Source organism: Solanum verrucosum, unplaced genomic scaffold (genome assembly GCF_900185275.1).
Source record: "Solanum verrucosum unplaced genomic scaffold, falcon-dt-bn FXZP01000278.1, whole genome shotgun sequence".
NCBI classification, from domain to species: domain Eukaryota; kingdom Viridiplantae; phylum Streptophyta; class Magnoliopsida; order Solanales; family Solanaceae; genus Solanum; species Solanum verrucosum.
The window spans coordinates 3,381,446-3,436,978 of NW_026020332.1; the positions used below are offsets into that span (position 1 = coordinate 3,381,446).

General features: G+C 33.2%; 4 protein-coding genes and 1 pseudogene across 5 annotated transcripts; 1 reads left to right on the forward strand and 4 right to left on the reverse strand.

The window, feature by feature from the left end:
* The first annotated feature begins 8,162 nt into the window (after positions 1–8,162).
* LOC125836566 (putative E3 ubiquitin-protein ligase LIN) lies at positions 8,163–12,329 on the forward strand. 2 transcript variants are annotated; one of them, XM_049515750.1, is made up of 7 exons: positions 8,163–9,398; positions 9,502–9,640; positions 9,723–10,699; positions 10,786–10,933; positions 11,016–11,267; positions 11,346–11,661; positions 11,832–12,329. In XM_049515750.1, the coding sequence occupies exons 1-7, from the start codon at positions 8,341–8,343 to the stop codon at positions 11,972–11,974; spliced, it is 3,033 nt and encodes a 1,010-aa protein (XP_049371707.1). In that variant the 5' UTR covers positions 8,163–8,340; the 3' UTR covers positions 11,975–12,329. The 2 variants fall into 2 exon arrangements, with proteins under 2 accessions (XP_049371707.1, XP_049371708.1); XM_049515751.1 differs by having other exon boundaries at positions 11,352–11,661.
* Positions 12,330–13,120: 791 nt separating this feature from the next.
* Positions 13,121–17,015, reverse strand: LOC125836567 (protein argonaute 2-like). The gene is made up of 3 exons (XM_049515752.1): positions 16,622–17,015; positions 14,896–16,015; positions 13,121–14,552 (listed from the first exon to the last, which is right to left on the reverse strand). Exons 1-3 carry the CDS (start codon positions 17,013–17,015, stop codon positions 13,121–13,123), a joined length of 2,946 nt encoding a protein of 981 aa, XP_049371709.1.
* A 2,795-nt stretch (positions 17,016–19,810) lies between these two features.
* Positions 19,811–22,605, reverse strand: LOC125836573 (protein argonaute 2-like). The gene is made up of 3 exons (XM_049515758.1): positions 22,589–22,605; positions 21,675–21,755; positions 19,811–21,209 (listed from the first exon to the last, which is right to left on the reverse strand). The coding sequence occupies exons 1-3, from the start codon at positions 22,603–22,605 to the stop codon at positions 19,811–19,813; spliced, it is 1,497 nt and encodes a 498-aa protein (XP_049371715.1).
* A 4,915-nt stretch (positions 22,606–27,520) lies between these two features.
* LOC125836565 (protein argonaute 2-like) lies at positions 27,521–34,372 on the reverse strand. Its single transcript, XM_049515749.1, has 3 exons — positions 33,819–34,372; positions 30,050–31,250; positions 27,521–29,284 (listed from the first exon to the last, which is right to left on the reverse strand). The coding sequence occupies exons 1-3, from the start codon at positions 34,339–34,341 to the stop codon at positions 27,877–27,879; spliced, it is 3,132 nt and encodes a 1,043-aa protein (XP_049371706.1). The 5' UTR covers positions 34,342–34,372; the 3' UTR covers positions 27,521–27,876.
* Positions 34,373–37,935: 3,563 nt separating this feature from the next.
* Positions 37,936–44,769, reverse strand: LOC125836580 (replication protein A 70 kDa DNA-binding subunit B-like; annotated as a pseudogene).
* Between the last annotated feature and the right edge of the window lie 10,764 nt (positions 44,770–55,533).

Genomic DNA, 55,533 nt, shown 5'->3' on the forward strand with positions numbered 1-55,533 from the left:
TTACAACATGATCAGTAGTCGCACAAAGTGGGATTCGAAGAAAACAACATGCCCAAACCTTATTTCTCGTTTTCGATAGACCTCCGATTCAAAAAAACAGTCCAAAGCAGTCCCAAAAAAAATTAAGAAGTATAAGAAACATCAGATAGTAACAGAACAAACACTGCAAGAAAAAAATACATTAATCAAGGTATAAGAAGCAATAAATAGTAACAGAAATTGAAGGCTAAAAAATTACAAGAGCAATACTACAACTACTATGGAGGAACAACAAGGCAGCACATTGCCACCTACTAACTTTCTAACCTAATTTGTGTCCTCTGATCCACACCCTCCTATCTAATTAGTTCATGTCCTCGATAAGCTAAAACTACGTCATGTCCTATCTAATCAACCTCCCTCCCCCCGTCAATACGTTTTCATCCTACTTCTACTTTTCTTGAATCAATCCTTTTAATAAATATCTTTAACGAAATTTTTGTCTTTGAAAGTACGGCAATATAGATCCAGCTAAAGCTGGAATAATTTTGTGTTTTTGACTATACGATCCATACAATATTCATTTATAAAAGTTGTAATCATAGTGTCAATTATTAATTTGTAGAGTAAGCATTATCGAAAAAGATGATAATGAAAAAGAGAGTACAATGGACCTAAACCACAAGATGTCAAACAAGGCACATGAATGTTAACATCAGTGGAGGAGAAAGAGTTTCACATTCTTTCTTTTCCTTTTAACACCTCATAATTGGTTGCTCATTTTTGTCCCTTCATTTAAACATTGCTCTCAAAATGGTCCACTCCCAACTATGCTTTTCTACTAACTTTCATCATTTCGTTGAACAATTGATGATCAATTTACACGACATATATCCTTATCCTTTCAATATTTAACCAAAAGAATTCACTTAAAAATATAAAAATCTAACCAGAATATATAATTGTAGTTGACCGATTTTTGAGCGAACCCTTGAAATTATTTATTTTATATTTTATATTTAGGGTGTGTTTGGTATGAAGGAAAATGTTTTCCTCAAAAATAAGTTGATTTTTGACTTATTTTCTCATGTTTGGTTGGTGAGTAGAAAATATTTTCCAAAAAAGATTTTTAGTGTTTGATTTATGAATGAAAAATATTTTTGAGAAATATATTTTATTTTTACTAGAGTAGAAAATATTTTTTGAAATTGAAAATATTTTTTAAAAACAAACTTAATTTTTTTCTGGGGTGGGGGGGGGGGTGGGGGTCGAGGGTAGGGGTGAAAAATTGAAATTTTGAAGTTGAAAATATTTTTTAAAAACAAACATAATTTTTTTTGGGGGGTGGGGGCTGGTAGGGGGTGGGTGTCGAGGGTTGGGGTGAAAAAATAAATTTTTAAAGTTGAAAATATTTTTTAAAAACAAACTTAAAATTATTTTTGGGGGTGGTGGGGGGGTGGTAGGGGGTGGGTGAGGGGTGGGTGGGGGGTCGAGGGTAGGGGTGAAAAAATGAAATTTTGAAATTGAAAATATTTTTTAAAAACAAACTTAAAATATTTTTTTTGGGGGGGGGGGGGATGGGGGGCAGGTAGGGTGAAAAAATAAAATTTTGAAGTTGAAAATATTTTTTAAAAACAAACTCAATTTTTTTTGTTATTTTTCAATAACAAACTCAACTTTACTTATATATTAAAGTAATATAGTTTCTGTGGGAGATTCTCTAACCAACAACCACCACTATGAGCCTAAGTGGTGATATAACGTCTTGCCCACGCTGCCAGAACTGTCCTATACTTTGCCGTCATATAGAATGCTTAACTTAGTGGATCCACTAGTCTATGCTAAAAGCATCTTAAGGATTCATCTAAAAAGTATGATCATTTACTACCCATGATGGCTACATGGTTTATGGAGACTTAAGTTAATATGAACTCGCATCCCCATATCGGTGCTCAATACTACTCCCAAAATATACTTTAGCTCATATGTTTTTAAAACAACTTCTTTCTTTAGTTTGAGATAATTACTCAAAACTTAGCCCAAAGGCTCTCTTGGAATCATGTTCCCTTTTCTTGCTCAAATGTGTAAACATTTATAAACTCTTAGGGAATACTTAGTTCCCTTATAACTTTTGAGAAATGAACTCAACTCTTTACTCTTTGCTTAACTTGAAACTTTTAGTCTTATAACGAAGTTAAAACATTTATAAAAGACTTTACTCTTACTCTTTACTTAACTTCAAAGCTTAAGTCTTAAAACAAAGTTAAAACATTTGTAAAAGACTCCTTAAAATATTGTTCATGCCGAATTAGGGACATGAATGACTCAATGTAAGGTTTTCAATAACCATAGATAGAACTCAATACTTGGAACTTAAGAACTTCAATGATACTACTCATTTAAAGAATGCTCAACTCAAAGGGTTCATGCGCAATTATAAGCATGAACTTCTTAACTCAAGAACTCAAAGAGACTTCTCAAAAGGGCTTAGGAACTCAACACTTAAAGGCTTAAAACTTGAAGATACCACTTCTCTGAAAGATGCTCAACTTACGAAGTTCATGCAGAATTATGGGCATGAAACAACTCGACTCGATGATCTACATAACAACATGGACTCATGTATACGACTCCTCTCATTCTCTTACTTACTTTCTCAGAACTTAGTTCAAATCGATAGTTGATCTCAAAGGATTCACAATTGAACTCAAAGGCTTACTTGAACTTTACTCTTAAATCTCTCTTGAATGTGAATTATAAATTCAAGAGTTTTGGTTCATGATATGAAGGATCTAATGATGACAAAGTAGATTCATGAATACATTCTCCTCATCCTCATTCTCACTTGCTCGAGTCTTGAAACAAATAACTAGTAATTGTAGAAGACTCCTAAAAAAGACTCTAAGGGACCTTATCAAAAAGATTTGAAACAACTCTCAAACTTGACTCTCAACTCTACCTTGAATTTGATTTTTGAATTCAAGGTTATGATCATATTATGAATGATTTTAGGTGTTTAGAAGTAGCTTAGAGTAGTTAGAATCGAAAAGAAGTGAAGCTGCACTTTAAACGAACTCAAAGGGCAACTGACGACAAACTGGATGGGGCAGGCGACCCTGGCGCTATGGGTGGCGCGGGGCGTCAGCCCCTAAACTTCAGAGGTGGGTTTGGGGCGCTCTGGCAGGCGCACCGCGCCAGGCCCCCAACCCAGAAAATTCAGCAAGTTTCTTTTCTCGTTTTCTCACCCTATTTCGCTTAGAATCGAATGATTTCTTCCCCAATCACTTAGACTTGATTTCTTAACAGAAGTACACTCTAATCTACTCAATACATCCCATCCCTTAAAACACTCACTTTGATCTCAAGAAATCATCCAAAACCCAACACAACAAGATTTAGAATGAACTTCAAGAACTCATCAATAATTCAAATCTTTCAACTTCAAGAATGAAATTTGCGCTGAAAATAACATGTTTGGCATGTGGGTGAACAAACCCAACACTATGGAAGCTTACATACCTCTTAGGGATTAAACCCATTGCGAAAATCCGCAACAAGACGCAAGAATCTCGACGAACGCTTGATCCTCTACTCTTTTCTCTTCTTCTTTTCTCTTCTTTTATCTCAACTAAAACCCTAGGCGTAAACTAGGATTATAAAACTGAACCTAATAGGATTAGAGCCTTAAAATATTACTAAAAACGAATTAAATCTGATTGGGTAAGGAAAAGACCAAAATACCCCTCTCTATTTTCGGCTAACTTTCCTAAACTGGACAGCCTATCTTCAAAAGGCCATATCTCACTAATCCGACCTCGAAACTTAGAAAACTTGGAGGCGTTGGAAAGATAATTCAAAGATCTTTCCTACGGTATTTGGTAGAACACCTAACTCATCCTAATCTAGGAGTTATGGTCGTTTGAAGTCGACCCAAAACTCATACTTAGCTCAACTTGCAAAATTTCAGATTTTGCTATTTCCAATTTAATTCTTTTTGGAACTCAAGGTGCTACATCTAGTGACCTTAACACTTAAGAAATTTTAATTCCTCGGTAAAATGCTACTCACAACGAAGGATGGTTCAAGTCTTAGCTTAAAAATTTTCTGGGATGTTACATTTAGCCAAGTGTATGTTTTGGTGCATGTTTTTAGATAGGCTTCGTTTTTATATAGAGTGTTCAAAAAGTATCCGTTTTGGTTTCGAACTCCTTTTGGTTCATATTAATTGGGTAACTTACAGAAATTTTACTAGTTTAGGAGTTAATTATTTAGATACACGATAGTTTGTAATATTACGTATCTTACCAGATTTTGGTGCATCTAGATACATCCAGATCAGATATGTTCAAATACATGTATCTCAGAATATATGAGTCAAAATTAGGTGCAATTTATTCTAGATACACTGTATCCAAGTTCGCATGTATATGAGATACATAGAGAAATCTCGCCCGCCTCCCTCCTGTTTTGCTCGCCACTTTCATATCTCGCTCGCGTTTCTGGTATCTCATATACATACGAATCACACCATATACATGTATGTGATACTTAATGTGATTCGCATGTATATGAGATACATAGACAAATCTCGCTCACTTCCCTCCTATTCTCACTCGTCTCCCTCCCCATTTTAATGAATTTGATAGCGAAAAACATGTATCTAAGTGCATCTGACTTGAATACTGGTATGAAATTATTGAATAATGAGATAACATAGAGAAAATTAATAAATATAATAAGAACGTTTGTATAATTAGGTAGTTTTTCCTTAATTTTATCGTAAGGTTCTTGCATATATACCTTTCTAAAAAAAAACATATATGCCATAGCATTAATCGTTAGAGCAATTGTCGAATTGATAAAATAAAGTCTACTCTTGTCACAAAAACTATGCCTAGGTTATTTCCTAGCTTGATAAGTCTGTTTCATGACAAGTTATTTTCCGTATAATCTAATTAAAATGACATCTTGGACTTTTCAGATATATAATACATTAATACTCATTCAACTAAGCATAACCAAAGGAGTCATTTTCATCATAATTGAACTTGTTAGTAAAATATCTTCAAATAATACTCCTAGTATATATTATCTTAATCTTAAAATAATTAAAGGCTTCGAGATTAGGTTAATTGCTCCATCGATAGGTAAAACGTTTACATAGACTATGTTTCTTCTATCTCCTAGTACTTATCATTTTTTATTTGGTTTATTATTTTTTCCTTTTAATTTCATGATTAAATATTTCCATCCTCTCATCCACCTACCCAAACATACTGTGCCACCCAAGCTTACAATTTAATGATATTGATATTCTTTCATCTCAAAATAAGTGTCATTTTAACAAATATTACGTTCATTGAAAAAAATATCAATAAATACAATGTGTGGTTCATTAAACTAACTCTATTTAATAAATATCTCTTCAAATTTGAACACTACTAAGAAGATGAAATACAAATGATATAGTTGAAAAATCTACTCTACTAATTTTTTCCTTCAATTTCTAACGTAATACTTATTATGAGATAAGTTTTTGTTTTGCTAAAATAATATTTATTTTGGGCCGAAGGGAGTAAGTATTATTTTTACACAAAAAGTATGAATTTGATTCTTACTATTCTTTTTTCTTCCCATTCCCCTTTTCACAATGAAAAAGTTATTATTCCCTCTGTCCCTAATTATTTGTCTACTTTTGAACGGACATACCTATTAAGAAAATAATTATTGACATAGTGAATTTACCATTTTACTCTTATTAATTATGAAGTGGATGAATTAGAAACTTAAGATTTTCTTTTCAAGAAGTTCCATCTTTTTCAAAATAATTAACTGAGGGTATAATGGATAAAATAAATTTCTTCTTTCTTGATTTGTCAAAATAAACAAATAATTAGGAACAACTAAAAAGGAAAAGTGGACAAGTAATTAAGGACAGAGAAGTACATAGTAATTAGAAAACAAAAGAAAGAAATACTCATAGAAGATCCATGTGAACATTTTGCTGAATTTTTCAATAATTGTATACGCAAGAAATTAAATTCTCTAAATTTCAACGTTCTGCAAAAAGTTATCAATCATTCAACTGCAATAGCCCCCACCCAAGTTCCAAAAAAGGAAATACAGTAATGAATTGTGGCAATTACTGGACAAAAACAGACCCAAAAATTTTAGTCTTTTTTAAAAAAAAAAATCATAAATAGTTGTGATTACGGGGTTCAACCGAACTTTAGGAGCGGATCACTATATATAATTGTAATTATGAATTTAATAAACCTTAATAACTTTTTGATTCTAATGACTACGTAAATGAATTGTAATTCAAAATTCATAAATTAAAATTTTTGACTCCGACTCGGAATGAGGTAAGGGATTTATTAAAGCAGTCAGCATTTACAGGCAGACATTCTCTACCATGGTCCCAAAGTTTACCCTTTTAAAACTAATAATTTCATGATGATGTGAGTATTTTTTTTCTTCTCTTAGTTTTACCTTTTATATTATTTTTTGAACTTAGAAAAGGACCCCATGGAACAATGCAGCTGATCATGTGCTCTCTCAGCTTCAAAATAAGCTGTTTTTTTTGTCTCATACTTTCAGAAACCATATCTATGCTTTTAATATTTAATGAACTTAATATATAGTTTTTTGTCCATAGCTTTCCCATTTTTAACTTGTACCTCCCTTGTTTACCTTTTTTCAGATCAAGGGTGTTCATTCTTTCCATGGAAAGGAAATTTTATTACACTAAAGAAGTAGCTTATCATAAAGGTTATTATTATTATCTCTCCTTCTGAACAAAAAATACATATTTGGTGAATTGATGTATCATACTAATAGTTCTTTACAACTGGACATTTAAGGCAGAAAAGAAGTTTGATTCCACATTTGGTTCTAGGGATGACAATGGGCGGTGCAGGGTGGGGTGGGTTGAGCTTAACCCGTAAAATTTTCAATCCCCCTGCCTCGCATAACCCTTTTTTTCATTTTCAACCTTTCTCATTCCCCCCCGCATATATAGACCCATTCCGCATGAATCCACCCCACATAATTTTTTTAATATTTTCTTTTTCTAGTTAATTAAGTTAGATACTAAAAATAAAATTCATAAAAATAAATTCATGTTTTCATAAGTTGTACTAATTTAATAGGATAGTAACTTAAAAAATTATTTTTTTAGAGGTCAATTAGGAAACATGGAAGTTGAATTATTTTTTAGGGAAAAGGGTTTGGAAAATACTCTAACTTTAGCCGAAATTGTTGTTACGATATCAACCTTTATGGAGGACCTTTTACCCCCTGCACTATTTAATAGCGTATTTTAAAGGTATATATGTGCCCACGTGGACACATTACTATTTAAAATGATGCAATATTTATGATGTCCACGTAGACACATATATACCTTTAAAATACACTATTAAATAGTACATGGGGGTAAAAGGTACTATTAAATAGTCCAGGGGTAAAAGGTCATTTTCAAAGTTTGGTATCGTAACAACAATTTCGGCCAAAGTTGAAGTATTTTTCAGACCCTTTTCCCTATTTTTTATTGAACCATTTTGATTTACTATCTTGAATATTTTAGTAGCTTTAAAGAAATTATCTTAATAAATAATGTTCTATCATTCTTATAACATGTAAAAAATTAAAATCAAACTTAAACACACATAAAATCACATATACCCGCAATCCGCCCTGCCCCCGCATTAATTTTACAAAAACCCACTTCAACCTGCATTAATTACTTCTGATCAATTCCAATGTTCACCTTTTTTTTGGATCACTAGTAATTAAGAAGTAATCAAAAGAACGCACAATAGCAATCTTTTATCATTTAAAAATAATTGGTTTCAAACTAAAAAATTACAATTTAATATTTAAATACAAAAATATAATATGAAATTAATGATATTAATAAATATCAAATTTTGTATAGAATATATTGTAATCCTTACTAAACTTGGAGAGTGGTTTTCTAAAATAACATGACTTAACTATAGTTATGATATTTGTTAATACTCTATAATATAATCTTGACCTTTAAACTTTAAATATGACACATGTCTCTAATCTAGATGTGCACTTAACGAAATGAAGGGAAGGGGTAATGGAGGGGAGCCGGATCCATTTGAAGGGGGGCTAATCTTTTCTTCCTTCTAATGAAGCATGTAACTGGTTAGTGCCCAGTAGAAGTTAACAAAGTTATTGGAAAACCAGCCCATTGGATTTTGTCTTCATTTCTGTGGCTTTTATCAACCACTCCTAATCTTCTTTTTTTCTCTCTCTGTTTATCTTGTAAACTCAAGAAAGAATGTCACTGCACCTTTTGTTCACAATCCAATTATCTTTTTTATTCCAATGGCTTCTCTTCAAGAATTACTAGCTGATGAAGGTTTTGAAAGTAGTAAAAAAACACCTGCAAGAACTCATAGAAAAGTTAAGTTCAAAGACAGAGAAGACTCAAACAATATTGCTCTGCCTATTTACATTTGCCATGACAGAAGATCATCCTTGGATTTCTCCAAGACTAAATCCCGAAGACCCTTTTCGAGTACTACTTCTTCTGTTCATTCGTCACAAAAATCGAATGTTAAGTCCACTCATACTCATGTTGAAGGAAATATTCCAAGAAGAGATGAGCCTGCTATTGATGAAATTGCTATAAGAGCAGTGATTTCTATACTTAGTGGCTTTGTAGGACAATATTCGAGGGATAAAGATTTTCGCGAAGCTATTAAGGAGAAATGTTATGCTTGTTTTGCGAGAAAGAAGAATTATTCGGATGATGGGATTTTTGCTGATATAGAATTGGCTATTGAGAGTATAGAGAGATTAGTTGATAGTATTGATGATACTAAAAGGGAAGTTAAAGTTAAGTCATTGCAATATTCTATTAGGCTATTGACAATTGTGGCATCTTTGAATTCCAATAACTCTGGAAATGCCTCAACTTGTGGAATTCCCAATGCTAATCTCTCTGCTTGTGCACAGCTCTACTTATCTATCGTCTACAAGCTCGAAAAAAATGATAGAATTGCAGCTAGGCATCTCCTTCAGGTGTTTGTTGATTCGCCATATCTTGCTCGGACACACTTGCTTCCTGAGCTTTGGGAGCATTTGTTTCTTCCACACCTTCTTCATCTCAAGATTTGGCATACACAAGAATTGGAAGTTCTATCGAGTTTGGAATATGCTGAAAAGGAGAAGCACATGAAGGCCTTAAACAAGCTCTATAATGACCATGTTGATATTGGTACAACAAAGTTTGCTCTTTACTATAAACAATGGCTCAAGGTTGGTGCCCAAGCCCCTGCTGTTCCTTCTGTGCCTTTGCCTTCTAAAGTGGGATATTCGACTTCAAGAAGACGTTCTATGGATTCTGTCACTTCCAATTCCTCCGTCAAGAACAACTCATTGTAAGTTTGCATACAACTCATGGTTGAACTGTTTTTTTTTTTTTTATGTACTATGCTTCCTAGGATAGTTTTGAGCTTGAAAGTTTTTTTCGTTATCCTGAAGATATCGTGCTGTTTTTGGCCCAATTACGGAGAGGAAATCCATGGATGCTGCAAGAAATGGAATTTGGGACTATGAGGAGGAAGAAAAAGAGAAGATTTCATCCATTGGAGATGACTTAAAGCAAGGCAATTACAGTCCAGTGAGTGACCTTTACATATTACCTTTTGTTGATTCTTGAAAGGGTATGATGAGAATTCTAATTATATTCTTAACTTTGACAGAAAAAAACAGTGGTTCATCGAAGATCATCGAGTCAAAGTAATAGAACTCCAAAACATGATCAATGGGATCATACTCATAAAAAATCAGACCGCTTTCCGTATTTCAGTTGTCAAAGTGAGCCTGTGGAGTGCTTGAGAGAAGGAAACAGTAAGATTGGCAGTGTTTCCATCAGAAAGGAAGAAGAAATAATTCCTTCTGTTTCAAATGATCTAAGTAGAGCTATCTTCGCGATTTGCTCCTCAGATAGCTTAAGTGAGTGTGAACTGGCCATCCGTTTGGTGGCAAAATCTTGGCTTGATTCTCATGGAGATCCTGAGACTGTAAAGAGATTGTCCACAACACCAGTGATCGAAGGAATAATGAACGTTTTGTTTGCATCCGAAGATGATGAGATCTTGGAACTAGCCATCTCAATCTTAGCAGAACTAGTCACTAGGAAAGAGACGAATGGACAAATCATTCTGAACTCAGATTCACAGCTTGATATTTTCTTGAGACTATTGAGAAGTAGCAACCTGTTTCTCAAGGCTGCAATTCTGCTTTACCTAGTGCAGCCAAAGTCGAAACAGATGATATCAATTGAGTGGATTCCATTAGTACTTCGAGTTTTGGAATTTGCAGATCAATTGCAGACGTTATTCACGGTTCAACGTAGTCCTCAAGAGGCAGCATATTACTTGCTTGATCAACTTCTTACTGGTTTTGATGAAGACAAGAATTTTGAAAATTGTAGGCAAGTCATTTCAGTAGGGGGATTGAGCTTGTTGCTCAGACGAGTTGAAACAGGAAATGTCTCAGAAAAAAGTAAAGTGGCTTCTGTTATGTATTATTGTGTTCAATCTGATGGAAGCTGCAGGCATTACCTGGCCAAGAACTTGAATAAAGATTGTCTTCTTCCCCTTCTATTGCTTCAGAACCAGCACAACACTCGAGGACATGTTTTTGCATTTCTCACCGAGCTTCTCTGCATCGATAAGTAAGATATTCTTGTTAAGCTCTCTTATGCAATCTTCTTCTTTTTCTTGCATCTAAATGAACAAGTAATTTTGCATGATGTTACAGGCAAATTCAAAGAATAGAATTCTTACGCGGACTACTAAGTGGATGGGGAATGGTGAACACCTTGCACATTTTGCTACTCTATCTCCAAAGAGCTCAACAAGAAGAACGCCCCATTATCTCTGCCATATTGTTACAGCTTGATCTTTTGGTAAGTCTGTTTCCATTATAGTCTTCTCCGGTTCAAAGAATAATTCGGAAGAAATCCTCATTTAGCTGCAGTCATGCTGCAGGGAGATCCGAACGAGTGCAGTGTGTATAGAGAAGAAGTAATAGAAGAAATAATAAAAGCCTTGGACTGTCAAGTATTCAATGAAAAAGTCCAAGTACAATCAGCCAGAGCTCTACTTATACTAGGGAGCTGTTTTTCCTATGCTGGAGAGCCAGTAGTGGAGCAATGTCTGTTAAAAGAAGCAGGCTATGACGAAAACGCTGGGGATTCATATCTTGGCAAAAACTTCATCCTTAACAGTTATACAAACCTGGTAAATTCCCCTTCTCATGACCTTTTTTTCATGTTGAACTTTAACCAAAACTCGAATTCACCTAGTCCTTCAACTAAGTTTCAGAATGAAGAGGAGGAGGCAACAAGAAATTGGCAAAGGAAAACAGCGATAGTGTTGCTTAACAGTGGAAACAAGAGGCTGTTATCTGGTCTTGTAGATTCAATAGCCAATGGAATTCCATGTTTAGGAAGAGCAAGCCTAGTTACTGTCACCTGGATGAGCAATTTTTTCTGTTTCATTGAGGACAAAGGAGTTCAGTCTTTAGTATATTCGGAGCTGATCCCCGAGCTGATAAAGTTATTGAAGTACAATAATGCTATAGAGGAAAGAGTTCTTGCTTCACTTTCATTACTCAAACTGGCAAACAATTCAGGTATGGGATTTTGCAAGCTATACTTTAGCTTAACCTTGATAAAATTGTATGCTCTATCATTAGAGAAAAGTTAACTTGTTACTTCCATAATACCTAATTAAACTTTATCACAAAAAAATAGCACATTTTGAACTTTCTTCACAGTGTTTTGGTCTATTATTTTTTTTCAGATTATTTGGCAAAATTGTCTCCATTGGATAAAGAGCTCATAAATGATTTGCATAAACTCTCAGAAGTAACATGGACAGCAAAGGAGCTTGTTTCAATTATTTCAAGCAGCTCAAGGCATCATCAGCAGCTTAATGTACCTTAACAATTTGTTTTTTTTGTTTAGTACCTTTAGTCATTCTACCTTGTACATGTCCATGAAGGCACAGGATGTCTATATATTAGCCCTTCTTGGAGATAATTTTAGTTATAAGTGAGGCTATTTCTCAACCGCGATACGTCTTCTTCTTATTCATTCTTGAGTAATTCATAAATAACTTCAGTTGATTTCAAAGCAAGTATTGCCAAAGACTATGGACACAGATAATGCCTCTAATTCTTCAATATACAAAAGCAGCAATTACCATGTCTCTGTAACACTTGATGCAAAACTGAAAACAACATTGTAAAGTGAGGTTTTCAAGATTATATGGGGAGAAACATTGAACTCTGTTCCTTGAGAGTATTTAGCACAGTTCAGTTTGTTTTTCTTGTTCAAAATTTTGGTAAAAAGCATAGATCAGTAAGAATCGAATCCATGAAACTAAAAGTATTACGTATACTGAACTGAATTCCGATACAAAACGTATGATTGAAGGCTCAGTCAATCAAATATCAGTTTGATCTACTTTACATCCTTACAGAGAAATATCCTTCTATTTTGGCAAAAGTGGGATGAGATGCTACTATGCTGTAAATTTTCTGCATAATACTTATGTATCCTTTGAATTATGTTCCAAATTGTTAGAAATCTCATTTAATAGTTAAATACGCATGAGTACCATAAGAACCAAAGAGCCCTCTTGCGTGTATAGCCTTTGTAATCTCCATTTTAGAATTTGAAGATACTATTGTAAAAGGTTCCCAAAAGGAAAAAAACATGCAGAGACAGAATGCAAACCACATTGAATATAGCTAGAGACAACAAGTAGCTCAAACACAAGTACATTAAACGAAATTCAACTTTTTGTCTGACAATACATATTAGAAAGCATCACACAATTTAAGTAGACATACTGGGCAGTAAATAAAACATGATCAAACGTCAAACCATTATGACAGAGAAAATAAAAGACGGATAGCAATAAAAGAAGCATGAAATCCCATTAGATTCACGCACAAACTCCTTTGCTACATCCGATAGAAAGGAGGCTAAAATGCATTCGGAAATGGGCATCTCCAACATATAGACAACCATCTCGTCCCCAGTGTGGGAATGGTGAAGGAGATCAAAGAGCTAACCGGTCTGTCATCAAACGAAAAACATTGTGTTCTGCAAATCACGGTGCAAATCATAAAATCCTTGTGCAAATGAGTCAATTGGAGAAGATGATGACGACGAAGCTTCAGAGGATGAAGTTGTAGACCTAGAAGAGCTCATCTCCTTAAGCACCTCTTGGAACATTCGTCCCCTGTAAGCAACAAGGTCTGCATAGTAAACTGGTGGAACAAGTGAAACAGGTTTAGTGCACCGTGCAAAAGTGAAGCACATGTTGTATATAAGACGTTGTAAATCGACAGATTTGAAGCCATTCTCATCAAATAGAACATGATAGTGAGTTGCCTTGCTAGTACCCAACTGTCCATAGTGGCTGCAAAGATAGAAGTCAAAACCAGATGGATGAACAATTTGTGTATCCACAACAGTACCCGGAGACACATTTCCATCCATAGGAAATAGTCGTGTATGGTGTCTCTTCTGAGCCACAACAAGAGTGATTGCTGGTTGATACTTATTACTTTCGTATATCGCTTCTACCAAATCATTCAACTCTTCGTTGAGTACCATATCAAACTGACTCTCGCTCACACCATCACGGAAAACAACAATTTTGTTTGGTTTAACCGAGTTGAGTTCCGCATAAGTACGAACTAGGTCTTTACACATTTTCCCGAACTCTATAATCTTTTCAGTCCTGTGTTCCTGTGGAGAGACTCTAGCGGCATATTTATTAGCAGCTGGCCAGTTGATGGTGGCAACAACTGCTGCTATGGATGGACATTTCACATTTCCTGCAGCAGGATGATTAACATCAGCTCCAATGAACATGACATTGTCATCACTTCCGAAATTAGGGAGTCTTTCCATAAGTTCCATATTGCTGCCCCCAAGTTTTGCATTAATCTTCATACAGAGGTTGGGAAGATATTGATTATGTAGCTTGTTGGCATTAGAAGACAAGCAACACTGGGTTACAATTCCAATTTTGGTCTCAGATACCCATTTAAGATACTTGTACCCATTATGCTTTGATGTCATAACACAAACTATCATTTGAAGTTTACCCTTTATTTTTTGGTCAGCTGCATCAACCACAACTTTGAGGAGATTTTCAACCTTGCCAACTGCAGAGAGCTCCTTCATGTCGGTAGAATGTACTACAGCAGGTTCTTCCATATTAATACTCAATTCTCTGCACCGATCTCTCAAGTTCAAGACAAATTTATCAACTTGTAGCTTCAACAAGTCCCTGCTTTCCTTAGAGCTAAAATCTATCAAAGCCCATCGTTGAAGCGCCTTGCCTTCCACCACAGATTTCCCAACAAGGTTCCACTGGCATGTCTTATCATTCAAATAAGGTGGAATTTGACCGCCTAGCTTCAAAACAGGGACAGGAAGAATACAACCCGAAATACGGGTCATGTGGTCATCAACACGAATCTTAAAATTACCGGGAATAGTCCTGCAATAATCAAGTGGAAAAATATATCATCAATAAGTTCATGATGACAGTGAATAAATTGACGATCTAAACTCAGTAATTTATGAAATGTCTAAGCAAGGAAAGAAACCAAAAAGAAGATTAGAAATGAAATACATAGATAATCAGAGTATAGTTTGCAACATAAGTACTGTATCAATATCCACCTATACTTTATGAAATGTACATACTCTATAATGAAAGAAAACCAACCCATAGAAGATCAAAAAAGTTCAACCACATTTATTGTCAGAAAGAAGAAATTCAAAAGGAAGCATCAAAATCTCAGAAGAAAACACAAAAGAAATTTAAGGAATTCACATACGTGCGCGGCCCATCTGTAGCCAGTACCGTCTCACATATTAACTTCCTTCTCTCTTCGGGTTTAGGCGAGGCTGTTTTCAAACGATCCTTAGGAAATCGTTGTCCCGCAACCAATTCACAGAATTCCACCGGGACATAGTTTTCCTTAACCCCTTTTCCAATATCTAGTGAAGGGAAATGCTTGTACCGAATTTTACGGGTATATTTTTCATTGAAGTAGTCAACAACGAAAACCTCCACTTCGGTATCTTGAAGGCGAAATTTAAGAGCACGAGTTTCTCCTGGAGTTAGCTTCTTAATAACAAACTTCTGCTTGATAGGACGATGAGTTACTTTGACTTTCAAACCAGTCAATAAATCACTTGCAGCTGCTCTTCTATACTTGAAAATGTCTTCAATTCTTCCTCCATAATATTTCTCCAGAAAGCCTATCACTGAAATTTGTTCCGGGATTACCAAGAGTTCTGAGTAATCTAAGCACAACGCAAGACCTTCAGATGTTAGCTTTAGGCTCTGCTGAAAACCTTTACGTGCAACAACCCCGCAATTTAAATTTTTGTAAGCATTGTTAGAGTAGAAACAACGACCTACAGAAATCCTGCACCTTCTAGGATTTTCTTTCATAACCAAATCCATTCCTTGTAGTACATCACGAGGAATATTCTGGAGGTTTCGTTTCACGTATCCGGTCACGTTGTCAAGTTGTAATTGAGCAACAAGCTTGAAGGTAAGCGTGTACTTGCATTCCTTAGCATCATCCCCAACAGAGCAGTTCACAGTTAAAGGCTTAGCAGGAAGATCAACAGCACTGAAAATGTTCTTATTACCGTCATATGCAGTTTTATCACAGGGAAATTCAGCAGGCTTATCCACCAACCACTTTTCTCTTATCTTACGGAGATCAAACATTTCTGTTACCGGCTTCCCAGGCTGATTCTCATCAACCTGTTGAACATCCACATCATAATGCAAAATGATAGTCCCGTCTTTAAATTTAACAGGAAAGTGATTAGCATGCAGGCTAATCGACTTGTCAGAATTGTTTCCACCATCAGGTCGTCCCATAGGTTCACGTTTTTTTGAATCCTTCAGATTGATTTTCCCCAGAAGAACTGAAGCATCTGCCCACAAAAATAGTACAGTGCATTTTAAGAATGTTGACATGCATAAAACTAGTGAGCTAATAAAAAAAAAGAAAATACAGGTCTGCTTCATAAGAAGAACTTGCAGATGAAAATTACTCATTTATTTTAAACCAAAAACAAAACAAATATAGATCATAATATACAGAAACCTATGAATTTTTACTTTTAACCAAAACATTAGTTCACTCTATATAAACCTCTGAAAACAACTTCAATTGATAAAAAATTCCAGTTCAACGCTAAATAAAACAATACTATACAGCTTCAGATATAGATATAACAGCTATCAATTATCATGAATATCAAAACTTCCAACTCATAGAAAATTGCCTAGTTTTTGCATGTTATAAACAAGTACGTTGCAAGATGCTGTTAACTTACTTGCAGTAGACAATATAAAGAAAATAGACTATACTAAGAAAAACATCATAACAAGGTATGAGTTAATACCAGAAGATCGAAGAGGAGGACGATCCACACCTTCCTGCTGCTGGTTTCCACCACCATGTTGCTGCCCAACGCCGCCGCCTCTTCCCTGTTGCAGTTGTGGCCGTGCCCAAACAGTGCTTGTAACGTCTCTACCCTGTTGCTGTTGTGGCCGTGGTGAAGCAGTACCAACACCTCTTCTGAGTCTATCGGCCCAACTAATAACAGTAGCTTCTGGAGTCTGACTAACCGGCTGATTTTCCGGAGCCCCAGTCTCAGTAAACTGATGCTGACCCGATGGCCTCGGCTGGTTAGATGAAGATGAACTCATCTGAAACCCATCCCTTCCACTACGTCCACGGCCTTGTTCCTGTTCGTGCTGACCACGAGCACGGACTTGATCCTGTTCGTAGTAAGCACGAGCACGGTCTTGTCTCGGTTCGTTGTAACCACGAGCACGGCCTTGTCTCTGTTCGTTGTAACCACGAACACGACCACGATCACGACCACGGTTACCTCCACCACGTCCGTTGTAGCTTCCACGGTCCATTTGCTGCTAACTTGAGTATTTTTATTTTTAGCTAAGAGAGAAAGAAAACTAGCAATTGTAAATTCTTCTAAAGTTTTTGTGTTGAGAATGATGAAGTTGAGCTAAAATAAATAGACTCAAGGCTGTATCCAGTAACAGTATATAGAGTAGACGCTAAATGACGAAAAAAGGACGATTTCGTGGATAAATCCATGCATGCAATTGACCTTTTAGTCCCTATAAGGTTTTTTTTGTTAAATAAACGACAAAATAGTAGAACAAATTATTCGGTGTCTTATCTTCCAATCTTTTGGGGTTGAGGGTAGTTTTGGTATTTAATCAATTGGATGAAGTAGTGGGCAAGGAAAAACTGGCTATTGGTGAAGAAATACAACGACTACGTACTCGACTTGTCAGTGACACTGTTAAATGCTGCAATGCAAATATAATTACCCATTCCATTGTTAAATTATAAAAAATCTCATTTTGAATATTTTTTTCTGATTTTACTTTTACTTATTAACTTCAAATTTATCTAATTCTATCATATATACTCTATATTTTAATGATACTTCTACTTCGTATTTTTCTTTTTTCGGGTAAGTTTATTATTCATGTGTGACATTATATAATTTTAAAAAATGATACGACTTATTTAAATATTGTATTTATTGAGACGATACAATATGATATAATACAATATATAACGAGCATTCAAACATTGTATTAGATTAAATGAATTAAATACTTTATTTGAATACATCGGATAATTTTTTGTGTTTATTTCTAATTTGTAAAATTTGAATTATACCTATTTTAAATATTTTTTATTTTAATCAAACGTTGGAAGTTGGTTTGATGTCTACTCTTTTATTATTATTATTATTACTACAACCTTAGAGGGAAATTTGTCTTATAATGAAATTATGACATAAGAGAGTTTACTAAAATCATTTTATTGTATCAGATAATTGGTGTTTAATCAAATATGGTATAATATAAAGTGGAATAAGGAAGCCTAAAAGGGATAATTGAACTTGGGATCCCTAAGTTATTGCTAAATTAAGATTTTAATCCTTTTTATTCTTTTGCTAAGCAAATTTAATTTTTGCTTCAATTATGATGTACTAATTCTTTCTAATTACTTCTCTTCAAAGTCTATTTCAAATAACTACTTTTATATATAATGTCGAAACTTAAAAAATGATTACAATTAGTATTAAAGGAGATTATACCCATCTTAATTTGATGTGTACTTGATCTATTCATTTGTTGACTTTGTAATTTGCATTTCTTATGACACGTTTGGGAAAAAATGATAAAGTAGAAAAGACAAATATCAAAAACATGTATAATGAAAGATATAAAAGCTCTCAAATATGATTTACTTGCACTTAAATGTATTTAGAGTTTTAGACTAAATATAAAACCAAAGTTTTAAGTACTTGAAACGAAATTTTTATTATCTGTCATCATCGCTAATAAATAATTCTTAAAATAAAAGATTTCTCCAAAATACTAAGAGTTCATATTCTGAATAGGAAGTTTTCTAGTGTCTTTTCATGTTAATTTAGGCCAGAATTTTATTCATATTCCTAATAGCATATGTGCACTTCTCTTCCAGATTAATTATATTTCAAATTCAGGATAGTGTTGGTATATTATCCGTTTTGGTTTATTAAATTTGATATTTTATTTTTATTTTTTATGTAATGAGTGATGTTTTCACCAAAGCTTTAATTTTTCAAATTTGCTTTATGAAAAAAAATTTATATCAAGAACTTCAAATAAGAGTGGGGATATCTTATCCATATATCACGATCCTTAATAAATATAACATTCTTATCTATTAGAATTATACATATTATTATAAAAATACTAATAGAGTACCATTGTACCTGAGATAATTATTTTATAATAATAGCGTACCATTGTACCTGAGATAATTAACACAAAAAAATGAAACGGTAAAATCTTATTTGGCCAAATCTTCCAAGGCACCTTACCTTACCTTGTTTATAAGATTATAAAACCTCTTTTTTTTTTCTTTTTTTGGATGTTGCTTGTGGATAGTTTTACTGAGTTATAGTGTAAACTCTTTGTTCATATATAAGTTCAAACTCTTGTCCTCATACTATTTCGAATTACTTTTTGTTTCTTTTTTCTTTGGAGTGAGTCTCTCTAATTTTTTCACTTGAACTAGGGATGATTCAACTCTATTTTATATCATATAGAATTTATCTGTTTTTTAACTTATACTTTTTTATTTTCTTTGAAATTCAAGTTGTAATTATAAAAGGCAAGTAATAATATGTTAAAATTATTGAAATTAAACAAGTCAAATTAGACGAATCGTGATCCCCAACCCGCCATTTTACAATCCTAACTTGAATGGTCGGTTAGATTGATGGTATAATATTATATTAAGTCTTTTTTCCCATTAGCTTCATATGGGAAAACACGAAGTGAGAAAATGCTATCACATTGAATAACTAATAGAGAGACATCAAATAACTCAAACACAAATTTATTAAGACGAAATTTAACTTGTCTCAGAATACATAACGCAAAACATCTCAAAGTAAATAAAACATAATCAAACGTCAAACAATTAAGACATCAATGGATAAACTCACACCATAGAGAATAAAAGAAGCATGAAATCCCATTAGATTCACGCACAAACTCCTTTGCTACGTCGACGACGAAAAGGAGGTTCAAATGCGTTTGGAAATGGGCATCTCCAAAATGTAGACAATCATCTCCTCCCCAGTGTGGGAATGGTGAAGGAGATAAAAAAGTTGACGGGTCTGCCATCAGACGAAAAACATTATGTTCTGTAAATCCTTGTGCAATTTATAAAAACTTTGTTCAAATGAAACAGATGAAGTTGTAGAGCTAGGAGCGTTCATCTCCATAAGCACCTCTTGGAACATCCGTCCCCTGTAAGCAACAAGGTCTGCATAATAAACTGGTGGAACAAGTGAGACAGGTTTAGTGCACCGCGCAAAAGTGAAGCACAAGTTGTATATAAGCTTTTGTAAGCTGTCAGAATTGAAACCATTATCATCCCATAGAACATAATAGTGAGTTGCCTTGCTAGTACCCAACTGTCCAAAGTGGCTGCAAAGATAGAAGTCAAAATCAAAAGGATGAACAATTTGTGTATCCACAACAGTACCCGGAGGGACATTTCCCTCCTTAGGAAATAGTCGTGTATGGTGTCTCTTCTGAGCCACAACAAGAGTGATTTCTGGTTTATACTTATTACTGTCGTATATAGCTTCTACCAAATCATCCAACTCTTCGTTGAGTACCATATCAAACTGACCCTCACTCACACCATCACGGAAAACAACAATTTTGTTTGGTTTAACCGAGTTGAGTCGAGCATAAGTATTTACTAGATCTGCACACATGCTTCCAAACTCTAGAATCTTCTCAGTCCTGTGTTTCTGAGGACGAACTCTAGCGGCATATTTATTAGCAGCTGGCCAGTTGATGGTGGCAACAACAGCTGCTATGGATGGATATTTGTCGGGATCCCTGCCAGTAGGATGATTAACATCAGCTCCAATGAACATGACATTGTCTTCACTTCCGAAATTAGGGAGTCTTTCCATAAGTTCCATATTGCTGCCTCCAAGTTTTGCGTTAATCTTCAAACAGAGGTTTGCAAGAAATTGATCCTTTGCATTGTTGTAGGCATTAGAAGACAAGCAACACTGGGTTACAATGCCAATTTTGGTCTCTGAGACCCATTTAAGATATTTGTATCCATTATCCTTTGATGCCATAACACAAACTATCATTTGAAGTTCACCCTTGTTTTTCTGGCCAGCTTCATTAACTACATCATTGAGGAGTTTTTCAACCTTACCAACTGCCCAGAGTTCATCCATGTGTCTGAAATGTTTTACGACAGGTTCTTCCATATTAATACCCAACCTTAAGTACCGATCTTTCAATTTGTCAACAAATACATCAACTTGTCGCTTCAAGTCCCTGTGATTCTTAGAGCTAAAATCTATCAAAGCCCATCGTTGAATTTCCTTGCCTTCCACCACAGATTTCCCAACAAGGCTCGACTGGCATTTATCATTCACATGATGTCGACTTTGACTGCCTAGCTTCAAATCAGGGGGAGGAAGAATACGACCGAGAACACAGGTCATGTTCCTATCAACTCCAATCTCAAAATTAGGGGTGATAGCCCTGCAATAATCAATTAAAAATTAGAAGGAAAAAAGAAAGTCTGTAACAACAGATGCTAATAACATATATCAGCATATCATCAACAAACTCATGATGCAAACAACATACCAAGTGAGATCCCACAAGGAGGGTAGAATTCACGCAGACCTTACCACTAATTAATGGAGATATATAGAAAGACAGCCATAGGATGAGCTAGCTTACTAAGAATTATCATTCAAAACCCCATAAAGTTTTCATTTAAAAATACAACAGAAATCAGAAAAAACTACTCAAGTACTATTTCAACAAAAAGTGCAAACTCCATAAATGAAGCCACAACAAACATGCAAGCCAAGAAAACCACCCATAAAAGGCAGAGAAATTAAATCCATGATATTTGATCACATGGAGTGGGAAAGAAGAAATTCAAGAGGAAGCAACAAAATCTCAGATGAATAACACATATTTAAGGAATTCACATACCCGCACGGCCCATCTTTAGCCTGTATGATTTCACATATTGCCTGTTGGGGTTGAGCTAGTGCTATATTCTTCAAAATCAAGGTTGAATATCCATATCATAATGCATAATGATAGTCTGGGGATTAAATCTAACAGGAAAATGATTAGCAAGCAGCGTAATTGACTCGACAGCAATTTTTCCAGTATCAGGTACACATTGTTCCTTGCAACTTCCTCGAAGGGATGATGAACTCTGTTCTGTAATTTTCAGGGACCCCACAGAAATACAGTGCATTTTAACAGTTGTGCAGACATAAAATGAACCAACATACCATATAAGAATGAATCATATTATATACAAATTGGAAAGTTGTAAAGTGTAAAGTTGAATTACCATTTTGCTTTTATACTAAATTAAAATATTATGAAACGTTTAATTAACTAAATATGGAGTAAATAGTAATGATATCTTATATAATTTTAATTATATAGTACTATATACTAAAGGCTAAAAGAGGGAAGGTATCGAGTCACAAGTTGAATTATGAATTTTGTTAAATAACATCAATATTGTGATCTTCCTGTACGTTGTTTTTATTTTGGCATTTGTATAATCTTTTGTAACAAATTTAATATATTCTTGAGGTCTTTGAATTTAACGTTAATTAATTTTAAGAATAATTTTTTTTTTTCAACCTTTAATATTCCTTGATTTGGAAGAAGAAGAAGAAGAACGAATCTCTACCATCATCATATTTATTAATTAGATTTTAATAGCTCTTAAATAACCTCAATCGTCTAAGTGAATGATTTTTTATGTGAAGTCTTATATATGGGATCATTTTAATTTGTGCCAGTGACCGATTAGATAGAAATTAGAACATGTTACATTTTCACTCTCCTTTAAAAAATATTCTTCTAAAAAATGAATTTATCTAGTATTTTTCTCCATTATTTATTTCAAATATTTACTTTCATAACTAATACTATCTAATTAGCTATTCAATAATTGTTCTTAAACATTCAGATCTCTCATGCTTTTCAAATTCATAACCTCTAACTATTTAATTTAAAACTTTGAGATATTTTTGGATATTACTCCATTTTTATCTATATGAATTGATATTTTTAGTTCCGTGAATGAATACCCTACAGAACGTTGTCCTATTCATTCTATATTTAAAATAATGAAGCACTTATATCTTTATTTTACTACTCTCATCATTCAACAATAGTTGTCCACTATATTATTTTGAAATGTCCAACACTACTTTGTCCACTTTATGAAATCAATGGATAATTTTACACTTAGTTCCTAATTTATCTATATCTTTAATTATACTTATTTGACTTATTTTCCTATTACATTTTTCAAGATATTGTATTTATTATATTCAAATTAAAGGGTGAGAAATCAATCCCTCTTCACCAACAAGGTGGAAGTTCAAGTAGTCAACCAACTAAACCATTAAATTTACAATAGCTTGAGAATTATTCTAAACATTTCATTTGGTATTTCTTGTCACATTTTAAAAGATTTATTTGTTGCATTATATTACTCACTACATGCATGTTTCCATAGAATTTTTATTGTTCTAACGAATTCATAAAAAAATATCTGAGCAAATAAAACAATTTCTCTTTCTATTTCAATATCTTTGATCAAAAGATTCAGTTCAATGTCAAATAAAAGCATACTTAAAGCAGACAACACGGTTTAAAGCTAGCATGAGTATCCACATATATATTAACTTGCAGTAGACAATTAGTAAGATATAAAGAAAATAGATTATAATAATAATAATAACAAGAAAGCAAGGTATGAGTTAATACCAGATGATTGAGGAGGACCATCCACAACCTGCTGCTGCTGAATTCCACCTCCTATCTGCTGCTCACCCCTGCCGGTGTTATCTCCACCACCACGTTGGTAATTCCCACGGTCCATTTTGTAACTTCACAAAGAGAAAGTTAGCAACTATAAATTCTTTTAATTTTGGCAAAATACATCGACAACCTCTTAAATTTGCCATTATATTTCTCTCAAGACACTCGAATTATGGCATGTCCTAATAAATATGATAAAAATCTCTTATTACTTTAGGAAAGTCTTGATGCTTGTTCTCAAGCGTTCTTTACATAGATAAGTTAACAACTTAAAATATGTCGTCTCCTTTAATTGTATGCATGAGGAAAACTTCATGCATGTTCCAAATGATGTTGATGTGTATAAATTGCCATGAGGCAGTTTTATGTCATTAACTTATCAACATAATGGACACGTCTAAAATATGAGTTATTAAAAATATCTAATATAAACACTTTATCATGTATTTGAATATTAATTAATTGAAACATATCATAATATAAGTGTCTTAATAAATATTTACTCACAAGTTTAAGGGGCTATCAATATATTAAGCTTCAGTTTTTGTTAACTTGAGAGTGAAGTAGGAAAATCTAGTTGTGGAGCTTATAAAAACTGGACTGAAGACCATATATTATAGAGTACACGCTAAGCAAAGTTAAATGACGAAAAAGGGCTTTACTTAGGGAACGAATAAATCGAAAAAGAAGGTGTAAATGGTAAAGACTTAGGTAAAGTGGGGTCTTGTCGAAATAAGGAATGATCATGTTTAGATTGACTTTTGCGTTATGTCTTATAAGATAAAGCTATAAATTAGAAATTATAATTTGTGATTTTTATAAAACTTTTGATAGTTCAAACCATATGAAGAACTGCTCATCACTATAATAAAAAGGGATAATTGCACTTGGGATCCCTAAGTTATTGCAAAACTAATATTTTACTCTCTTTTTTTTTATTCTTTTGCTAAGCAAATTTAATTTTGATTAATTAAAAAAAAAAGTATGTGTTTTAATACGTTTACATTGAATATATTACTCCCTCTGTCCACAATTGTTTGTCAGGGTAAGATCATGCACACCCCTCAAGGAAAATTTAATACAATGTGTAATTTGACTAATATAACCATACTATACCAAGAATACCAAAAGTCCACATAACTTTTCAATTGAACTACACTATCATTAAGGGCAGAATTGGAAAAAAGTGACTAATTATTTCTTGATTGTTTAAATTGACAATTAATCTTGGACATCTATTTTTAGTATACCTGCCAAACAATTGTGGACGGAGGGAGTATATATTTAGCTTTTTTAAAAAAACATTATTATCATCAAGTATGGAGTAGGAATAACTTGACATATTATGGGTTAATTAAATTGTTTAGTAATTAATATTTCAGTAAAAAAATTTATGATTAAAAATTAGATGGATCAAAAGTACACATCTCAGTTACTTAAAGGTTAAAACAATTAAAATATTTGCTTTAATTATGATGTACTAATTCTTCCCAGTTACTTTACTTCAAAGTTTATTCCAGATAATTTTTTTCTATATATAATAATAATGTCAAAACTTCAAAATGATCACCAGTGTTAGGGGAGATTACACCATCTTAAATGATATATACTTGATTTATTCATTTGTTGACTTTGCAATTTGTATTTCTTATGAAACGGAGGAAAAAAATTGATAAGTGAAAAAGAAAAAACATGTAATGAAAAATATAAAAGCTTTCAAAAATATTTTACTTGTACTTATATTTACTTGGACTAAATATGAAATAAAAGTTTTAAGTACCTGAAGAGGAGTTTTTGATTTTCTTAATTGCTTGTCCGTGCTGATTTTGATTTTTCGATTGTTTGTAAAGTAAAAATTTCTTCTAATTACATAAAGTTCATGGGGTGACTATTTATAGAGTGGAAGAGCATCTGCTTTTCATTGCAATTAAAATTATACCATATTTATTTCCCATCTATACGCAGAAATCTTTTATTCTTTCTATTTTTTTTTATTTCTCACTCGGCTTTTAATAGTCCTATCATGATTTTTTTATATTCAAAACTCAAACTAGAGATCTTTGGTGAAGAGTGGAGCTGCCTCATTACTGCACCACAATCCATATTGATTTTGATTCATATTGTAAATAGGATGTATTTCAAGTTTCTTTCCATATTAATTCAAACAAGAATTTAATTCATATTCCTAATAGGATATGTCCACTTTTCTTTCATATGAATTATATTTCAAATTCATGATAGTGTCGGTATATTATTCGATTTGATTCATGGAATTTGACATTTCTTATTTTTCATAGGATATTAGATGTTTTTATCGAGGTTTTACCTATCCGGATCCGCGTTGTAAGTTCTTTCCATATTAATTCAGGTAAGAATTTTATTCATATTTCTATTAGGTATGTTCATTTTTCTTCGATATTAATTACATTACAAGTTCATGATATTGTCAATATATTATCTATTTTGATTCATTGAATTTGATTTTTTTATATTTTTCATGTGATGTTTAGTGTTCTTATCGAGGCTTGATTATCTGAATTTACGTTATGAGATTTTTTCATATCTAAAAATCAAATTGAAATCTCTAGATAAGATAAGAATGAAAACGTATTTTCCATATACTACGATCCTTGTTGGTAAATATGGCATATTTATCTATCAGAATTACTCATTGTTATAAAAATATTAAAGACAAATCCAATAGAATAAAATTGTATAAGAGAGAATCAACAAAAAAATAGGAAATGAATAAATCTAATTTTGCCAAAACTTCTAAGGTAACTTACCTTATTTGTCCAAATAATCTATAAGGTGACTTGCCTTGTTTTAAGACTATAAAACCTCTTTGCCTTGTTTTTGGAAGTTATTTGAGGATATTTCGGACAAAAATTACATAATTAGACGTACTTCACTATCATATATATTATTATTATCTATACTTTCAAAATATTACGTATATTACCATTAATTAAGAATTTCCTACCATATGCTGAGAAACATACACTTAACATACATGTATTTTTGCTACCATATACACAAAAATAAGAAGAGAAACGAGCGAGATGGCGAGGGAAGCAAGCGAGATTTTGTTTTGTATCCTTGGTACATGCGAATCACACGGTAGATATACACTATACACATGTATCTGGTGTGATTTGCATCCAGAAACATAGGAGAGTGGCGAACGAGATGTGAGAGAGGCGAGTGAGATGAAAGTAATATTTACTAAATGATATATTTTTTAAAATGTTATATTATATTTAAAAAGAATTACATATATTAAAGATTCAATTAATATAAAGAAGGGGACAATTTTATTATTTAGAATAAAAGAGCATATGATGTGGCTTTTTCACTTTTTATAGGGAATGAAGTTGTCTTGTTCCTCATGAGATTAGATTAGATTCATTTGTAGGTTAGGTTGTCAGATTTATTTGAATCTCCCCTCTGCACTTCGTCTTCTCTTTAAAGTAGTGAATCACTCATCTCTTTCTCCTTTTCTCTCTGATATTGTTTTGTCTTTTTGTTCTTCTCCTCAATCCTCATTTGCTTCAATGGTAATGAAGACAAGTGTGAGCAATAATGACGACGTAAAAGAAGTCCGTCTTATTTTTGATAAGCCAAGTAAGAATGCTAAACAATCAACTAATAGAGTTTTAAGTTGCTCTATAATACTTTTTTTGTTATTTTTATTTCAATATTAATAATATATAAAAATACTTAACAATATTTATAAAAATACATTGATCGTGTAATTTTATTATCCTTGATTAGTGGATACGAGTTAATCTCAAGTTTAAAACTCCTTAGCAATCCTTATACTAGTATTTCAAAGTATTTTTGTTTCCTATTTTTTTGGAGCGAGTCTTTCTAGTTTTTAACTTGAATATATTAAAGTCCCTTAAGTCTATTTTCCCATTAGTTAGCTCCATAGGGGAAAAACACGAAAGTGAGAAACTGCAATCACATTGAATAACTGATAGAGAGACATCAAATAACTCAAACACAAATATATTAAGACGAAATTCAACTTGTCTCAGAATACATAATACAAAACAACACACAATTAAGCACACATACTTGGGAGTGGCCTCCCCTAAAGTAAATAAAACACAATCAAACGCCAAACCATTAAGACATCAATGATTAAACTCACACAATAGAAAATAAAAGAAGCATGAAATCCCATTAGATTCACGCACAAACTCCTTTGCTATGTCCAACGGAAAGGAGGTTCAAATGCGTTTGGAAATGGGCATCTCCAAAATGTAGACAACCATCTCCTCCCCAGTGGGAATTAATGGTGAAGGAGATCAAAAGGTTGACGGGTCTGCCATCAGACGAAAAACATTATGTTCTGCAAATCAGGGTGCAAATCATAAAATCTTTGTTGAAATGAGGCAGTTGGAGAAGATGAAGTTGTAGACCTAGAAGAGTTCATCTCCATAAGCACCTCTTGGAACATCCGTCCCCTGTAAGCAACAAGGTCTGCATAGTAAACTGGTGGAACAAGTGAAACCGGTTTAGTGCACCGCGCAAAAGTGAAGCACATGTTGTATATAAGCTTCTGTAAGCGGTCAGAATTGAAACCATTATCATCCCATAGAACATGATAGTGAGTTGGCTTGCTGGTACCCAACCCTCCAAAGTGGCTGCAAAGGTAGAAGTCAAAATCAGATGGATGAACAATTATTGTATCCACAACAGTACCAGGAGGCACATTGGCAGGGCCACCCTCAGGAAATAGTCGTGTATGGTGTCTCTTCTGAGCCACAACAAGAGTGATTGCTGGTTGATAGTTACTGTCGTATATAGCCTTCGCCAAATCAACCAACTCTTCATTGAGTACCATATCAAACTGACCCTCACTCACACCATCACGGAAAACAACAATTCTGTTTGGTTTAACCGAGTTGAGCCGAGCATAAGTATTTACTAGGTCTGCACACATGCTTCCAAAATTTAGAATCTTCTCAGTCCTGTGGACCTGAGGACAAACTCTAGCAGCATATCTATTAGCAGCTGGCCAGTTGACGGTGGCAACAACAGCTGCTATGGATGGACATGTCACATTCTTTGCAGCAGGATGATTAACATCAGCTCCAATGAACATGACATTGTCTTCACTTCCAAAATTAGGGAGTCTATCCATAAGTTCCATATTGCTGCCCCCAAGTTTTGCATTTATCTTCATACAGAGGTTTGCAAGATATTGATCCTGTCCCTTGTTGGCATTAGGAGACAAGCAACACTGGGTTACTACGCCAATTTTTGTCTCAGATACCCATTTAAGATATTTGTACCCATTATGCTTTGATGTCATAACACAAACTATCATTTGAAGTTTACCCTTGATTTTCTGGCCAGCTTCATTAACTACATCATTGAGGAGTTTTTCAACCTTACCAACTGCAGAGAGTTCATTCATGTCAGTAAAATGTACTACAGCAGGTTCTTCCATATTAATACTCAATTTTCTGCACCGATCTTTCAATCTGAAGACAAATTCATCAACTCGTAGCCTAAAGAAGGGTTTGCGATCCTGAGAGCTAAAATCTATCAAAGCCCATCGTTGAAGCGCCTTGCCTTCCACCACAGATTTCCCAACAAGATTCCACTGGCATTTATCATTCACAGGAAGTCGACTTTGACCGCCTAGCTTCAAATCAGGGGGAGGAAGAATACGACCCGGAACACGGGTCATGTTCCTATCAACTCCAATCTCAAAATTACGGGTGATATCCCTGCAATAATCAATTGAAAATTAGAAGGAAAAAAGAAAGTCTGTAACAAAAGATGCTAAAAACTTATATCAGTATATCTATCAAGAAGTGGAATCTGAGGAAGGTGGAGTGTACCAGACCTTACCACTACCTCATGGAGGTAGAGAGGCTGTCTTCAAAAGACTCTCAACTCAAATGAAAACATCAAGAAGAACCAGCCCTCAAAATCTAGAACAGACACAACTATAGCAAGACAGACATAGGAAGAGCCCAAAAGGCAGCTTACCATAAAATACCATTCGAAGTCTAATGATAATGTCTAACAGAGAAGAGAATGCTGAGTACAAAACTTAGAAATTTTCAGAGAAGATAGCACAAGTATAACACAAAATATATCACATTCCACAATCAATTCCATAATACACACATGAAAGCCAATAAAATCACAAACAGAAAGAAACCAGAATATTTCACATAAAATCTAGCTTTTTTGTTTTCTTCTCTTCCGATTGTAGATGCAAGTCAATCAAACCCCATAAATCTTTCATTTAAAAATAAACAAACCTCACAAATTAATCAACCAAAATCATTCATACTAAGGCAGCATAGACTGACTCATCAGCTTAAAAACTCAAATCCACCCAAACAAAAAATTGAGTTGAACTTGAGTTCAACAAGCAACATAACTGACACATGTATCAAAAGCCACACATTCAAAAAGAAGAAATTCAAGAGGAAGCAACAAAATCTCAGATGAATAACACAAAATTTAAGGAATTCACATACCCGCACGGCCCATCTTCAGCCCGTACCATTTCACAAATTGCCTCCCTTCTCTCTTGGGGTCGAGCTAGTGATATGTTCTTCAAAAACAAGGCAGTATCCTTATCCAAATCCTCCTTAGGATACCGTTGTCCCTCAACCAATACACAGAATTCCATCGGGACATAGTTTTTCTTATTACCTTTTCCAATATCTAATGAAGGAAAATCCTTGAACCTAATCTCCCGCTGATATTTATCCCTGAAGTAGTCAACAAGAAAAACATCCCTTGGGGGATCTTTGCCTTCTGGATCTTCAAGGGGAAAAGTAATTTCACGAGTCTTGCAGTCAGTTAGCTGCTTAATAAGAAACTTCTGGCTTGTACGACGATGAATTACCCTGACTTTCAAACCAACCAATGCACCCTTTGCAGCTCGAATGTTGTTCCTGAAAGTATTTTCGTTAGATTCTCCTAAATATTCCTTCAGAAAATCTAGCACTGGCATTGGTTTCCGGAGTGCCAAGACTGAGTAATCTAAGCACAACGCAAGCCCTCCAGATGTAGGCTTTAGGCTCTGCTGAAAACCTCTATATGCAGCAACACCAAAACGAAAGTCATGGTCAGCCAGGTGCTCATTAGAGTAGAAACAACGACCTACAGAAGTCCTGCACCTAGTAGGATTTTCTTTCATAACCAACTCCATTCCTTGTAGTATATCACGAGGAATATGTGATAGGCTTCCACTCAAATATTCTTTCAACTTGCAAAGTTTTAATTCAGCAACAAGCTTGATGGTAATGTCATAAGAGCGTAACTTAACATCTTCCCCGTCAGACCAGTTCACAGCAAAACACCCAGTAGGAAGTTGAACAGCACTGAAAATGTTCTTCTTACCGTCATATGCAGTTTTATCAATGGGAAATCGAGTAGGGTCATCCGCACACAACTTTTCTCTTATCATATGGAGAACAGACTTGTTTGTTAGCTTCTTCACAGGCCGATTCCCATCAGCCTTCTGTTGAATATCCACATCATAATGCATAATGGTAGTCAGGGGATTAAATCTAACAGGAAAATGATTAGCAAGCAGCTTAATTGACTTGACGGCAATTTTTCCAGTATCAGGTCGTGCAATAGGCACACGTTTTTCCTTGTAACCTTTTGGAGGAGATGATGGACTCTGATCTGTAATTTTCAGGGACCCCAGATCAACTTGAACAGGATCTGCCCACAAAAATACAGCGCATTTTAACATTTGTGTACTTGAGCAGACATAAAATGAAAGAAAACACCATGTAGGAATAAATCAGTTGTGACATAAAATGTTATTTGCAGAAACCTAGTGAGCTAGAAAGAACAATCATTTTCATCTGATAAAAAATCTTAAAGTCAAACCACCACAACTAATGGATTTCGAACTTCTGTTGGTTATATCAAACCCCAATATTTTAGTAACACAAAAAGAAGCCTCAAAACTGATGAATAGTTATTTAAAACAGTATGACCAATGTAGCTGAAGAACAAAGCCCAATACAAAACAATCAAATACCATTATTCAAAATAGTTTAGTTTTTTCTAGATGAAAGCAGATAGCAAGATATCAAGGTTCTCCAAATTAAGAGAGTGAAAAAAAAAGATAATCCAGGCCTGCTTTATAATAAGCACTTGCAGATAAAAATAATTATTTTAAAACTAAAACAAAACAAAAATAGACAATATGTACATATATGTGTATAGGTGTGTGTATATATAAACACACACGCACACATTATCATTATTCATATTCAAAGTGGGAAGCTCCAAAGTGCAAAGTTGGATTACCATTTTAACTCTATACTAAATCAAAAATATTATGAAACATCTAATTAGTTAAATATTAATAAATTGTAATGATATGATATTATATTCAATTATATATACTAAATGCTAAAAGAGGGAAGGTGTTAAGTCAAAAATTGAATTATGAATATTGTTAAACAACATCAATATTGTGATCTTCTTGTACTTTTTTGTTTTGGCCTTTGTGTAATCTTTAATAACAAACTTAATATAATACTCTTATTGTTAATTAATTTTAAGAACAATTTTCTTTTCTAGGATAAAGAACAATTATTATTTTTCAACCTTTGATATTCTTTGAATTGGAAGAAGAAGAACAATTAAGATTTCAAAAGATCTTAAATAACCTCTAATTAAGTGAATGATTTATTAATTTTTTTTCCTGTAAATTCTATAGATGGGATCATTTTAACTTGTGTTAGGAACCAATTAGATAGAAAATAAAACCTTCTTTTAAAAAAAAAAAAAACCTTCTCAAAATTAGATAGAAAATAAAACATGTTACATTTTCATTTTCTCCCTTACAACTAGCTCAAGTGGCAAAAGGTGGAGGATTTATGGCTTAGGTCGCAAGTTCAAGCCCCACACCATGCAAAGCGAAGCCCGGTATTTAAGTGGAGAAGGGTAGGCAGGCCCATTATCCACCGAGTTTAGAAGGTTGTGATTGGTCCAAAAGGGCGGGTCACAGACGGATTTCTCGATTATCAAAGAAAAAAAAATTATTCTGAAAATGGAGTATTATTGTTCTCCTTTATTTGTTTTTAATATTTACTTTCATAACTCATACTATCTAATTAGCTATTCAATTGTTGTTCTTAGATATTCAGAACTCTCACACTATCCAAATTCATAACCTCCAACTATTTAATTTACAACTTTAAATTATCTTTTGGTATTCCTCCATCTTAATGTATATAAATTGATCTTTTTAGTTTCATGAACGAATGCCCTACTCAAGGTCGAGATTAACCTTTTCATTATATATTTAAATTAATGAAGCACTTATATCATTATTGTACTATTGTTTTTATGACAAGGGAAACTCGCAACCGCTACCTTTTAGGTGCACACAGGGTAAATCCCCTGCTTCTATGCAATAGCTCGCAATCCACATAGAAGAGGTAACCCGCACTAGGGAAGCCCGGTGTGAATATCATTATTGTACTATTTGATTTATGCTTTGATGTGACTCGATGAAAAAGACTATTAATTTTTGATTGGTTACGGGAAAAGATGGGCAAGAAGACGAAAATTATGCATTGATTATGTATTTCTTTTTGCATCCACTATATTGCTATGATAAAAGTTTAAAGAAGAATGTGTATGTTTTAATCCATTTGTTACCTTATTGAAAGTTTGCTAACTACTAATCAAATCTCAAAATTTATAGTTTTAAAAAAAAAACTGGGTCGGAGAAGGGAAAATGAGAAATAATTACAATTACAATGTGGTGAATCGAACCCTCACCAACAAGGTCGGAGTTCAAGTAGTCAACCAACTAAGCTACTAAATTTACAATAGGTTGCTTAAAAGGAATCAATTCTCAACATTACAATACTCCCCTCATTTGGTATTTCTTATCACACTTTTAAAAATTTATTCCTAGTTGTTGCATTCTCTTACTCACTACAGGCATGTTTATTTCATAGAATTTTTATTGTTCTAATGGATTTATAAAAATAAGGTGAGACACACGTGTTTAAACTACTACTCCCTTTGTCCCTTTTGATTGGTCATGTTACGCTTTTCAAGCGTCAATTGTTAAGGTTAAATTAAATTACATTAATTTGATATTTTAAACTAAAAGTTTATATATTCAAAAATTATACTAGAAGTAAAAAAAATTGCATATCCACATATTAACTTGTGGTAGACAACTAGTATGAAACAAAGAAAATAGATTACAATAATAACAAAATAATAATAAGAAGAAAACAAGGTATGAGTTAATACCAGAAGATTGAGGAGGAGGACGATCTACAACCTGCTGCTGCTGATTTCCACCACCATGTTCCTGACTCCTCTGCGGCGGTGGCCGGGCCCAAGCAGTAGCAACTCCGCTGCCGCTACCCTGTTGCTGTAGCTGCTGCGGTGGTGGTCGGGCCCAAGCAGTGTTTGGAACGCCACTAACCTGCTGTTGTGGCCGTGGCCAAGCGCTACCCCCACCACCACCACGTTGGACCGGTTGGTTGACCCAAGTACCACCACCACGACCCGGATTCTGATTAACCGGATAGTTTTGACCCGGCTGAGTTTGCGGAGCCCCGCGAATCTGGTACTGACCCGATCCCCTTGGCTGATTCCCCCATTGCTGTGGAGGCTGACCCATTTGGGGCCCACCCCTTCCACCTCCGATCTGAGGCTCACCCCTTCCACCACCACGGCCTTGGCCTTGACCACGACCACGACCACGATTACCTCCACCTCTGCCGGCGTTATCATCACCGCCACCACGTCGGTAGTTCCCACGGTCCATTTTGTAACTGAAGTAAAGTAGCAAATGTAAACTCTTTTAATTTTAGTTTATAACTTGAGAGTGAAGTACGAGAATCTAGTTGTTAAGCTTATATATAAATATAAAAAAGGAAGAGGACCATAAATAGAGTACACGCTAAGCAAAGTTAAATGACGAAAAAGGGCTTTACTTAGGAATAAATATATCGAAAAGAAAGGAGTAAATGGTAAAGACGTGAGTAAGTGGGGTCTTGTGGAAGTAAAGAATGATCTTGATTATTCCAGAAGGATCGATGAAATTAGCAAAAGTATATTGGAATATAATGAGAAAGTGTGAGGAAATGACGGAAAAATTGATGCGATTCACCTTTTAATCCTATGTTGTTTGTTAAGACTTAAGGGTAGTGTCATAAGAACATGGGCGACAAATAAGGAGAACTAATTTTGTGCTTTTTGCTTTCGATCTACCATCCAATAACAATTCAAAAAATTAATTAAGGTAATTTACTTTTTGTTTGTTTTCTTTAAAAAAGCATATTTTTCACTCAATTTGAATATTTTCTTAATAGAGCAATAAAAAGATATTTACCAAAAAAAAAAAAATCGTTGTGTCAAATCAATTACATATGTGATGACCATCCTAAATTTGCACTCATACAAATGATACAGGTAAGATATTTGGGGTAAAGGGTAGTTTGGGTATTTAATCAATTGGATGAAGTAGTGAGCAAGGGAAAGAAGTATATTGGTAAAGAGATACAACAACTACGTACTAGACTTGACACTTGTCGTTGACTGGTGGAAGAAGCTGTAAGGATAATTAAGAGTATGTTTGAATTGAATTTATAAGATAAAGAATATAAACTTCAATTTATGATTTTTTATATATTTGATTTACAAACCAGTTTTAAGTCATTTTTATTTTTTTCAAACACTAGTAAATTATTTAAAAGATATTTTGATTTAAAATATCTAAAATAAGTTAATTCAAATCTGAAAAATTATTGCACCTTGATAAAAAAAAAAAAAAAGGATAATTGCACTTGGGATCCCTAAGTTATTACTCCTATTAAATTAAAATTTGATTCTTTTGCTAGTAAATTTAATTTTGATAATTAAAATTAAATGAACATATTATGGGTTAATTAAATTGTTTAATAACTAATATTTCATTAAATTTTCTATAATTCAAAATTATAGGGATCAAAACTACAAATCTCAATTATTTAAAGGTTAAAACAATTAAAGTATTTGCTTCAATTATGATGTATTAATTCTTTCCAAGCACTTTTCTTCAAAAATTATTTCAAATAAATATTTTTACATATAACGTCAAAACTTCAAAATGATCACAAGTGTTAAGGGAGATTACACCATATTAAATGATATATACTTGATTTATTCATTTGTTGACTTTGCGATTTGAATTTTTTGTAATGGAGGCAAAAAATATATACAAAGTGCAAAAAGACAAAATATGTAATGAAAAAATAATATAAAAGCTTTCATAATTATTTAACTTGTACTTATATTTACTTTGACTAAATATGATATAAAAGTTTTAAATACCTGATTTATTTTTTTAATTGCTTGTCCTCGCTGATTTTGATTTTTTTTATTGTTTGTCGTAAAGTCAAAATTTCTTCTAAATACATTGAGTTGATGGGTGACTATTTATAGAGCGGAAGCATCTGCTTTTCATTGCAATTAAAATCATATCATATTTATTTTTCATCTACACGGAGAAACTTTTAATTTATTTATTTTTCCATTTTCTCAATAAATTTTTGGTGTTTCTAACGTGATAATTTTTATATTCAGAGTTCAAACTCAAAATTTTAATTCAGAGTTAAGTTCTCTCATTCCTGCACCACAATTTATATTGGATTTTAATTCATATTCTAAATAGGATATATTTCAAGTTTCTTTCCCTATTAATTCGGAAAAGGATTTTACTCATATCTCTTAATATGTTCACTTTTCTTTCACATTAATAATTACTAGATGGGGAAGGCACGGGCCCAATACTCAAATATTATGCTTGTAAAAATATTAAATGAAGGGTGATGACTTTTGCAGAAGATGGATAATATTATATACTATATACTATTAGATATATTGAGAATATGTACAACAGACATCAGTATGATGCGGACTTGAACGATCTGCAAATACTAACTAATATAATACAACCAAAATAATAGCAGATGTTTCAGTTTTGATATATAAGATTAGCATGTCATTGTTATCATATGTAGAGGACGCTGGAGTTTGCTTCTTAGTAGCTAATATTCTTCATTCAAAAAACTATAGCATAGGGAGACTGATTCATTTTATTCTCCCTATTAAGCAAAAGTCACAAAATGGAGTGAGGGAGTTCTTGTAATTAGGCAGTTTAAAGTCTGTTAGAAACTGAAAATATGGCAACACATAGCAAAACAATTTAAATATTAACCTCCAAAGTGGCACATTTTTAGTACAGAAATTACAAAAGAGCAAATGGAAATTTCAGAAAGAACAATACATGGTCGGGGGGGTGGGGGGGTTTGAAGGTAAATTTATATGCCCATTAGGTATAAAAGACATTTGAATGCTTAATAACATGACAAACAAGCACAGCTCGCTGCCCAAAAGAGATGGTCCTAACTCTGAAGTAATGAAGTTGCTCAATTGTTATAACAAAAATAATCTAATTCAAAAGTAATAATCAAAATAGGATATTTGCACGCCACACAAATGTTAAACAAAAACCATAACAAAATTCTAAAAATTGAAAGCAGAGAAGAGCAAATACAGAAGATGTTGAAAGCTGCTCCGAATTAAAGTAAATGTTGTAAGATTGGGACTTCTCAAAATGAAAAAAGGGAAACAGGAAGAAATTTACAGTATACAGTTGAGAGGTGTTTGCAATTATAACTTTGAAGGAATTGTAAATTGGTGCATTCCTGGATTTGGAAAGACTTGCACAACTTACTAATCACATTATGAACGATATTCTTCCACTACCTCAATGATTCTACCTTTATTTTTTAAAACTCTGTTAGTATTATTTACCAAAACTTTTTCAAATACTTGTAATCTCTTTGTCATCAGCTCTGTAATTAGTATAATGCATTTTCCTAAAAATAAAAGACATTTGAATGCTTAATAACTTGACAAACACACACAAATCACTGCCCATAGAGTTGCTCCTAACTCTAAAGTAATCAAGTTGCTCAATTGTTATAACTAAAATAATCTAATTCAGATTCTTCATTCTCCATACTTTGTTTGTTATAAAGCAATTTAATTACATTAGTAATCCAACTCAGAATCATCAAAATCCAACACAGTTAAAAAAATTTGAAATCCCAAATGAATGATAACATTGAAGGAAGTAAAATGTAGTGGGCTGTAAATTCCTGCAGTAGTATACTTGTTGGATTTCAAAAGACTTGCACAACTTACTGATCACATTATGAACGATATTTTTCCAATACCTCAATGATTGTACCTTTACTTTTTAAAAGTGTGTTAGTTTTTTTTAGCAGAACTTTTTGAAATACTTCTAAATATTTGGAATTGTTAATCATTGTGACTTATAGTTTGGTGTCAAAATGAGATGTAGACTGACCTTTTAAACCTTTTTGGCTGGTGTGGGTGGTTCAAATTTTGGCGTCGCATTTGAAGAACCAGTTGTAGTAGTTGTTGCCATCACCTCCACCTCACTTATTTCCAAAGGCCTTATCTTTTTAGAATTCCTATCAGTAGTGCTCTGTGGAGTATGTTCCTTTTCCATGTAGGAAAGAATGGACAAAGTTGCATGCGTGCTATTTGAGCTGCCCCAAGATGACTTCCTTAGCTGAATTTGAAATAGTTTGTTTGACAACATCTGATTGACATGATTAAGAGATAATGATTGCCGCTGTAAATGTAAAGAGTTACAACAAACACTTTAGAACTAAGCATAAATGCTAAACTGTTTCTGCTTAAGATATATGGTATTGTGACAATACATGTGTCCAAGTAGCCAGCGGGAATGAGAGATCACCTTAGCGCAAGTTATGTCAAATATGTCTTCTGCTGTCATGGAGAGTAATTTTCTCCCAATTCAGCAGAGATAGATGTTATGGTTGTAGCAGTACCATCAATAAGATCAATTTGAAAGATACACCTGAAATCATGACAAGTTTAAAATTTGTGATAGTATATTTTGTACAAACTATAGTTTACAAGTCAAAAGTATAGTACCGAGGCACTAATGTTGTTTTGCGATTGCATTTTGGACATTCAAAAGCCTTTCTATCCTTTGTGCGCTTCTTCTGTTTGCATCCTGAGCATTCAAGCACACAAAACTCTTGGAATTCATCTGATATGGCCATTTCTGCCTCAACATAGAACAATCCCATCTGTCGGAAAATATCATATACATAATACGTGTTAAATTACTCATGAGTAAATATAATTTGTTTTTATTATTTAGCCAAAGCTAGACAATGAGAAAATTAATAAGCAAACTCTCAAATGACCAGCTTCAAGTATGACTTACAGAAGCTGTTGATGACATTTCTGCAATAGAGATAACTTGTTGGCCAACAGGGGTCATGTTGACACCCAATTTTGACCGACCTTTAACCCTTTTGGAAATGTTATTCGATTAAATGCGTATTTTTAAAAATATGTCGAATTTAAAATTTTAATCGATTTTGTCTAAAAAAAATTTATATTTAGTATGCATACTTTATAAAAAATATTGCAAATACTATTAAAATATTTTAAAATTATTAGTAAAACTCGAAATAATTCAAATGTTTTAAAATTTTAAGAAATTTTAATTATAATTTTGTAGTATTTAAATTGGATAGCATTCCTTTTAAGTTTCTTCAAAATCATTTAAATTTTAGCCTATTCTATTCTAATTCATTTCAATTCTAGCTTCAATCAATACCAATTGTATTTCATTAATAACCACACTTTCATTTCAATTCTAGCCATTTCTTATTTCAATTATAATCAATTTCAGATTCCAACTCAACTTCTATCCTTAGCCATTCATTTCACTCCGATTTAATCTCAATCGTTCATCGTATTTAAATCAACGGACCAGATGAAATTTCCTTAACCTTACTATTTTTAACAACCCAACCTTAACCGAATTCTCATTCTCACTCTTCCTCTTCTCCCTTGAAGAGCGGCCGCCGCCCCCACCCTCTTATTCTCCAGCGAGAACGACGAAGAAGTCGGCTCCACCGGCGAGCAGCCGGCAAGAACCGACCAGTGGACCCGGCGAACCCCTCTCTCCCTTCTCTCCTCCCTCTCCCCTTCGCCTTCTCCTCTCCGTTCCTCTCTTCTCCTCTTTCGCTAGCGAAGACAAGCAGATCAGCAACACCAGTAGCAGCCACAACCAGCGAGCAGCAGCTCCAGCCGGCGAGGACAGCCACCAGCAACTCCAGCCAGTGACAACAACAACAGCAACTCCGGCCAGCGAGCTCACAGCAGCAGCTCTGGCTGGACAGAAACCAGCAGCCAGGCGCAGCAAGCACCGGTGAAGTCAGCAGTTCCAACCAGCCACCAGCAACTCCAGTCGATGACTCCGGCCAGTAGTCGCGAGCCACCTGCAGCAGCCAGGGAGGACATACATCGTATTCCGGAAAGAATTTCGAAGTTTTGAGTATATGAAAGACGGATTTTTAACAGATTCGTCCAGGTAAGTTTTATTCTATTCATTTCCACACTTTGTTCTTGACTTTTAAAGTATTGCGAGTTATTCGAACATCGTAATCCTTTCTATTAATTCTTAGAAAAGCAAGTCCAGGTTGTGATTTCTCTATCTAAATTAGTGCTCGTTGGCTTCTGTGGTGATTTTTGTGTTAAGATTATTAATTCAACATGCAGGTTATAATAAATTTGAATCCATGCCTGTGAGTTCCAATTTTTGGTGAATTTATTTGGATGGATCTCTTACTTATAAAACCATTTTAGCCTTAAGTAATTGAGAATTATGTTGTTCTATTTCCCAAATTAATCATGCGATTTTCCCTTTATTATTGGAATATTTGCATGATTCTATGTGCAGACTTCACCTTAATTGCTACTTAAAAAGGGTAAATATATCAATCCTTAATAATTCCTTAATTTGCGAAATGGAGTATTTTAGCTGTGAATTAGTGTTACTGTTATTCTTGCTTTACTTAGGCTTAAATTGATTTGATTTGCTAGTGTCTTTATGGTAAGTCTTTTAATTAACAGGCAAGGAGTGATATTTTTGTGATACTGATACAGACTATTTTGTTTACCTTAATTAAAAGTGAGACTGATTTCTTACTTAGTTTATATTTGGTAATTGATTTGATTGATTTAGGTAACAAATAAATAAAATAAAATAATTGTATCTACTGATTCGCTCTTTATTTATTAAAGGAAAATAATATTCTAAAATTGGCTCCCGTTAATTAACATCTTTTCCTTTTCTGACTGACCCTTATTCACTATATAAAGTGCCCTCATTCTTGTTATTATATATGCGGGAGCCATCAAAAACAAAACTAAAAATTAGAAAAAGGCTCTCCACTCATAAGAAAAAAAGAAGTTGTTAGTTTTGAGCATTCCCCCTTTACTATGTTGCTGTGTTCGGGTCGTATTGGATCAAAGTGTCTTCATTGCTGATTATTCTTTAACTGCTTAACTGGTTAGTTTCTTTCGCTCTTCTGTGTGACGTAATATTTGTTATTTGCTCTCAATGTAGTATGTATGCTCTTTGAACCATTTTATATTAATTATATATGCTTGTGTTACATGTATTTGAAGTGATTAATCTAATTATTATTATTATTATTGTCTGTATATTTTTATGGTTTAACAGGGTTTTGAACTAAAGTTCAAAACATGAAGAGTTCACCTGGGTCGGGATACGTTTGGATGGAGTTTTATTTTTAATTCGTCTTTGATATTATTTTCTATTAAGTGTTGATTTTATTTCGGTTTGTAATATTTGTATTACTCTCTAACTCTCCTACATATATATATATATATATATATGATATAATTTGGGGGGATCATCTAAGGGGGAATGGAATCTGTGCTAATTGTCTCCTTTTTCTTAGTTTTATTTTTACTATGTGTGATTGTTATGAATAATCTACCTATTGCTAGAGTTGTAAATCTGGAAAGCATGTCAGAATATCGCAATAATTGACTTCAAATCAATCCTTTGCTTGTACAACGTGTCTTGTTTTAAAACCAATCAACTCGTAATAAATTCAAGTATTTGCGCAATCTACTTTTCTGAATATTTTTGTAGCATCTTAATTAGTTAACTTGAATCAATTAAAGTATAAATGGATTTAAGCAATCGTTGCATGTTGACTAACCAGTTAAATAAACCAGATAGCTAATGAACTTTAAATAAATAAATTTTGATTTTGTTATAATCTGCTGTTTTTTTGTATTAAAATATCTCGCCAGTGCTAGATATCATGCCTATAGGGTTTATATAATTTTTGATATAATTTGGGCATAGTGTTTATGTATTAAGATCAAGGATTAATTTTGGCTTGTTCACTTAGAAACCATGCTTGTAGGATCTAATAATTAAGTTTCTCTTTTGAAATTTTGCACGTTAATGATTTTAGAATGTCTTAGAAATCATGCCCATAGGATTTAATTAATAAAGTTGATATTGACTAATCAATAAATTTTTCATCATGTTAAATAATTAAAATAAGTCTGCTGCACATTTTCTGCTCACTATTCTGCTAATCCCGCATCTGCAATAATCTTCTGGTCACTTGAAGTAAGTCAATTAATCTCCAACATGTTTAATCTTAAAATCTGTCCTTGATAAAATCTGCTACTGTTCTAAAAAGTAATTTTCTATATTTGCTATGTGTTTACCCTAATTAAAATCAGCTACTGATTAATTTTTGCATTTAATAAATTGTCTGTTATTTAAAATAAAAATCGGCATTAATAATCTGATCAACTATTGCTCTAAAAATTTTATGTCATGCATCTGTGATAATTTTCTGCCGCTTTTAAAATTAGTTTATGACTGCAATTAATTATTTTCTGCATGTGTAATAATATTTCTGCCATCTAAAATCAGTTAAATAACTATCTGCATGCTAAAAATGTATGTTAATAATTTTGTTTGTTCAATTTGTTACTGTCATTATGCTACTTGTTTACATGCACACACTAAGCATGAAACCTTTCACTTTATATGTGTTTGCTAGCATGCTAAATAAAAACTTAGAGGCCAATATGAGATTTATGTGCTAAGTGTTGTCCTATTTGTTTGACTTGGTGTCTAGGCGGGCCTACTAGGAGTTTCTTTTGTCTAAACACTTCCTAATAGTAGTCCAATGCCTCTTGGACCTTAAGCGGGGACGTTAGACACCTTTTTTGAGACGAAAAGCATGTGGTGGTGGGGTAGGGGTAGTTTAGGCCCTACGGAGATGTTGACATCGACTCGGTCTTAATGACAAACATTGATTTTGTCTGTCCCTACGAGAAGCGGACCGAAATAAAGAAAATCGAGTGCTGATCCTAAAGTCCTTCAGAGTCTCCCTTTCCTTTGTCCCTTTATTTGATTATTATTATATTTGTTTGGGGTAGCTTAAATAAAAAATATAAAAATTATTTATTCTATTTGATTGTGCAATTTTTGTCTCCTCGCTCCTCTTTTATTAATTGTTTAATTATTTATTTCTCGTTCATTACATTACCTAGTTTTCGCATGCTTAATTAATTAAATAAATAAATAAATTGATCTTATTTGTTTAAATGTTAGTTATCACCTAGTAATCATGTTTAATAAATAACCAAATAATGAAGTGACTTTAAATGTTACTTTTAACCCCCGCATAAATTGCATGAGATACGACCGGAACCCACATTTGTGGACCTCGAGGGATACCTAACACCTTCCCCTCGAGGTAATTTGAACCCTTACCCTGATCTCTGGTTCGTTGACCTTAGTTAGATTTAGGTAGGTTAGATAGGTGCCCTAACGCGCCTTAACTCGTTAGGTGGCGACTCTTCAATCACCCAAAGCCCAAAAGAGTTGTTAAGTCGTGCACCAAAACCCATTTTGAGAAAAACGGGGAGCGACAGGTCACTATCATGGGAGGGACAGATGAGCTTGTTGTGGTTTTTTCTGACACACGACTTAACAATATTCTCTTGTTTTCTTTTGCCCTATTGTTACAACAGATAATATGTTTAGTAGGTTCTTTACATGCAAATTAAAGCTAGAGAATAATGATGAAATGTGAGTACTAGTTCATGAGTTCTACTGCCTGTGGGTAATTAGAATCCACACATACTGTGGAATTGAACCTACTTTGCAGTGACAACCATGTATAACACAAAGCTTGTATAATGTTTTGTTATTATCTAAAATTATGTTGGTAAAAAGTTCAGTGTTATGTACCTTGATAAGTAGAGATTCTTATACTCCTTCCGAGGATTACAATCGGATCTGCCTCTGTTGCCATTTTAGCTGCAATTTCATCTCCTTCTATTTCTCCGAAATCCTCCCACAGAGTGTGGAGAACTGATTTTTCCTGAGAATGTGAGGAGAGAAGACTAAGTACCATGATAACGCGCAGACCATAACTGATGATCCGATCAAACAAATCAAAAAAGTCTTTACTCAGTCAAAATATTTTCAGAAAATGGGAAAATAGAAGGTGAAATCTTATACTTACTGATTGTCACATAGAGTAATTTCTCGACACTTATGATGACTGCGACCTGCGTATTTTTAAGGACCACAACGAAGAACGATTACCAGTATATCTGCTTATATAATACATAATGAAATGTTGTAAGTGTGTGTATCAGTAAACATGTATATTTTAGCATGATAATAGCTATTAGGATCGATATACCAATTTCAGCAGCAGAATCAACCATCATATGAGGAATGCGGTCGAAGGTTGTGATATTCAGCTTGGTTGGTGGTGAAAGTGGTTTCTCAAGTTCATTAGATGGTTTGATATGTTCAATTACTGTTTCTTTGTCAAGAATCCAGCAAAATTTATGTATTGGCTTGCCGTATGAAGTTGGCGAGACTTTAATTTTTGCAGTATAGATGAGGTAGGTATTCATGAGTTTAAGATTATCTGCATACTGCTCAATTTCATCGGCATACATAACTGCCTTAATCTGGCATTCCTGAAAGTAAGAGTTATATAAAGTTGAGATTAACTAAGTTGAGATTAACTGTAGCTACTTACCAACAGTAAAATCAAGGAAAAATGTTCAGATGAGGTAAAAAGAAAAAGAAAAATATTCATAAGATAAAATATAATAATGAGCTGACCTCTTCATCTTCCAAAATCAAATTTTGGAATTTACATTTGTTGTCAAGACTTTCTCCCGGGCGTCCGATTTCGACAATTTGAACTTTGCAAATCCAATCTCGTGTTGCTGATTCTATTCGGTCGATGTTCAATCTTAGTACCATGTTTGTACGAAATATATTTAACCAAACAGTAGTATCTGCAGGATAGCATGACTATTGAGTCAAAGTCCTTTCTTTTTTGTGTTTTTATGAACATGGGTGATTAAATTAGGAACACGCAAGAACATAATTGCCCTCGACATACTAAAAGTCATAAAATGTAATGAAAACACAATATGAATATTTGGAATGAAATTCGGAAGATGCAAGAACATAATTATCCCTAACTTACTGAAACATTAGAAAATATAATAAATACCCCCAAACCTGTCTGTTGAGTAATAAAATTGGAATTTTAAGTGAAAATAATAACTATAATTTTGTCCTATTTTGATTTTCTCTTTTGGTGACAAGCAAAATCTGCAAGAAAAAATGAAAATGGGAAGAAAGAAAACATGAAAAGGGAAAAAAATACATGAGAATGGAAGCAAAAGTTTTTCTTCAATGGAAGCCTATTAAATTTGTGCTCTATGAGTAATAAATATATATTATCTTACCCTTATTTAGAAAGGACACTAAAAGTACATGTGTCTTCTTAAAAATTGATGGGGTTTTGGTAGGCAATGAAATTGTGCCAAAAAAGAGACAAAGTCATTACATGTGGCTACCAAATGTAATGACTTTGTCTCTTTTTTGACACAATTTCATTGCCTACCAAAACCCCATCAATTTTTAAGAAGACACATGTACTTTTAGTGTCCTTTCTAAATAAGGGTAAAAAATATCTCTCTCTATATATATAGGCCTTATATAAATTTGAACTCAAACTGCTCTAAAATAATGACATTTTAAAATCACAGAGAGCCATAACAGTACGTAAAATATCGTAGAAGATGACTTTAAGCCTATGAAATAAGTTCAGTTAAATGTAGGAGAATTTCAAATTTGACGTATGAAGGAAAGAGGAAAGAGTCTATCTTACTTAAAAGTCAAAAAAAGGAAGTTTCTATCTTAATTTCACTTCTTTGAACAGGCTACTAACGTGCAACATGCTATTTGTGGGTTGTTAATTAATCAAGTTGAAAAAGAAGAATGGACCATGACAAATAATTGGTTAAAGGAGATGCCCCTCATAATTCCCAATATATGTCGAACAATTGATCAAAAAAAATTTAGAAATTAAGTAAATCATTAATGCTAACCTCAGATACCCTTCTTTCAATTGCTGCTTTAAGACATTGAATCACTTTTTTTCGTTATGCGTCTGATTTTACCAGGAAACATCTATATGTCTTATGCAGTACTCCTTCAATGAGAACAAAGTTTGTAATATTAGTTCACAAATGTTCAGAAGAATAAACCATGAAAGAGATTTCAAAACAAATAGAAAATTGGGGTACCTGGTGCACTATTGGTACTTCAGCATCTACATTGGCATGGAAAATGACATATTGCATATCAGGCAATGTAAAAATTGTATGAAGGAGAAGCTTTGGTCTATCCTTGCACTGGATTGTGACAACGGAGTAGTCCTTATCTTACCAATAAAGGATACTCACATTAGGCCTTTTTTTTTCATCAAATCCTTCAGCAGCAACACGCTCATAATCTTGGTCTGCCAACATTAGTTGGTGAAGGCCTTCTCTCGGTATGAGAGACCTCATCAGATACTATTGTCTTAGAATTCTTTAATTTATTGCTACATCTAAGTGCATGTCAGAGTAGTTGCTTCATCATAGATAACCTTTCCCGATCATTAATTGTACCTCCCGTTTCCTCACCAGTAACTTGCATTATAGCTGCTGTTGGGGCATTATGAGTCCACACCTTAGCATTAACCACATTGCATTTGAGATTTGTGAGGGCAGTGTTGAGCTCATACAATAGCCCTGGTCTATCACTCGAGCTATTGACTCGGGAAAGATCATCAGATATCGTAGATATTTTCCTGGTATGATTTAAAAAGGAGAAAGACTATTCCAAATAAGATGACTTGGAAACATCATCAAACACCTTGACTGTATACTCAGGACAGTTTAATTTAGCACGTCAGTTTTGCCACCTTAAATTTTCAATAGGATGATTTGGTTATATGCACTAAGTAGATAATAACAAAGACAAAATTCATCAAAGAGATAATACTTATGCAAATCGGATTGTTAGTTATTCTTTAAGTTGACATAATTACACCCCTACTTTACATGTAAATATCACAACTTCTTAGTGGCTCGATTATAGGAATGGTCACTGTACATTATATCGTATTTGTAAACATTTCTAAATATGAAAATTGCCCTTCCAGGAACAAAAGATCATGATAAGTGTGTTTTTTTCCGTCTACTACTTTTTATTTATTTACAACTTGCTAGCTCTTCATTTACTCTATTTTTAACATAAAATGGAACTGTAGAAACTTCATATTAAAAGAACTAACAACTATTAGTTTTAGTAGTAGCCTAGTAAAACAGAATAACATGTGTTCTACAGTAACAATAAATATGCTCACTTGTTTTAGTTCTCATATGCAAATGATTTTTTAAAAGGTCAGAAAGGTATATGGGTATGAAAAATTTCACATCACTAATATCAGAGTGGCGCATGACAGTTCTCGAGATCTCATGACAGGCCCAATTACTAAACACAACAATTCTTTGTGTGAAAGTGAAAGAGAAGTAGCAGGTGAGATCTGAAGGAAATGGATACTGTAATTCATACTGTAGGGGAAAGGAAATCACTTATGAAGATAATAAATCTCACTAATCATAACAACACTACATAGAAGCCTCGTAGCCTCTCATAATTCTCAACAATATTACTAAGACAAAATATCAAATTCGAATGTAATCAACTAATATCATGAGGTTAAAGCTAAAGTTGTTTCAGGCAATCCAACAGAAAGTGCATATAAACTTACTTACATATCTGGAACGTTGAGCCAACAACAAAATTTGAATAACTAACATACCATCTTTGCTAGTTGATTCTATTTAGTTCCTATTAATGGATCTCACTATCGAGTGAGACTGTACCATTCATCTGAGAAGGAAAAATTATTGTCTTTTTAGTATGAAAAAATTAGAAATGAGGAACATATCTTCTGTTATTGGATAACATAAGCACATTGAAGACTGTGGTCTATGAGGAAACAAGCAAATCTAGGTCGCATTATATATCAATCAATATTAATTCAAAAGCCAGGGGAAAGAACCAAATCGTAACTGTAGGTAGTTAAGAAGACTCGCCCTTTATAGTTTTTGATGTATGAATAGTTTGACTTTCAGCCCTACGCTTGAAGATTGAAGTACAACAATTGTTGCTTTCATTTCCTCAAGGAGTAGCAGCTTGCTCAAATTCCTTTAGCAAATATTGGCTATCCCTCACAAGCATCATGGGACTCTTTGCACTGATCTTCCCAACTTTAGAATCAACATGTTCCCACATTGCATCATTTGATTCCTGAAATCTTCACCATCCTATAAAATCCTTTCCATAAATTTTTAGTTTGTATCTGTATCATATAGGAAGGGTCCTACAAATATTTGGAGATTTCTATTTGAATGCATATAATGTTTTCTGCATATTTAATTATAACATATAGGTTTATCGTCAGTCAATGCTCCAAGAAGAACATGTACAGGTCCCTTCTTTATTTTATTTAGTTCCTTCAATTCCCCAAAAAGACAATCTGAGGATTCACATTAAGAAAAAAGAAAAGCTAAAAAAAATTAGAGGTGTCAAACATGAAGAAGAGAAACCAAGGGAAAAAAACAATTTCGAAACATGCATGAGTAAATAAAACCTAATTAGGAACATGAAATTACGAATTTCTACAATAAACTACTTAAAAAGCAGAAAATGCACAATAAAAGAAGTGGAAACAACAGATGTGATTACAATGAAAGTGTGTAGCATTTATAATAAATCACGTATATTATGTCGCCGGCAAGGTACAAATAAGAAACCGGAAAAGAACAGATAAAGAATTACATAGTCGATATAAATTGAGAGTGATATCCATCCATGTCTTGTTCATTCTCTAGAGGTGTATCCATTTATTAGTTTGGCAGTTTCTCATATGAAGAAGAAGTCGAGGATTACAGTAAAGTTTGGTGCTTGAGAAGTAAAAATAACGTTTCAACGTTATAACCATTTGTAAGAACACTCTAAAAGTAGTTCGGAATTATATTACCTTCTAGAATACTTCAAGTGTGTTTAACAGATGCCAGAATTATTTTTGAGAAATGAAAAGTTCAGTTCTCACCTCGCAATTCTGACCATCCAATAACTTCATTACAGTCCTCACATCTTTATTCAACTCAAAAAAAAAGGGGAAGAAGCAAGAAAAACAATATTATTGAATTGTTTATGAAAATCATATATTAACATGACATGTATATAGAATGTCCAAAAGAAAATTATAGGTGAACATAAACATTATCAGAACATCCAGAGAACAAAAATTATGAATTGAGTCTATGAATTTTTTTCCAGTGAAAATGTTTGATGAAAGTTTATGGCGTAAGTTGATTATGGTAGCATGAACAACTTTGGTTGAAAATGTTAAGTGGGATAGAGAAGATATTCATGGAGCAGAGCCCAAATAAACTTAGCAAAACATATACGTTAGATGCTCAAAGATTGAATAAGAAAAATAGTTTGACAATGAAGAAGAGAAAGAAATTACAGTGAGTTATTAAAAAAATACAGTTTATAATAGCAATATTTTTGACAATATGGCTGAGCTAAAAGTGCAGCGAAGTTTGGCACAACACATACCAACCATTGGCTGAAATTTTGCCAAAAGTATAGCAAACAACTTTGTAAAAAATTCAGCAATAGTAAAAGAAAAAATAGAACAACGGGCGGCTCAGAATATAACACAAAAAGAAGCAGCAGAAGGCCAAAATACAGCAGTGATTGAACCTCAAAATGAGGTGTGAAACAGTAACAGCCAAACAGAAGTTATTCTATTAATAAAAATGCAAAAAAGAAGTTATTCTACCAAACACAGGTCAGTACGATAATGTGAGAAGTTAACTAACAAACAAAGAGAGAAGATAAGAAAGAAAAATTCATTGAAAGTACAGTCAACAAAGTTAAGAGCATTAATTGGTATAACATTATGACTGCAAATTTTGTTTACCTCATCATCATTTATTTGCACTTGTATTATCTAAAAAAAAAAAGGTTTGAAGCCTTAAGAGGTAGGTCATCTTTGTCATTTCTTTCAGCTAGAACTATATAAACAGTTACCCTTGATAGAATAAGTTGTTCCTGCAATGTTAGCATTTAGGTTAGTCAAAATGAACATTTGAAATTTAACTGATTGGCCAGGCACAATCTGAATTGAAAGCTGAAATTTTAAACTCAAAATCTTGAAATATGATTGTGAGCTAACTGTTAGTTATCTTTAAAAACAGATGAAGTAAAAGAATCCGAAATTTGACAATGTGTAGCATGAGGGTGCTTACTTGTTACATTTGTTGGTTTTAAAAGTATCATGAGAATATTTTTCGAATGATTTCGTCATAAACTACATTATATGTAGAATGATCATCTGTATCCTCTGTCGTAGGTGGACGTATTAATATTTTTCCGTTGTCTGAACATTTTGCTCGAGATAAAGCAACATAAAGTTGTCCATGTGAAAAATCTGGTTCACGCAAATATATTCCAACAAAATCTAATGTTTGACCTTGAGCTTTGTTTATAGTCATAGCAAAACATAACCTTATCGGAAATTGTGTTCTTTTGAAGGGAACTGGTAGCTTCTCATCTTGTGATGCTAATAATGGTATCTTTGGAATAAAAACATATTTATTTTTAAAATCACCACTGGAAACAGTAGCACTTATAACATGTGACTTAAAATCATGACATATCAATCGTGTACCATTGCATAAACCTTCAGTAGGATTTAAGTTTCTTAATAATATAACTGGACAATTTTTTTTTAAAGTTAATCTATAAGGTGGTAAGTTAGCAGGATGTAATGTATGCAAAAAATCTTCAAATTGGCACTGATTATTTGGTTCTATTGGTTCATCAATAGTTGTATAGACTGTAGCATCATCGGGAAATTCATGTATAAACATGTCATTTATTTCATCAACAAAATCATTTTTTGTTGTCAAAATAATACGAAAAGTTATAAAAGATGGATTAGAATAGAATGTAGGGAAATCAGGATAAGTAACATTAAACAAAAGATTCGAAGATCTATTTCATGTGTAAAGGGGATGATAAAATTATTGAAAATTTCAATTTTGTTGCAGTTGTTAGTTTTTTCTTGTCCATTTCCAATTCTCATTAAATATGCACAAAATGCTGGATCTTTTTTTGCACGCATGTTTTCAGATAAGCAATAGTTTTCGAGATGATTCCAAATATGAGAGTATAATAAACTTTGACTAATAAAGTCTTCTTTTTTTCCACTACGAACAACAGGAAGTGTTTGTCTAAAGTCTCCCCCAAAAACTACTACTTTTCCACCAAAAAATGTTTTTGTATTCATAAGATCTTTTAAAAGTGTATCAAGAGCTTCAATCATTTTTTTTTTTACCTTTGAGACCTCATCCCAAACAATTAACTTTGAATCTCGAATTAGAGTCGCTAACGAACTCTGTTTACTAATATTGCAAGTGAAATTCTCATCGATGTCAATAGGAATTTTGAAACATGAATGAGTTGTTCGTCTTCTTGGAAGTATTGAAGCTGCCACACCAGAACTTGCAGTTGCCAAAGCTATGCATCATTTTGTTCTTACAGCAGCCAACAAAGCTATGCATCATGTTTTTTCCAAAGATCTTTTGGGTTACCAGGATTACAATAAACTCATAATGTTGAAAATAGTCTTCTTAAACTATAAGGCATTTGATAGCTTATAGCTTCATACATACACTCAATTAAGTTGTTATCAGAATGTAATAAGCCTTTTTTTTCTGCAGCTTCCCTATATGTAGTGTAGCATCTTCCATCTATTGTACGAAGATCTTCGTATGATTTTGGTCCTCATACGTTCATTAGAAGCAACCTAAGATAATATATTTCTCCTTCGGTTGGATGACATGTGACAATACGTCCAATAGTAAGGCGTTGTTTTCGACGCGACCACATTTTGTATGATGATGACCATACAAAGTGTTGGGGAAACTCTTTATATAGTAAATTAAGATTTATAGCATCGTTATTGATTTTATTCATAAGAAAAAATTTTGTTATCATCGTTTTCCTTATCATTGGATTGTTTATTATTTGATCCACAGTTTGGTTATTTTTTTAAATAAACAAATTGTTGTCCATCAAGATGGAATTGCAACTAGCAAACACTTAGAGTCATTTCACTTATTGAAAAAGCAAACAGACGTCATGCAGCCTCTGGTGGAGAAACCCATCTAGCATATTGGTATTCTTTGATTTCATCTATTTCTACATTAGTATCATTATTATGTACAGAAAATGCAATTTTGTCATGTCCTTTGCAAATATATTTGTAAATGTATTTGATAACCTTAATATCAGAATGTATTTCAACATTAATATGACAACCGAATTTCTTCAGTAAAAATGGATTGTATGGAACAATCCAAGAATTATCAATGTTGTGTCCTCTAACTTTGATTGTTGTGATCATTTTTTGTCTTTTGTAAAGAGGATACGAATTCTTTCCTTTGGTTGTTTGTTGAGTAAGTTCTTTTGGATATTTAAACTTACATTTTCCTTCTTTTTGCATGCACGACTGATGAATTTAAATAGCTACAAGGACCATGGATCATGTGCTTGGTCACAAGTTTGTATAGATGATGATCAATATGGGGATCACATAAAATTTTATCATATGCTTGTGGTGTTAGCAATTTATATCCATCCATAAGTATAATGAGAAAATGGGCATGTGGAAGACCCCGTTTTTTAAACTCAATTGTATACATAAAAGCTGCAACCTTTCCAAATATGTTGTTTTTTTGAATATTTGTTTTAAGTTCTTCAATTTTTGCTCTAAATACTCTACTAACTAAATCATGTATGTTTTGAACTTCTTCCATTGGTTGTAAATGTTCTTGTATTTCAGGCCAAGAAGGATTACAAGTCATCGTCAAAAATATGTCTGGTTTTCAAAAATGTTGTACCAAAGCAATAGCATCCATATATCTTCGACGCATATCTCTTGGGCCTCCTATGAAACTACCAAGAAGAAATTTTTGTCTCCCAATATTTGAAGCATCTCTTTCTCCTTGCCTCAATAAATCAATAATTCCTTGAAATGATTCAACTCTAAATAGATCTTGATTAAATGAAACAAAATATAATCTTTGTGTCTCAAGTTTTATATATTGGTCAACTATGTATTGTTGAAATACCCTTTCAGAATGTAAAGTTTCATTTGGTTCTTGATCTATTATTTGAATTTTATAACAATAATATTCACGACAAGAAACAGTCTCTCTTTTTCTCAATCCTTTTGATAAAACTGTAGATTCCGTGTGAAGTAGTCCATCAATAGAAGTCATGTTCATTATACTTGGTAGCTGCTCATATTCACAATAAATTTGTGTTTTGGAATAACTATATGTCTTTTTGATTTTTTTAATACCACAATGCTAGCCATTTTGACCATAAGGAAACAACAGTGGATATTGCAATGGGTCATAACATCCATAATAGTAATTTATCAATTGACTTCCGTTACTATGAGTGTAAATTCGAATATGTGGTGTGGAAATTTAATCATTTAATTGATCTTCAATCCAAATTGCCCCAACTTCGGATGCAGTTGGTAAATTATGTGTTCTTTGGTCTAAATTGGAACTTGAGTTTAGAGCAATATAAAATTCAAATAAATTTGGAACAACTGTTAATGATCTTAGAAAAGTAGAATAAGGATTAAGCTTTAGTATATCCATGAGCTTTGTAACAATCAGCTCATTAAGATTATCTGATAGCGTCATTCGATTTGTTAGCTCATTTTTGTTATCATAGAAATATAACTGTAATTTTTTTCCTTTTCCTGTTGAGGGTATCAAATCATCAATGAAGAGATACATTTGTCCTTAGACTTTAAATGTATAGATGCCACGATTTCTCTTTGCTAATTCTCTATCATAATGTACTCCAAGTGAAGTGAATGCAAACATATTATTGTAGGCTCTATTGTAAGTGCGAAAATGTTGACATTCTTTGGAGTCACCTAAGAACAAATTTTCCAACTCAGTAGGCATGCTATGAGAAGTTAGTCTAATTGATCCATTATCACAACAAAAACCTGGTGATTCATATTGAAACCTTTTTGCTGTACAAAATTTGCAATTTGGAACTTTCTTTAAAAGTAAGTAATCTTTTGGCAATAAATTATCATTTTGTAGATTCACTTCTAACTTATTTCTACTTGTGCATGGTAAAAAGCAATTATTTGTTATATATAAAGGCACGACAATACATGTTTTTTTATTACTCTGGTAGAAAAAAGCATACCTCTATTTGCAGTACGTCTTGAACTTAATTTACTTTCAACATGAGATGCAGTTGATGTTGATCCTAGTATGAGGAATAACAATATTTAGAGACAGCTAGCCAATTATTAAAAATTAATATTATCAAAATAGTTGAAGTAATATTTGTGAACTCACCTACTTCGAAGGTAGATACGCAATAATCTATACGTTCTCCTCTAGTTGAAGTAACTGGTAGGTTTGTAGGTTCGGAAGTTTCAACTACAAAATGAGGAAAATAACTCTAGTAAGAGTAGGTCAGCTAAAGCGTCTAACTATAGCTATAGATATTTAGAAGAGAGATTTCACAAAAGGAAGATAAAAATGTGGTTAGCTGACCTTGTTGAGGAGATAACGAAGAAGTGTTGATTGTAAGAACGGCAGTACTATTTGATTGATGAAGGAGTTTTTGTCTTTTCGATTCAGCCCTTTTTTCTCTTAGCTAGGATAAAAATAATTCCTTTCTCTCCGGTGACATCTGTGCATATCTAGCACGACGACGCAAATTTCTGTCAAAAGTTCTTTCTTGGACAGACACATTATCTCTATTTTCTTCCATTCTTGTTTCGAGTAGTTCATGATTTGTGAAATTAATTTATAACTTAATGCAATGTGGAAAAATACGTAGAATTGACAAAAAAAAATGCAGAAAATAGTAAATGACTGTAACAGGAGAACCATTGGGATAAAATAGCATACATTTGAGACATATCAATGTAACATTTGGGAAAATATGAATTACAACGAAAATAATACAAACAGAATAGTGTAATTTGTTTTCTAGCAAGCACTTTCAAGATAAAAAGCAAATTATTTCAAGATAAGAATCGAATTATCCTTAAATTGAAGGACATGCAGACCTAAATATATATCCAAAGAAGAATGAGAGTAGCCACCATCATAGGCCCTTTCTGAAGAGCCGGACAGATTAGGAAGAAAACGAAATTTTAATTTAAAGCAGGCAACATATACAGATTCACAATTACATAATGAAAAAATCCAAATTATAAAAAAAAGTAAAAACTCGTGTTTATTGAAAAATGGACGAAAGGTCCTTTCGTTAGAATAATAATAATATATACCCATTAAATTTAGATTTAGCAAAATCAAAGGAATTAGTTCAAGTCATAATGTACATATATTTGATTGGACAAGTACATATTACAACAGCTGAAAAAGTAAATACGATTTTAAAAAATCTGAAAAGGAGAAATAGAAGTTGAGTGAGATAGATGTAGTTGAAAAAAGTAGAGGAAGAAGATGACAGGAAAGGACTTGAAGAGAATAGAAAAAACAGTATGTGTTTTCATTAAGCGCATACAAACACTTTTGTTGGTAG

What these genes read in the sequence shown, in the direction of transcription:
- LOC125836566 (XM_049515750.1), top strand. Translation starts at nt 8,341, where the DNA reads ATGGCTTCTCTTCAAGAATTACTAGCTGATGAAGGTTTTGAAAGTAGT. An exon ending in TCCGTCAAGAACAACTCATT is followed by an intron (nt 9,399 to 9,501) that starts GTAAGTTTGCAT and finishes GTTATCCTGAAG; the next exon opens with ATATCGTGCTGTTTTTGGCC. An exon ending in GAGCTTCTCTGCATCGATAA is followed by an intron (nt 10,700 to 10,785) that starts GTAAGATATTCT and finishes ATGATGTTACAG; the next exon opens with GCAAATTCAAAGAATAGAAT.
- LOC125836567 (XM_049515752.1), bottom strand. Translation starts at nt 17,015, where the DNA reads ATGGACCGTGGAAGCTACAACGGACGTGGTGGAGGTAACCGTGGTCGT. An exon ending in ACGGCCACAACAGCAACAGG is followed by an intron (nt 16,016 to 16,621) that starts GTAGAGACGTTA and finishes TTTTGTGGGCAG; the next exon opens with ATGCTTCAGTTCTTCTGGGG. An exon ending in GCTACAGATGGGCCGCGCAC is followed by an intron (nt 14,553 to 14,895) that starts GTATGTGAATTC and finishes TGATTATTGCAG; the next exon opens with GACTATTCCCGGTAATTTTA.
- LOC125836573 (XM_049515758.1), bottom strand. An exon ending in GCTAAAGATGGGCCGTGCGG is followed by an intron (nt 21,210 to 21,674) that starts GTATGTGAATTC and finishes TGATTATTGCAG; the next exon opens with GGCTATCACCCCTAATTTTG.
- LOC125836565 (XM_049515749.1), bottom strand. Translation starts at nt 34,341, where the DNA reads ATGGACCGTGGGAACTACCGACGTGGTGGCGGTGATGATAACGCCGGC. An exon ending in TCCTCCTCCTCAATCTTCTG is followed by an intron (nt 31,251 to 33,818) that starts GTATTAACTCAT and finishes TTTTGTGGGCAG; the next exon opens with ATCCTGTTCAAGTTGATCTG. An exon ending in GCTGAAGATGGGCCGTGCGG is followed by an intron (nt 29,285 to 30,049) that starts GTATGTGAATTC and finishes TGATTATTGCAG; the next exon opens with GGATATCACCCGTAATTTTG.